This window comes from Thalassophryne amazonica, chromosome 6 (assembly GCF_902500255.1).
Source record: "Thalassophryne amazonica chromosome 6, fThaAma1.1, whole genome shotgun sequence".
Taxonomy (NCBI): domain Eukaryota; kingdom Metazoa; phylum Chordata; class Actinopteri; order Batrachoidiformes; family Batrachoididae; genus Thalassophryne; species Thalassophryne amazonica.
In genome coordinates, this window is record NC_047108.1 from 107,480,434 (window position 1) to 107,552,522 (window position 72,089).

General features: G+C 43.6%; 2 long non-coding RNA genes across 2 annotated transcripts; both read left to right on the forward strand.

The window, feature by feature from the left end:
- Positions 1–1,687: 1,687 nt before the first annotated feature.
- LOC117512875 lies at positions 1,688–26,135 on the forward strand. Its single transcript, XR_004561404.1, has 3 exons — positions 1,688–1,701; positions 11,368–11,376; positions 25,950–26,135. It is a non-coding gene; the product is annotated as an uncharacterized LOC117512875 (long non-coding RNA).
- Positions 26,136–26,264: 129 nt separating this feature from the next.
- Positions 26,265–49,471, forward strand: LOC117512876. Its single transcript, XR_004561405.1, has 3 exons — positions 26,265–26,388; positions 40,212–40,217; positions 49,461–49,471. It is a non-coding gene; the product is annotated as an uncharacterized LOC117512876 (long non-coding RNA).
- Positions 49,472–72,089: the final 22,618 nt, after the last annotated feature.

Consider the following 72,089-nt stretch of genomic DNA (forward strand, 5'->3'; position numbering starts at 1 on the left):
GTCCAAAACAGTTACCTTTCCAAGACTATTATCTCTTTTGTCAAAGGCTTTGCTTTCCCTCCTTTCGTTGGGCATGTGTGGAGGTGATCATTGTGACAGAAATAATTCAAGTTTTTATGTTTGTCTTTATAAATATTACCACCGATCATCTGGATATATTTACATGTTAGCTTCCCGTGCTAGCTCTGTCATGAAGTTTATTTGTCTGCAGAGATTGTGTTCATAACTTAACCTTACATCATTGTTATTTAAGACTAATCTATCAGCGTGATATGACGACAGAAAGACTGCGTTCACAACTGCATCGCTTCACATTAATCAGTGAAACACAGACATAAAAACTTCTCTGTCTTCATATCGCTATGACAGATTAAATGAATGAATGAAGTGAATTTATGTTGCATAAAAAACACACACATAAAGAAAAATTAAGCCACAAAAAATATAAATTGAGAAATAAATGCTTGAAAAGGAGTAGGAGGAAGTAAACACTTATAAAAGACAACCCCCATTTCAGGATTCATATATTAAAATAAATGTCAACAACAAAAATTATCTAATGTTCTGTTGTGAACGTAGTCTCTGCTGACAAACTTCATGATGGAGTTCACACGGGAATCTTAACGTGTAAATTAGTTAATCCAGGTGGTCAGCTGTAATGTTTTGAAAGAGAGATGTAAAATCTTGAGTTGTTTCTGGTGCAGTGATCACCTCCACACAACCCGAACGAAAGGAGGAGAAGCAAAGTCTTTGACAAAGGAGATAAACGTGCTGAAAAGGCAACTATGTTGGACTACTTTAAGAAACCTTTCAGGTATTCCACCATCAACATAGTAAAGTCAGGAGATGCAACTGTTGTTTGTCCCCTTGCTTTCCCAGAATGCAATGCTTCGCACACAGCAAAGATGGTGGTATCTTCAACGGAGTCCATGGGTGGACTGATTAGCTGAAAAGAAATTTAGTTCAGCTAACTTCAACTCAGCTGTCTTTTAGTAAAAATGTAATTTAACATTCAGAAAAGTTTGGAAACCCTAAAGTCACACTTGTGCCCCTGTTGGAGCTCAAAGTATCACCTGGATGAGATTGAAAAACAGGAAGACAATCAAATGCATTAATTACATTATTCTGTGTTTATAGTATTTTGTATATAGTGTTTTTTATTTCTTTCAATTTTCAATTTATTTTCAATTTATTTTCATTTATATAGCGCCAAATTACAACAGAGTTGCCTCAAAGCGCTTCACACAGGTAAGGTCTAACCTTACCAACCCCCTTACATTACCAATTCTTACTTGTTCTGTAGTGTGAATAAACAGTGTGATGAATGGAAATTAAAGTTTAATTTCATTTGTTTGTTTTATTATTTCTTGATCATAATATGATTTCGGCATATGCTAACCCTTTTTGGAACCTCCATGTTTACACTTCATGATGTTAAAGTTTCAGCTCTTTAGATCTGGTTATAGGTGTTTTACATAATAATAATAATAATAATAATAATAATAAACTGAAACTAAAGATATACAGCAGACCTTTCGATGAACTGTGCACCACTGAATGAATTGAATAGAAAGAAAAAAAATGACCAGTTACTTACAGAATTTCTGACATAATTTCCTTTGTGGTGTAGCACTACTTCGTTTGCCCAGTAGGAGGAGCCTAACTCCCATCATTCAGCTGTTAACTGCATTTCCTTTGGCTGTTCCATTAAAGAGCACACAGTCTGAGTGTATGCATTGTTTCTGAGCCTATTTTTTTAATCATTCTTTGTATTTTTCTGAGACCACACACACACCTGAGTGAAAATGCTGCTGTGTGTATAACCAGATAACGTATCCTTGTGGGTGTGGTGGGGTTTCAACACCAGATCAATCGCATTTGAGACAAAAGGGCAACCAGGTCAGCCAAAGGGGAGGTCACCAGAAGTCAAGGAACATTTTTGACCTCAGTTTTTGGTCTCTTTAATTCCATGTGAACCGTTTGTGTTTTTTGTCTATGACAAAGTGAGTGCAATGATTTAATTTCCTTTACAAGTACTCCTGTGTACTAAAAAAGTGAAACACAGTGTACTTCATTCAAAGTACTTATTTACATTGGCCTAATGGAAAATTGTGGTTTCCAATTTAAATCTGCTGGAATCACTTTACAAAATCATAAATATTCATTGTGAGAAACAAAAAATTGATGTAATTTGTTACAGCTATTTTTTTTGTTTTTTTTATATACGAGGTCTGTTAGAAAAGTATCGGACCTTTTTATTTTTTGCAAAAACCTGATGGATTTGAATCACATGTGCTTGCATGAGCCAACCTTGAACCTTCGTGCGCATGCGTGAACTTTTTCACGCCTGTCGATTCCATCATTTTCTGGTAAGCAGCCTTTGTGTGAGGACGTGTGTAGTGCGCTCGGCGGATTTTCATTCATTTCATTCAGTATTCCAGTTTCTGAATCATGAGGAATAACCCGTTTACATGCTTAAGCAGACAGAGTTACTCCTGTATACATGGTCATTGGTATCATTTGGAATATCCCCATCTAAACAGCCACGCACGTCTTCCAACGGTGCTTGATTTAGTCTGGTGGTCATGCAAATCCTGCTTCGCGTAACTTTTCGGTCACCTTCTTGTAAATGTCGCTATCTCGGTACTTTCTACCGTCAATAAAAGACATTTCCCTGGCACCTCCGCCAGATCTGGGGTTGGGCTGGGGGCCCGGTGGGGTCGGTGTAGGTGGCCTCTTCCCCTTGCTGTGCCTCTCCCTCCACCCGCTGCTTGGGGTTGGGCCTCACGTGTCACACCCTTTTAATGCACTACACCAGGTTAGCACCTCCACACACATCATATTGGGTTGTAAATAGCACATTGTAGGGTTCACATGATTTGTGGTAGGGTGTTGGGGATGGGTTTGCACGGCAGTCTGTGGCGCAGCTGTGCGCTGCAGCCTTCCACTGCAATCTCCATTCGCAACCCCTGCCTTGCAATTTTAATGCACACACATTCCTTCTACACGTTTAGTAAACACCTTCACCAATTTGGAGTCGGGGTCACTTGGCGATGGTGGGTTTGCAGAGCAGGCTATGGCACAGCAGTGTGCCGTGGCCACCCATGGCAGTCTGCCACCTGCCATCTCTTGCCCTGCTTTTAATGCAACACTTAATCTTTGCACACTTAGGGGGTTGTACACAGCAAGGGAGATTAATTGTAACAACTATGGTGGGGTTGGTAGGTAGGGTGAGTGTGGCACGTGGGGTTGGCCCCGGGTGGCTGTGGTTGTCTGGGGTAGGGGGTCTGTCTCGCCGGATCTGCCGTGGTCCCCTGGCCCTGCTCTGGGCCTGTGGGGCCCAGGGTCCCGCGGCACATTGTGGGGGTGGGTGGTAGCGGTGGGGCACAGGTGTTGCTACTGGGGGCAGGCGGCTGCTGGGGGGATGGGGAGTCGTGGTGTCCGCGGGATGGGTCTTGCTTGGGCGGTCTCCTGGTCATGGGCTTTGGTGGCTGGGGTGGGATCTGGGGTGAGGGGTAGGTTGGGGGGTGGGGGAGCTTGGGGGTCACTACTGGCTGTGCTGGGGGGCCTGACTGTCGGGAGGCCTTGTGCTCTTCCTGGCCCCGGGGTTGGGCCTCACCTCTTGTCTGGTGGTCTCTACCTTGTGCTTTGGATTCAGTTGCGGTGGCTCCTTTGCTCCCCTTCTTGGCAGCCGTGCCCTTCCGCTGCCCCTTTTCTCCTGGCTCCCCCAGGGCCCTGCGTCCTGGACCCACTTCCATTGTCGCTCGTGGCCGGCCGCGTGGCTTCTGACGTGCCGAAGTGGTCCACGTCATATGGTAAGGTTCTGTACTCTTGTCTTGGCCCAACACACCAGCCACAGTAGTGATCAGATATTTAGCTGTGATCTGGGTCTCTGTGTGTGGATGGTTGTGTGTTTGTGGCCGTCACCACAATTTGGTTTTTGGGTGCTCTTAAGGGGATTAACATTATGGTGTTCTAGATTAGTGTATTGATGCTCACTAATTAGACAACAGACTGTTGCTGTCACTGTTTGTTCATGTGTGGTTGTTTGTCATAGTATGTCATATGGTTGGGGCCCCGTCTCCTTGGTGTCTCATGTCACAGTTATTGTCTTCACCACTTGTCTCTCGTTCTTGTCTGTCTGTGTTATTTTGGTGGTCGGCCCTTCCTGATAGAAGCTGTCGGTTGGCTTTGAGTAGGATGTTGTTGTTGTGTGGGCCGCCAGAAGAGGAGGTACTGCTGGCCCACCACCAGAGGGCGCCCTGCCTGAAGTGCGGGCTTCAGGCACGAGAGGGCGCTGCCGCCACGGGGGTGACAGCTGTTACTCATTACTTCCTGACAGCTGTCACTCATTCTTCATCACCTCACTCCATAAAACCCAGACGTCATCTCCACCTCATCGCCGAGATATCGTACTTCATTGAAGGTAATATCCTCAGCCATTTGTGGTTATCTATAATCTGTACATTGTGAGTGTTTGCAGGCGTACCGGTCCCTTGTTTTGTGGAGGCTGAGTGAGTGCAGGATGGCACTCTTTTCCTCTGAGGGATCACTGCAAACTCATCAGCATATTGAGTGAGAGGTGGAGGTGGCATTCCCACCGTTGTTGTTACTAGGTGTACACACACCCACACTTGACTGTCTTTGTTCTCGCCAGCAGTACCAGATCCGACAGTCGGAGACGGTGATCACCTGGGAATTCGGGACTTGGCGGCTCCAGTATTCACCAGGTTCGGTGGTGGCAGAAATCGTGTGGTTCCGGCCCTTCTCAGGACAGACGTCTTCTATCCTCGAGCCTGCCCACACGTCACCTTTGTAATTTGACTGTAATCACATTCTGAGATTGTCTGTATATTCGTTGTGCACATTTCACAACATTAAATTGTTACCTTTTGGCTCATCTATTGACCGTTCATTTGCGCCCCCTGTTGTGGGTCCGTGTCACTACACTTTCACAACAGTTGTAGGCTGATCGGGAAGGGCGGATGGGGGTCACACACCCACCACATTCAATCATGCACTACATACCTTATGTTTTGCAAGAATAAATTGCATATATGTGTATTAATGTTCATAAATGGTTCTGCAAGTGTGGCATTTACCATTACTATATATGCAGACTGGGGAGAAAAAAAAAAAAAATACATAAAAGATACTAATGAAGGACTCGGTTTCCTCCTCGCTCCAAAAGTGTGGTGCTGTGCTGCCGCGTCTGGATTTCCCCATGCTTGTTTACCTCTGCTTCTATGGTGTCTGTTGGGTTGCACGCGCCGCATACAAGTAGTTGCCGTACTCAAAAGACCAAGATTCCTTGCAGATAGGACATGCGCAGAACACAAAATAATGTTCCTTGCTATGAGGATATTCCGATGTGTGTTTATATGACCTGATATTCGGGTTAGAAAAGGAGTAAACCAGGGGTCATATTCGGATTTTTAAAAACCGGAATATGAGCATATTCGGGTTTTTGCAGGTGTTTACATGGCCGTGCGCAACCAGGTTATTGCTAATATTCCGGTTATGAAAGGGTTATTGGCTACATGTAAACGTAGTCATTGAAAACCTGTAAAGCCTACTTTTAGTACACAAAAAAATTCACAAGAGGTATCGATAAGGGAATCGATAAGGAATCGGATCGATAAGCGGAATCAATATTGAGAAAATCTTATCGATACCATCCTTAATCAATCAATTCAATCAATCAATTTTTTTTATATAGCGCCAAATCACAACAAACAGTTGCCCCAAGGCGCTTTATATTGTAAGGCAAGGCCATACAATAATTATGTAAAACCCCAACGGTCAAAACGACCCCCTGTGAGCAAGCACTTGGCTACAGTGGGAAGGAAAAACTCCCTTTTAACAGGAAGAAACCTCCAGCAGAACCAGGCTCAGGGAGGGGCAGTCTTCTGCTGGGACTGGTTGGGGCTGAGGGAGAGAACCAGGAAAAAGACATGCTGTGGAGGGGAGCAGAGATCGATCACTAATGATTAAATGCAGAGTGGTGCATACAGAGCAAAAAGAGAAAGAAACAGTGCATCATGGGAACCCCCCAGCAGTCTACGTCTATAGCAGCATAACTAAGGGATGGTTCAGGGTCACCTGATCCAGCCCTAACTATAAGCTTTAGCAAAAAGGAAAGTTTTAAGCCTAATCTTAAAAGTAGAGAGGGTGTCTGTCTCCCTGATCTGAATTGGGAGCTGGTTCCACAGGAGAGGAGCCTGAAAGCTGAAGGCTCTGCCTCCCATTCTACTCTTACAAACCCTAGGAACTACAAGTAAGCCTGCAGTCTGAGAGCGAAGCGCTCTATTGGGGTGATATGGTACTACGAGGTCCCTAAGATAAGATGGGACCTGATTATTCAAACCTTATAAGTAAGAAGAAGAATTTTAAATTCTATTCTAGAATTAACAGGAAGCCAATGAAGAGAGGCCAATATAGGTGAGATATGCTCTCTCCTTCTAGTCCCCTTAATAAACACAGGGGCGAAGTCAAGGATCATCGACATGCCAGTCTGCAACATCGGCACTGGCGAGGCGATTTTCGATACACTTGATGAAGTTCTGAGGTATGTTTTATTTTGTTCATTATATTCAATTTATTTTTCATTTTATTAATGTATTTCCACTAGTGACACATAGTTCTTGTTTCTGTAAAAAATAACTAAATTTGACACATTCAGTTCTATAGAATTCAGCTTGACCCATGAATACTAGATCTTTATTGTTTGAAATTCAACTGTGGAGGAAATACTAATGATCCTGACTTTAATGTCATTGTGGCAATATGTGGACAAAAACCCAGTTATGTGATACTGCTTTGTGGTTGTGTGTACTGTAATAAAATGATTTTTGTGTGATTTGGAGGTTATAAGGATTTTGTGTTGATTTTATGGATTTTCTCACTTGGTTATACAGATGGACCCTCAAAGTGGTTTAGTTTCATATATTTGAAATGTTTGTGTAAAAGCGGCGCCACATTTGGATTCAAGAGCGCAGAGAGCGCTGCATTTGGTTGCTTTTCAGTGGTTGGTGGTGGTGAGGCTTTAGCTATAAATGAATGTTATGTTTCACAAGAGCCTGACTGTTGTGTTTAACAGAAAAATCTTTGTGGGTCTTCCTGGAAAAAAAACTGAACGACAACTTTCTTTACAGCTTTTTACATCCACCTGTCATCCCGTCACCAACACCAACTGCTCCACCAGAGGTGGATCCAACCATTTAAAGGTGCTGAGGCCCCCTCCTGGTTTATTCAGACACCCCACTGGCTTTCTTTTTTTGTTGCTGTTTCGCTCTTCACTTGTTTTGGATTTTACTTTTACTCAATACTTAGCAATTGTTATTTATATTAGTGATACACCAGAGGTACATAGTAGAGAAGCTTGAATCTTCGACTGGACTGGGTTGCTTGACGTGAGGACGTTTTGCTTCAAATCACAGAAGCTTCCTCAGGTAAAATTCTTGCTCTGGTAGTCTGACTTCTGTCTTGACTCTTGTGGAGAAGAATAAACCAGAAGCCAACAAAAGCTGGAGTTTTTAACCTAACCAGACCCCTCCTACCAAGAGGCAAACTGCTATAGGCTAGTGACTAAACAATAGCTCTAATTAGCACCTATTGTGCTCTAGTTAGCACTCTCCTAATGATGGGATGGAAGCCTCCCCTGATGGCTCCCTTGATGACTCTCCTGATGATGTGAATGACTCATTACCATGAACAAAAGACTGAAACTGCTTTGACCTGAGTACCCCATTGTAAACAGGGGATAAAGCGTGTCTGAGACCCGCTTCCCGGTTAAGGCTGGGTTTCAACTGTTTTACAAAGAATGCTTCCTTGATTCCTCTCTCAAACCATTTCTTCTCTCTGGCTAAGATTTTAACTTCCTTGTCCTCAAACGTTTGGTTAGTGTCTTTCAGGTGGAGATGAACTGCAGACTGAGGTCCACTGGTGACCTCTCTGCGGTGCTGGTATAGCCTCTTGTTTAAAGGTTGCTTAGTCTCACCTATGTAGTGTTCATTAGTTTTCCTGACATCTGATATAATACACTACATTGCTCTGTTTGTAACTAGGGATCCTGTCCTTAGGGTGAACTAATTTCTGTCTCAAGGTGTTAACCGGTTTAAAGTAAACTGGGATTCAAGCTTCAAGATTCAAGATTCAAGCTTCTCTACTATGGAAACCACCTGGACAACTGAGAGCCTACACAGAAACCAGAGGTACATATACACAATACCTACAACAACAGTTCAATCAATCAATCAATCAATTTTTTTATATAGCGCCAAATCACAACAAACAGTTGCCCCAAGGCGCTTTATATTGTAAGGCAAGGCCATACAATAATTATGTAAAACCCCAACGGTCAAAACGACCCCCTGTGAGCAAGCACTTGGCTACAGTGGGAAGGAAAAACTCCCTTTTAACAGGAAGAAACCTCCAGCAGAACCAGGCTCAGGGAGGGGCAGTCTTCTGCTGGGACTGGTTGGGGCTGAGGGAGAGAACCAGGAAAAAGACATGCTGTGGAGGGGAGCAGAGATCGATCATTAATGATTAAATGCAGAGTGGTGCATACAGAGCAAAAAGAGAAAGAAACAGTGCATCATGGGAACCCCCCAGCAGTCTACGTCTATAGCAGCATAACTAAGGGATGGTTCAGGGTCACCTGATCCAGCCCTAACTATAAGCTTTAGCAAAAAGGAAAGTTTTAAGCCTAATCTTAAAAGTAGAGAGGGTGTCTGTCTCCCTGATCTGAATTGGGAGCTGGTTCCACAGGAGAGGAGCCTGAAAGCTGAAGGCTCTGCCTCCCATTCTACTCTTACAAACCCTAGGAACTACAAGTAAGCCTGCAGTCTGAGAGCGAAGCGCTCTATTGGGGTGATATGGTACTACGAGGTCCCTAAGATAAGATGGGACCTGATTATTCAAAACCTTATAAGTAGGAAGAAGAATTTTAAATTCTATTCTAGAATTAACAGGAAGCCAATGAAGAGAGGCCAATATGGGTGAGATATGCTCTCTCCTTCTAGTCCCCGTCAGTACTCTAGCTGCAGCATTTTGAATTAACTGAAGGCTTTTTAGGGAACTTTTAGGACAACCTGATAATAATGAATTACAATAGTCCAGCCTAGAGGAAATAAATGCATGAATTAGTTTTTCAGCATCACTCTGAGACAAGACCTTTCTGATTTTAGAGATATTGCGTAAATGCAAAAAAGCAGTCCTACATATTTGTTTAATATGCGCTTTGAATGACATATCCTGATCAAAAATGACTCCAAGATTTCTCACAGTATTACTAGAGGTCAGGGTAATGCCATCCAGAGTAAGGATCTGTTTCTAAGATTTGTGGGGCCAAGTACAATAACTTCAGTTTTTATCTGAGTTTAAAAGCAGGAAATTAGAGGTCATCCATGTCTTTATGTCTGTAAGACAATCCTGCAGTTTAGCTAATTGGTGTGTGTCCTCTGGCTTCATGGATAGATAAAGCTGGGTATCATCTGCGTAACAATGAAAATTTAAGCAATACCGTCTAATAATACTGCCTAAGGGAAGCATGTATAAAGTGAATAAAATTGGTCCTAGCACAGAACCTTGTGGAACTCCATAATTAACTTTAGTCTGTGAAGAAGATTCCCCATTTACATGAACAAATTGTAATCTATTAGACAAATATGATTCAAACCACCGCAGCGCAGTGCCTTTAATACCTATGGCATGCTCTAATCTCTGTAATAAAATTTTATGGTCAACAGTATCAAAAGCAGCACTGAGGTCTAACAGAACAAGCACAGAGATGAGTCCACTGTCCGAGGCCATAAGAAGATCATTTGTAACCTTCACTAATGCTGTTTCTGTACTATGATGAATTCTAAAACCTGACTGAAACTCTTCAAATAGACCATTCCTCTGCAGATGATCAGTTAGCTGTTTTACAACTACCCTTTCAAGAATTTTTGAATTTTTTTTGTTAACACCCATTCTTTTCCATATACTAATATGGCTACAGAGCAGAGCATGCCACAATTGCTACAGAGAGAGAGAGGGAAGAAGATGATGTCCCCAACTAACTACTCTGTTTTGTTTTAGAGGCGCACACAGTAAATGTGACTTTAATTTTGTTTCATATTTATATATGTGAGTGTTTGTGTTGTGTATAGACGATATTATTTTTGTTGTGGCAAGCTAGTGTTTTTGGGGTCCGTCTATTGACTGAATCTAGCGTCAGCAACTTATTTGAATCTGTGTAATTAGCAGTGCTTGTGTAACTTGAACTGTTTGCATGTTTTATTTTTAGTTTTCACGGTGTCTGGTGGTGTCTGGAAGTGTCTGAAGGTGTCTGGAGGTGTCAGACAGTGTATGTGTGTGAAGAATAAACGCTAAAAAGACATCTGTATGATGCGTGGCCTTCATCAACTACAACCTGAGTAGTTATAGTGAAAACGTGTCGTCGGTGCGGCTGAGCCCGTGAGTCCCGAAGAGAGGAGGGCCGTGTACGCGCTGGAGAGAGAGTGATGCCATTCGCGGGAGAAGCAGTTGATCGGGAAGGGCCAAAACAGAGAGAGACTGCCAGTAACGGTTTCGCAGTAGCGTGGACTGTGCAGTGCAGCAATTATTCACTACGGGCGGCGGAGTGCAGTGACTGTGTGATCCAGGTGCTGCTGTCAGAGGAGGCACAGATCTGCAAGCGGCAGCAGGTTTGACTGTCACAGAAAGATGATTTTGTAAAGAAAATAATTTTCAAACGGGTTTAAGTGAGAGAACAACTCAGCCACATGGGGTGTGCAGCCAGTACATTCTGAAATGAGAGTGGGGACTTTGAATGTTGGTAGTATGACTGGTAAAGGGAGAGAGCTGGCTGATATGATGGACAGGAGAAAGGTAGACATATTGTGTGTGCAAGAGACCAAGTGGAAGGGAAGTAAGAGCAGGAGCATCGGCGGTGGGTACAAGTTGTTGTACCATGGTGAGGACAGGAAGAGAAATGGTGTTGGGGTCATTTTAAAGGAAGAGTATGTTAAAAGTGTGTTGGAGGTTAAGCGAGTGTCTGACAGCGTGATGAGTGTGAAGTTGGAAATTGAAGGGGTGATGATGAATATCATCAGTGCATATGCCCCACAGGTAGGTTGTGAGATGAAGGAGAAATAAGATTTCTGGAGTGTGTTAGATGAGGTGGTGGAGAGTGTGCCCAAGCATGAAAGAGTGGTGATAGGAGCAGACTTCAATGGGCATGTTGGTGAAGGGAACAGAGGTGATGAGGAAGTAATGGGTAGATATGGTATCAAGGATAGGAATGGGGAAGGACAGATGGTAGTTGATTTTGCAAAAAGGATGGAAATGGCTGTGGTGAATACCTACTTTAAGAAAAGGGAGGAGCACAGGGTAACATATAAGAGTGGAGGAAGGTGCACACAGGTGTACTACATTCTTTATAGGAGATGCAAGCTAAAAGAAATCACAGACTGTAAGGTGGTAGCATGAGAGAGTGTCACTAGACAGCATAGGATGGTTGTTTGTAGGATGACTTTAGAGGTAAACAAGAAGAAGAGAGTGAGAGCTCAACAAAGGATCAGATGGTGGAAGCTGAAGGAGGAAGACTGTTGTGTGAAATTTAGCGAGCAGGTGAGAGAAGCACTAGTTGGAGGGGAAGCAATTTTGGACAACTGAAAAAGTACTGCAGATGTGGTGAGGGAGACAGCTAGGGCAGTACTGGGTATGACATCTGGACAGTGGAGAGAAGACAAGGAGACTTGGTGGTGGAATGAAGAGGTCCAGGAAAGCATAAGGAGAAAGAGGTTGGCGAAAACATTTTGGGATAGTCGGAGAGATGAAGAAAGTAGACAGGAGTACAAGGAGATGCGGCGTAAGGCGAGAAGAGAAGTGGCAAAAGCAAAGGAAAAGGCATATTGCGAGCTGTACAAGAAGTTGAATAGTAAAGAAGGAGAAAAGGACTTGTACCGATTGGCCAGACAAAGGGACAGAGCTGGAAAGGATGTGCAGCAGGTTAGGGTGGTAAAAGATGCACATGGTAATGTGCTGACAAGTGAGGAGTGTGTGCTGAGAAGGTGAAGGGAATATTTCAAAGAGTTGATGAATAAAGAAAATGAGCGAGAGAAAAGGCTGGATGATGTGGTGAGAGTAAATCAGGAAGTAAAAGAGATTAGCAAGGAAGAAGTGAGGGCTGCTATGAAGAGGATGAAGAGTGGAAAGGCAGTTGGTCCAGATGACATTCCAATGGAGGCATGGAAATGTCTAGGAGAGATGGCAGTAGTTTCTAACCAGATTGTTTAATAAAATCTTGGAAAGTGAGAGGATGCCTGAGGAGTGGAGACGAAGTGTGCTGGTTCCTATTTTCAAGAACAAGGGTGATGTGCAGAGCTGCAGTAACTACATAGCCATAAAGCTGATCAGCCACAGCATGAAGTTATGGGAAAGAGTAGTAGAAGCTAGGCTTAGAAAACAGGTGAAGATCTGTGAGCAGCAATATGGTTTCATGTCGAGAAAGAGCACTACAGATGCAATGTTTGCTCTGAGAATACTGTTGGAAAAGTACAGAGTTTGGGGTCAACTGTTCAAAGTAATGGAGAGTGTGGTAGAGAGGTGAAGAAGAGAGTGCAGGCAGGGTGGAGTGGGTGGAGAAAGGTGGCAGGAGTGATTTGTGACCGAAGAATATCAGCAAGAGTGAAGGGGAAAGTTTACAAAACAGTAGTGAGACCAGCTATGTTGTATGGTTTAGAGACAGTGGCACTAACAAAAAGACAGGAGGCAGAGCTGGAGATGGCAGAGCTGAAGATGTTGAGATTCTCTTTGGGAGTGACAAGAATGAACAAGATTAGGAATGAACATATCAGAGGGACAGCGCAAGTGGGACGGTTTGGAGACAAAGTCAGAGAGGCGAGATTGAGATGGTTTGGACATGTGCAGAGGAGGGACCCAGGGTATATAGGGAGAAGGATGCTGAGGATGGAGCCACCAGGCAGGAGGAGAAGAGGGAGACCAAAGAGGAGGTTCATGGATGTGCTGAGAGAGGACATGCAGGTGGTTGGTGTGACAGAGGAAGATACAGAGGACAGGGTGAGATGGAAACGATTGATCTGCTGTGGCGACCCCTAACGGGAACAGCCGAAAGACAAAGAAGAAGAAGAAGAAGTTTAAGTGAGAGAACATTATATTCCTCTTCATAACTTTTCAGTTTGTGATTTATTAACATTTGAAGGACCTTTTTTATCTGAGGTTTAAGTTTCATGCAGAAGAGTTGATCAGAAAAGTATAAGTTGTATTTGCATTTCATTGTTGCAGTAAGTCACAGTATATGTTTTGAGTGTTTTGCACAAATTTATGACACATAGTGTACTTTTGTAAAACTGTAAAATGTCAGTTCAAAAGGAAGCATTACAAAGTAATGAGGTACAGATTGAGCATCTTCAAGACAAATTCAGCAGATTAAGTGAACTACTAAAATCACAAAGTGATGCTGCTGCTGAACAGAAGTTAGAGTCACACATGGGTGACATTCATGCTCAAATTGAGATACTGAAAGTAACAATGACTGAACCTAATACTGTCACAACCCACACAGCCGAAATCGGGAAACCTATTCGAGAAAGAAGGTTAACCCCAAAAATGCTAGAACTAAAGCAACAAGAGGCTCTTCAGAAGGAGGGTAAATTCTCAAAACTATATGAAAAATGGAAAGTGCAGGTTAAAGGTGTACTTGGCAAACTTAAGGAAGAGTGCTCTGATGAGGACTTAAGTGAATTGATGGATGCTGTTGAGGAGCTGGAAAAACAAGTGAAAGATGCGTATGATAATATACGATCTCAATCAGCACCTTCTACAGAGGCTAGAAGAAAAATGGATTCCTGCTCAGCAGTAACGAAAGATTTGGTGAATCTAATGAACGTTCGCATGAGTGAAGTGGGTCAAGATGTATTCGATGCTGAAGCAGAAAATGTAAGGCTTCATTCAGTACTTCACAAACAGTATGCCCAGTCAGTTTTTGGATCTTCAATGTCCAAATCCACTGTTCAGTCAGAGAGAAGCATCACATCTAAAAGAGCAGAGTATGCATTGGCCGCAAAAGAGGCTGAAATTAACATGGAGGACGCAATAGCTTCACAAAGGCTAGAACTTAAAAGACTAGAAAATAAGAGAGATCTAGATGTTCTCGCAGCTAAACTTAAGGTGTACTCTGAAGCTGAATCAGTTGAGATCTTTGATAAAAGCAAAGTAACACACAGTAAGAGTCCCAGTTATCCTTTAGCACCTGTCAGAGTAACGCAAATGAGCAAATAGGCAACAATACGGGGGAAGTCTCGTTAGTTCAAGCTCTCCATGACACAATGGTTCTTACAAGACTACCTGCACCTGAGCCTCGAATCTTCTCAGGTGATCATCTTGAGTTTTTAAAGTGGAGCACAAACTTCAAAACACTGATAGAGTGCCGTTGTACCAATCCAGGCGAAAGGTTGTTCTATCTTAAAAGATACATTAGTGGAGAAGCACAATCAGTAGTTGAAGGAAGCTTCTTCAGAAAAGATGATGAAGCCTATAGTCAAGCATGGCAGGCACTGAATGCTCGGTATGGTCATCCCTTCGTCATCCAGTGGGCCTTTAGGGAAAAACTGAATAACTGGCCAAAAGTGGGTTCTAGAGAGTCATTTAAGCTAAGGCAGTTCAGTTCAGTGACTTCAGTGATGTCAGGATGTAATTCATAAAGTTAATTATGGAGTTCCTCAAGGTTCTGTGCTAGGACCAATTTTATTCACTTTATACATGCTTCCCTTAGGCAGTATTATTAGACGGTATTGCTTAAATTTTCATTGTTACGCAGATGATACCCAGCTTTATCTATCCATGAATCCAGAGGACACACACCAATTAGCTAAACTGCAGGATTGTCTTACAGACATAAAGACATGGATGACCTCTAATTTCCTGCTTTTAAACTCAGATAAAACTGAAGTTATTGTACTTGGCCCCACAAATCTTAGAAACATGGTGTCTAACCAGATCCTTACTCTGGATGGCATTACCCTGACCTCTAGTAATACTGTGAGAAATCTTGGAGTCATTTTTGATCAGGATATGTCATTCAAAGCGCATATTAAACAAATATGTAGGACTGCTTTTTTGCATTTACGCAATATCTCTAAAATCAGAAAGGTCTTGTCTCAGAGTGATGCTGAAAAACTAATTCATGCATTTATTTCCTCTAGGCTGGACTATTGTAATTCATTATTATCAGGTTGTCCTAAAAGTTCCCTAAAAAGCCTTCAGTTAATTCAAAATGCTGCAGCTAGAGTACTGACGGGGACTAGAAGGAGAGAGCATATCTCACCCATATTGGCCTCTCTTCATTGGCTTCCTGTTAATTCTAGAATAGAATTTAAAATTCTTCTTCTTACTTATAAGGTTTTGAATAATCAGGTCCCATCTTATCTTAGGGACCTCGTAGTACCATATCACCCCAATAGAGCGCTTCGCTCTCAGACTGCAGGCTTACTTGTAGTTCCTAGGGTTTGTAAGAGTAGAATGGGAGGCAGAGCCTTCAGCTTTCAGGCTCCTCTCCTGTGGAACCAGCTCCCAATTCAGATCAGGGAGACAGACACCCTCTCTACTTTTAAGATTAGGCTTAAAACTTTCCTTTTTGCTAAAGCTTATAGTTAGGGCTGGATCAGGTGACCCTGAACCATCTCTTAGTTTTGCTGCTATAGACGTAGACTGCTGGGGGGTTCCCATGATGCACTGTTTCTTTCTCTTTTTGCTCTGTGTGCACCACTCTGCATTTAATCATTAGTGATCGATCTCTGCTCCCCTCCACAGCATGTCTTTTTCCTGGTTCTCTCCCTCAGCCCCAACCAGTCCCAGCAGAAGACTGCTCCTCCCTGAGCCTGGTTCTGCTGGAGGTTTCTTCCTGTTAAAAGGGAGTTTTTCCTTCCCACTGTAGCCAAGTGCTTGCTCACAGGGGGTCGTTTTGACCGTTGGGGTTTTACATAATTATTGTATGGCCTTGCCTTACAATATAAAGCGCCTTGGGGCAACTGTTTGTTGTGATTTGGCGCTATATAAAAAAAAATTGATTGATTGATTGATAAAGAATGCAGGACAACTCATTTTGGGAGGAAAAAACGTTTTAGTCGATTGTAGTTTATTGTCTGTATTACAGAGTTTGTAAAGAGGTATTATTTTAATTTAAAGCAGCAATTCGTTTTGAAGTGATTAATTCTGACCGGACTCTGTCTCAGCAGAGAGCAGCCAAAGGAACAGAGGACGAGTCTCGTTTTATGACTGCAGCAAGACAAGAGTCCCAGTTAGTGACTTTAATCCACACAAAAGTGACTCAAGATTAACATATTTTAATGGCTTTGAGAGGGGTTAAGAAGCGGACTTGCCGCTTCTGAAGAACGGCGAATCAAAGAACCAACGAGCCAGCGGATCAAAGCATTGCTTCATTGGTTCACACTTCAAAGTGGAGTCGCACTGCAGAAGTGGTTGATTACAGAGCCACTGCAGGGTCTGAAATCAACATAGAGATATGATCATTTTCCTGACAAACACCTTCAAAAACAATGGCTGCACTGAAGGATTGATAAGGGAATTTAGCAAAAAGACTATTGGTATCAGTGGATCAAATCATTTCTTAATGATACCCGAAAAGAACCGGTTATTGATACCCAACACTAGCCTTGACAGATTAAATGAATGAATGAATTGAATTTATAATGCACAAAAAGCACACACCCACAAAGAAAAATTAAGCCACAAGAAAGATGCGTCGAGAATTAAACAATGCTTGAAAAGGAGTAGGAGGAAGTACACACTTATAACAGACTACCCCCATTTAACTATTTATATAATAAAATAAATGTCAACAATAAAAGTGATCTAACATTCTGTTGTGAACATAGTCTCTGCTGCCAAACGTACACTACACTTCATGATGGAGTTTGCACAGGAATCTTAACGTGTGAATTAGTTAATCCAGGTGGTCAACAATAATGTTTTTAAAGACAACGTAAAATCTCATTTTTGGCGCAGTGATCACCTCCACACAACTCAAACGAAAAGAGGAGGAACAAAGCCTTTGACAAAGGAGATAAACGTCTTGAGAAGGCAACTATGTTGGACTACTTTAAGAAACAGAATGGAATGAGGGACCATAGGGGAAGGAGGGACCATAGCAACGTGGAGTGACCTTTTAACCAGAGTGAGCAGCAGAGAGCCCAGAGCAAGCAGCAGAGCAGACGGTTGGTGTTTGTGCAGATGGCCATACCCTTCGCTACAGACCGCAGCTGTATTTGGAGTCTGCCGGCCAGGTCCATGGCCGCGTTGGTGTTTCCATCCAGGCTCACCGCTCATCAGAGATCGTCAACAGCACACGACTCATCGGGGGCCACAAGCCGAGACCGTGACCCGCTGAAGGCTGCAAGCCAAGACTGCGACTCAACGGAGGCTGCAAGCCGAGACCGTGAGTCACCGGAGGCTGTAAGCTGGACCTGCTGCAGCATCGGAGCCCACCACTAGCATCGGCAGTCAGCTTGTCGTTCCTGCGGGGAAGCTGGGATGACACAAGCTAAGCTAAGCCAGCTTAGCCTCCCACCGCAGCTCATGGGAGGCCCCAGCCAGGACCGCAGCTCGTCGGTGGACGCCAATGGCCCCACGGCCCACCGGAGGCTCCACCCAGACCCGCAGCTCAATGGAGGCCGCTACTATCATCAGCACTCGGCCTGTCGTCCTCACAGGGAAGCTGGGACGTCGCAGGCTAAGCTAAGCTAGGCTAGCCTGGTTTCGGTAAGCGAGCTTTCGGTGTTTGGGAACTGTAGTCGTTTGATTCGTTTTTAATCAAGACTTACTACTTCCTAAAAACAGCATGGCCTATAAAACTCTTAAAAAACACATTAAGGAGTTAAGGTCTTTTTTCTATTAAGGAATTAAAAGAGTCTCTGAACATGTTATCCATGGAAAAGACTTCCCTGATAAAACAAAACCACATCATTACAGAACATCTGGGAGAAATTAAACTGTTAAAACATCAGAATTCTGAACAGGAACAGAAAATTTTATATCTGGAAAAGCGGGTGTCTGATTTGGAACAGTACTCTCAAATGAACGACATCATCATCTCCGGACTAAAAATCAGACCAAGGAACTTTTCATAAGTTGTTACGGGAGTTAGTTTTGATGATGGTGGACATGTGGAAACAACAGAGGAACAGGTGACTGCATTCCTTCATAGCAAGCATCTTGTCATTAATAAAGAAAATATTGAAGCATGTCACACTCTGCCGACTCGGGATAAGACTTCCACTCCAGTCATCATCATTCGATTGTAAACAGAAGGCACAAAATTGAATTGCTCAAACAGGGAAATAAGCTGAAAGGCACAAATGTTTATGTACATGAGCACCTTACTAAGACAAATGCAGATATTGCTAGGAAAGCCAGGCTCCTTAGAAAACCAGCCCAGTCTCACGTTTTGTTTTGTTTTTTTTCTTTTCGTGCTCCCGTCATGAAATGAGTCAAATTTTCGTGACGGTTTTTTTTTTTTTACTCACTATTCCTAACTCTACTCCTACCCCTGACCCTAACTTTAACCATAACCTAATCTTACGCTTCCCCCCCCAACCATAACCACCCGACCCCCCCCCCCCCCACTTCACTTTTAATTTCATGCAGCCATCATGGAATGAATTACAATGAGTTTGTGTAGCCGTGATGAAAATGACGTGCTTTTCGTCACAATATCATGAACCAATAGATTCACGTATATTTCGTGTTGCTGAATCATGACTTGCCATGAGACTGGGTTGTAGAAAACAGGGTAAAATTCATTTGGGCTGGGTCACAAATTGCAACTGCTGAATGCATGTAAAAATATATATATATATTTTTTTTTGTATAAGCAATTTTTAAAGCATAGAAAAATTGAGACTGAGAGTAAATACAAAACATATAAAAACAAGTTAACCAACATCATGTAATCGTGTAAAATCCAGTATTATAGTAATTTACTGGAAAAAATAAATAAAAACAAACATTAGGGGCACTTTAAAGCTTTTAAATGAAATCATGAATAAGAAAAGAGGCATTAAAGAATATCCTGCCCTTTTCTACACAAGGACTGGTATGGTTGTTAAGGAAAATAAAGCTATAGCAGATTACTTCAATGGTTATTTTGTAAATGTGTGTAAAATTTAGCTGATTCACTTGTATCTTTCTCCCCCTCTAGCTGCTACCTTATCGTGGTGGGGGAGTTTGCATACCCGGATGATCCTAGGAGCTATGTTGTCGGGGGCTTTGTGCCCCTTGTAGGGTCTCCCAAGGCAAACAGGTCCTAGGTGACAGGTCAGACTAAGGGCAGTTCAGAAGCTCCCATGACCAGCAAAAAAATCAAGGACTTAGACGTCGCCCGGTATGGCAGAGTCGGGGCACCACCCTGGAGCCAGGCCTGGGGTTGGGGCTCGCGCACGAGCGCCTGGTGCTCGGGCCTTAGCCCATGGGGCCCAGCCTGGCTCAGCCCGAAAGAGCGATGTGGGCCTGCCCTCCTGTGGGTTCACCGCCTGCAGAGGGGGCTATGGAGGTCGGGTGCAGAGAGGATTGGGTGGCGGTCAAGGGCGGGTGGCCCGGCAGCCCGGTCTGCCCTCACAGCCCCTGGCTGTTGGGATGTGGAATGTCACCTCGCTGGGGGGAAGGCACCTGAGCTTGTGCAGGAGGTTGAGAGATACCAACTAGAGATAGTCGGGCTCACCTCCACCCACAGCTTGGGCTGTGGTACCCAACTCCTGGAAAGGAGCTGGATGCTCCACTTTTCTGGCATTGCCCACGGGGAGAGGCAGAGAGCTGGGGTCGCATTGCTTATTGCTCCCCAGCTCAGGCACCATGTGTTGGAGTTCACGCCGGTGAACGAGAGGGTCGCGTCCCTATGCCTTCGGGTCGGGGACAGGTCTCTCACTGTTGTCTCAGCCTACGGGCCGAGCAGCAGTGCAGAGTACCAGACCTTCTTGGAGTCCCTGGTAGGGGTACTAGATAGCACTCCGACTGGGGACTCCATTGTTCTCCTGGAGGATTTCAACGCCCACATGGATGGCGACAGTGAGACCTGGAGGGGGGTGATCGGAAGCACGGCCTCCCCGATCTGAACCCATGTGGTGTTCAGTTGTTGGACTTCTGTGCTAGTCACAGTTTGTCCATCATGAACACCATGTTCGAGGACAAGGGTGCCCATAAGTGCACGTGGCACCAGGACACCCTGAGCCGGAGGTCGATGATCGACTTTGTAGTCGTATCATCTGACCTTCGGCCACGTGTCTCAAACACTCGAGTGAAGAGAGGGGCTGAGCTGTCGACCGATCACCACCTGGTGGTGAGTTGGATCCACTGGGAGGGGAGGAAGCTGGTCAGACCTGGCAGGCCCAAACGTATCGTGAGGGTCTGCTGGGAACGACTGCCGCAACCCTCTGTCAGTGAGGTCTTCAAATCCCACCTCCGGTAGAGCTTCTCCCAGATCCCGGGGGAGGTTGAAGACATGGAGTCAGAGTGGACCATGTTCTCCACCTCCACTGTCGATGCGGCCGCTCATAGCTGTGGTCACAAGGTCTCTGGTGCCTGTCGCTGCGGCAATCCCCGAACCTGGTGGTGGACGCCGGAGGAAAGGGATGCCGTCAAGCTGAAGAAGGAGTCCTACTTGTCTTTGTTGGTAGGTGGGACCCCGGAGGCAGCTGACAGGTACTGGCAGGCCAACTGTGTCGCAGCCCGTGCGGTCGCAGAGGCAAAAACTGGGGTCTGGGAGGAGTTCGGGGAGGCCATGGAGGAAGACTATCAGTCAGCCTCGAAGAAATTCTGGCAAACCCTCCGACACCTCAGGAGGCGGAAGCAGCTCTCCACCAGCACTGTCTACGGTGTGGGTAGGGAGCTGTGACTGGGGATGTTGTCGAGCGGTGGAAGGAATACTTCGAGGATCTCCTCAATCCCACCGTCATGTCTTCCGAAGAGGAAGCAGAGACTGGGGACTCAGAGGCAGACTCATCCATTACCCAGGCCGAAGTCACCGAGGTGGTTAGAAAGCTCCTCAGTGGCAAGGCTCCTGGGGTGGATGAAATCTGTCCTGAGTACCTTAAGTCTCTGGATTTGTGGGACTGTCTTGGCTGACACGCCTCTGCAACATTGCGTGGCGGTCCGGGACAGTGCCTCTGGATTGGCAGACCAGGGTGGTGGTCCCTCTGTTTAAGAAAGGGGACCGGAGGGTGTGTTCCACCTACAGTGGGATCATACTCCTCAGCCTTCCCGGTAAGGTCTATTCCAGAGTACTGGAGAGGAGAATTCGACCGATAGTCGAACCTCGGATTCAGGAGGAGCAGTGTGGTTTTCGTCCTGGTCGCGGCACACTGGACCAGCTCTACGCGCTCCATCGGGTGCTTGAGGATTCATGGGAGTTCGCCCAACCAGTCCACATGTGCTTTGTGGATCTGGAGAAGGCGTTCGACCATGTCCCTCGGAGCACCCTGTGGGGCGTGCTGTGGGAGTACGGGGTCCGGGGTCCTTTGCTAAGGGCTATCCGGTCCCTGTATGACCACAGCAGGAGCTTGGTTTGCAATGCCGGTAGTAAGTCAAACCTGTTTCCAGTGCACGTTGGCCTCTGCCAGGGCTGCCCATTGTCACCGGTTCTGTTCATTATCTTTATGGACAGAATTTCTAGGCGCAGCCAGGGTGTAGAGGGGGTCTGGTTTGGGAACCACAGAATCTCGTCTCTGCTGTCTGCGGACGATGTGGTTCTGTTGGCTTCGTCAAATCGGGACCTTCAGCGTGCACTGGGGCGGTTTGCAGCCAAGTGTGAAGCGTCCGGGATGAAAATAGGCACCTCCAAATCCGAGGCCATGGTTCTCGACCGGAAAAAGGTGCTTTGCCCTCTTCAGGTTGGTGGAGTGTCCGTGCCTCAAGTGGAGGAGTTTAAGTATCTCGGGGTCTTGTTCAGGAGTGAGGGACAGATGGAGCGTGAGATCAATAGACGGATTGGTGCAGCATCTGCAGTGATGCGGTCGCTGTATCGGACCATCGTGGTGAAGAGAGAGCTGAGTAGGAGGGCAAAGCTCTCAATTTACCGATCGATCTATGTTCCGATCCTCACCTATGGTCATGAGATTTGGCTCATGACCAAAAGAACGAGATAGCGAGTACAAGCGGCCGAGATGTGTTTCCTCCGCAGGGTGGCTGGGCGCTCCCTTAGAGATAGGGTGAGGAGCTCGGTCATTCGGGAGGAGCTCGGAGTTGGCGGGGCGCCCTCAGCCGCTGTGGGCCGTCTTTAATCCGGTTGTAATGCTCCTTAATCTGTGTGATGCCCATTGAATCTTCACCGAAAGCCAACTGAATTTTCCGAATGGTTTCCACCTGGCTGTCTCACACAGTTTCTGAAAAAATTTTCATGCAGCAAAGCGGCAGTCGCTCGGCCATTTTCCTGACAATGAAAATCCGACGAGGAGGCTGGACCACTCCTCCCACAAGGCGTGCTCACAGGCAAATGACGTTACCGACAGGCATGAAAAACTCACACATGCGCACAAAGGTTCAAGCTTGGCTGATGCAAGTGCACATGATTCAAATCCATATAGTTTTTGCAAAAAATAAAAAGGTCGGATACTTTTCTAACAGACCTCGTATATATATATATATATATATATATATATATATATATATATATATATATATATATATAAATAAAAAACGGCTGAGTGGATCGCAGGGTGTTCAAATACTTATGTTCCTCACTGTATATATATATATATATACACACACACACTATATATTCTATTTCTACCTCATTTTCCTGTCTTGTACTGTTACAAGTATTATTATTGCTTATCCTTGCACACGCTGTTTGATGAACATTTTCCTCAACTTGCACCCATCTTGTGTGTTTTTTTTTAAGAGCTGATGTAAACATGTTAATTTCTCCTCTGTGAGATCAATAAAGTTTATCTTATCTTCAATGAGCAAGCAGTGAGTGGGCAAACACGGAGGACTTAAGTAGAACAGATGTAGTAATTAGCGGAACAAGACACAGGTGTAGTGTTGCCACCTGTCCTGGTTTTTCCTGATTGTCCCGGATTTTCATGATCTGTCCCAGAAAAAAAAAAAAAAATTCAGGACACTGAATGTCACGGATTTTTGGCAGCGGTCGGCATCACTGCGATTGCTCTCACTGCCTCTGATGTGCTTTTTGCGAGCTCGGTAAATGCAGCAGCGGGCCACTCAAACCAAATCCTCTGCTGTGCGGAACTGTGCCAAATCTGGCAACAGGTCCAGAGAGTACGCTCGCTGTTTTGATGCGGATGTTGACGGCAGCGGCAGCCACAGAGCTCCGTGGCCACCGAGAGAGGACTCAGATTCTTTGCGGGTCCCGCATCCGTACCCCCGGAGGCAGTAAGCGAAGGGAGAGCACGCGCATTGTGTACTGCGTGTGTCTTTTTATAATCTTCTCGCACAGAAGAAAAAAGTGAGTGTTTAAAAAGGAGAGAAAAGTGAGAAAATGTTAATGCTTGTTCGAGAAAAGTGTAAAGTGTGTAGTGAGGGGTTTTACAGCCTTAAAACATCTATAATAATTGTAAAAAATAGCGCTGATTTCGCTTATCGCGGGGTATTTAGAACGTAACTCGCGCGATAAACGAGGGACCACCGTACATCAGTTTAATTGTAGCATGCCTACGTCCATAAACTTGTGCACAGCCTTATTGGCTGTAGAAAAATGACGTAGCATACTATGTGGTGCGGCTGGCGGCTCATTCGGAATGGTGAGGTGGAGACGGAGAGTGCGTGCGACAAGGAGAGACAACGAAAGGAAAGGATCTGGTGACTAAAATCAGTGAAGTTTTAACGTGAAAATGGGTGGAGAGACCGATGACGAGGGTGGTACAGGAGGCGATGGCAGTGACAGGCCAGTAAAGAAAAAATGTAAAAAGTCGACATGCTTTAACAATGAGTGGTTAAAACAGGAGAAGTATGCAATGTGGCTAAAACCATGTGCAGGCGATCCATTTTATGCTAGCTGCTCCCTGTGCCCAGCGAAAATTGTCCTGAAACATGAAGGTAAAACCACATTAGATGACCACGCCAAGTCTAAAAAACATCTAAATCGAATCCAGAGCTCACATCAAACCAAGGCAATTTCATCCTTTATTGTCACAAAATCCTCACAGGACAAAGTTACGGTGGCTGAACTAACAAGCACTTATCACAGTGTACGTCATGGTCACAGTTATCTCTCCACTGACTGTGGAAACAAGTTGAATGCAAAAATATTCAGTGAAAGCAAGATTGCAACAAAGATGTCCTGTGGTCGAACAAAAACCGAGGCTTTAGTTGAAAACATGTTGGCACCATTTAGTCAACAACGTTTGTCAGCAGAGCTTGACAAAGCCCAGTATTTCAGCGTCTGTTCTGATGCATCAAATTCTGGTCACACGAAGGTGTTTCCTTACACCGTTCAGTATTTTAGTCCATCGGAGGGAGTGAAATACGGATTGCTGGATTTCTACGAGGATTCTGATGAGTCTAGTGACGCAATATTCAAGCAAATTGCGTCCATTACCGAGAATAACGGGCTGTCATTAAACCAAATCAGTGCCTAATGGTGTGGATAATGCATCTGTTAACTACGGCAGGCACAATTCAGTGTACCAAAAACTGAAAGGGGCAAACCCACGGATTATGAAGGGCAATTGCAAGTGCCACATGATACACAACACTGTGAAAACAGCAAATCGTGTCTTCAGTGCAGCTGGGTGTGACGTGGAGGCTTTTGTGCTGAAGGTCTACAGTGAATTCAGTTGCTCTGCTAAAAAAGTGGAAGTGCTCAAGGAGTTCTGTGAATTTACAAATACAGCATACAAGGAGAATCTCAGGCATGTTCCCACATGGTGGCTTTCTTTGTTACCAGCAATCCAGAGAATTCTTCATTGTTGGCCAGCTTTGAAGTCTTACTTTGTGTCACAAGGAAAGGAGGACTGCCCAAATATTATCTGGACATTTGTGTGTGGTGCAGCTGACACAGAAGATGTGGATTGTACTTTGGGTGAATGTGTACTGGCATTCATGCACAATGTGATGCAAGAGTTTGATGCCTCTGTTAGAGTGCTTGAGAGTGACAGTGCTACTCTTGTTGATGTTTACACAGTGATGAACTGCTTGCGGAGTCAGCTTATCTCTAGGCGCACAGACAAATTCTATGGGAGCAAAGCGAAGCAGTCACTGAGGAACCTTTTACCCAATCAGCAGGAACAATTCAGAAGCCTGGTAGACCGATTTTTTGAGAGAGCAGTGCTGTACCTTGAGGACAGATTTGACTTCACTGATGAGATGCTTGCAAACATTGGCCGTCTGAGCCTAAAAGAAGCACCCCAGTGGTCTGAATTTGAACTTTTGATGGAGAAGCTAGCCCTGGATCTGGACGAAGACCATCTGTAGAGTGATGTGAGCATCCTAAATGAAGTGTTTCACACCCTCCCAACAGACCTAACCCCAGACAGAAAACGGGCCCATTTTTTCACTAAAGCAAAAGACACCCCAGAGCTGTTAAAACTGATTGCTTTCATTTTTTCAATACCAGTGAGCAATGCCTATGCAGAACGTGTGTTCAGTCACATGGACGATGCTTGAACTGATAAAAGAAACAGACTCTCTGTTGCAATGGTGAAGGCTGAGCTTCAAGTCAGGCTAAACTTTCAGTTGTCCTGTATTGAGTTCAAGACATTCATTGAAAATCAGCCAGGACTCATAACAGCAGCAAAGAAAAATACCAAATACAAATGGAAGATTAGGTAAGGTTTTGGTGAATTAAATGAAATCCAAATCGTCTTATCTGCCTACCAATGTATGTACTGTATGTGCCCAGTTATATCAGTTACATGTCCTCCTATGTGTTTGTTTAGCCAAAAGCAGCAAGCAGCAGAGGCACAGGCAAGCACAAGCAAAGCACACACCACACACTAAGCAGTCAGGTAAGCTGTTTGACACTACACCTTACATTGCTACATTCAGGTATTCTTACAGACGGTGAAAAATTACATTATTTGTTTTTATTCCACATAAGCAAACAAACAAAACTTAATTATTTATTCTCCTTTTACCTGTGCCCACTACTGCCCCCAGGTATCCGCAACTAAAAACTGTTGGAAATAAACCAAAATAATAAAGACCTGCTATTATGTAAAGCAATTAACTAAACAAATAACTAGCAAAAGTGTCATTTTTACAATTAGAGCTATACAATTTCAGCGTAGAAGGGCGATTTTTGTCTTGAGATAGATGTGCGAAGGGTGCCGTTGCTTACAAACAAAAAGGTCGATCCGATGGTCAAAATGTCCAGGATTTTTGTCACACACAGGTGGCAACCCTACACAGGTGTGAGGGATCAGCTTGAACAGGGGAGTGGCAAACAGAAGGGACAGGACACACCCACACCAAATCCTAAACATCAGACAAGAGAGTGCATTAAGACAAAAGCAAAGTGAACAGGACCTAGCTTAACAAAGAACCTAACACCACAGTCATCTTAACAAAAAGCCAAAACCACAGATGAACAAAACCTGAGCTCTAATTGATGAGAAATAAAATAAAGAAGGTTGAACCTAAAAGAACAAAGAAATAAATGTAAGTACTGAAAAGAGTTCAACAAAATAAAAGGTTCACACTAAACTAAAATTGGACTCACAAATGGTGACAGTAAAATGAACAGATAATTCAAGACATGACAAAAGAAAAACAAACAGGTGACACAACTACAAATAATACAATGGCGGAAAACAAAGGCTGGGCAGAAACTAAGACGGAACTAGATACCTGGCTAAAGTATAATACACTGAAGACATGTTAAATAAAAACAGAGACAACCAAATCATGAACAGAAAATCAAAGATCAAAGAGGGCAGGCGTGGATACCGACAAGAAACAAAACTATAACAGGAGCCCCAGATGGGCTGGACCATGACAAATACAGAATAATTTGTCAGCATTAAACAACAGCAAAAAAAAAAAATACTAAGGTGATCGTCGGCCACTAGCCCTAAGCTACACTAAAAGACCCAGAATTTAGATAAAATTGAGACCGTGGCCCATTCCGTTTCCTAATAAAATTAAAATTTTAAATGGTAAAAAGCATAGTAACATAATATGCCAGTATGCTAGCCAGAAGGGAAAATAAGTGTGTCTTAAGTCTGGACTTGAAGTCTCTACAGAATCTCACTGTTTTTTTGTTTTGTTTTTTTGACACAGGAAGATCATTCCAACAAACAGGGGCACGATAACAGAAAGCTCTGTGACCTGCAGACTTTTTATTCACCCAAGGGACACAAAGTAATCCTGCACCCTGAGAACGCAAAGCCCGGGCCGGTACGTAGGGGTTCATTGGGTCAGCTAAGTAGGGAGGTGCCAGTCCGTGAACAATAATATAGGCTAGTAGCAGAACCTTAAAATCTGATCTCACAGGGACAGGAAGCCAGTGAAGAGATGCCAAAATGGGTGTAATGTGGTCAAACTTTCTGCTTTGTGTCAAATGTCTGGCAGCAGCATTTTGAACCAATTGGATAGCCCTAATGCTGGACTGCAGTGTCAGCCATAGACAGGATGGATCGAATCTTCACTATACTTCACAGGTGGAAGAAAGCAGTCCTTGTAATAGCTTTAGTGTGGAGGCCAAAAGACAACATAGGATCAAAATTTACTCCAAGGTTCCTCACTTTGTCAGTGTGATGTATGACACATGAGCCAAGACAAAGCGTGAGATGGTCAAATTGATGCTGATGTCTCACTGGACCAACAACCATCATTTCAGTCTTATCAGAGTTTAAAAGTAGGATGTTGCTTGACATTCAGCTTCTCACTGATGCAAGGCAAGGATTTTATGTGGTGGAAACCCAAGCAGACAGCGGGAGAACATGCAAACTCCACACAGAAAAGCCGGGAATCGATCCCACGACCTTCTTGCTGTGAGGCACCAGTCTTCTTCTTCTTCTTCTTTGTCTTTCAGCTGTTCCCGTTAGGGGTCGCCACAGCAGATCAATTGTTTCCATCTCACCCTGTCCTCTGTATCTTCCTCTGTCACACCAACCACCTGCATGTCCTCTCTCAGCACATCCATGAACCTCCTCTTTGGTCTCCCTCTTCTCCTCCTGCCTGGTGGCTCCATCCTCAGCATCCTTCTCCCTATATACCCTGGGTCCCTCCTCTGCACATGTCCAAACCATCTCAATCTCGCCTCTCTGACTTTGTCTCCAAACCTTCCCACCTGAGCTGTCCCTCTGATATGTTCATTCCTAATCCTGTCCATTCTTGTCACTCCCAAAGAGAATCTCAACATCTTCAGCTCTGCCTCCTGTCTTTTTGTTAGTGCCACTGTCTCTAAACCATACAACATAGCTGGTCTCACTACTGTTTTGTAAACTTTCCCCTTCACTCTTGCTGATATTCTTCGGTCACAAATCACTCCTGCCACCTTTCTCCACCCACTCCACCCTGCCTGCACTCTCTTCTTCACCTCTCTACCACACTCTCCATTACTTTGAACAGTTGACCCCAAATATTTAAACTCATCTACTTTCACCACTTCTACTCCTTGTAACTTCACTATTCCACTGGGCTCCCTCTCATTCACACACATGTACTCAGTCTTGCTTCTACTGACTTTCATTCCCCTTCTCTCCAAAGCATATCTCCACTTCTCCAGACTAGACTCAACTTGCTCTCTACTCTCATTACAGATCACAATGTCATCTGCAAACATCATAGTCCATGGGGACTCCTGTCTGATCTCATCTGTCAACCTGTCCATCACCACTGCAAACAAGAAAGGACTCAGAGCTGATCCTTGGTGTAATCCCACCTCCACCTTGAATGAGTCTGTCATTCTGACTGCACATCTCACCGCTGTCACACTATTCTTCTACATGTCCTGTACTACCCTAACATACTTCTCTGCCACTCCAGACTTCCTCATACAATGCCCCTCTCTTCTCTCGGCACCCTATCATAAGCTTTTTCTAAGTCCACAAACACACAATGTAACTCTTTCTGTCCTTCTCTGTACTTTTCCAACAGTATTCTCAGAGCAAACATTGCATCTGTAGTGCTCTTTCTCGGCATGAAACCATATTGCTGCTCACAGATCTTCACCTGTTTTCTAAGCCTAATACTATGTTTAATCCATGTTGGTGACAAACTGCTTGACTTTGTCATCACTTTGAGTTTGAACTTTCAAACTCACTAAAGGTCAAAGGGCATGTTAACCAGTCATCGTGGCTATCCATCAGTTGCAAGGAAGATGGTGTCTCAGTTGATTCCTTGAAGGGATATGGACTTGGAGATGACTGAAAGGCCTTGTCTTGACACACACTGCTTCTGACAGATTCTGCACATGATTACTGCAGGCAGCGTCTGCTCAACAGGATATTGGTCTCTCTCGCTCCTTCCTCGTTCTGCTCTGTGTTTCCTGTCTGCATTTTTTGGAAGACTTCCACTCCCATGTGGATCACTGCTCTTCAGCTGGCTTGGTCCTTCGATGTCAGTTAATGCTGGCACCTTTGATCAGATGTAGGATTGTATCCACAAAGATGATGAAGAGCATAGGTGCAATGACACAGCCCTGTTTGATTCTTAACTGAAAATTGAAGGCTTCAGTTTTTGTGCCATTCACCAGAACTGTGGTGGACATAACATTGTGGAGAAGCCTCAGGATCTTGAGGAACTTCTCCAGACAGCCCGTTTTGTTCAGGATCTTCCATAGAAGTGGACATGACACTGTTGAATGCCTTTGTCTGCTTAATAAAGGTGAGGTACAGTGGTTGGTGTTGCTCTCAACACTTTTGTTGCAATTGGTGGACAGTGAAGATCGTGTCTGTTGTTCTTGTTGGTTGGAAGCCACTCTAGGTTTCAGGAAGGATGTTTGTCTCCTTTCCATGTGTCAATGATGATAATCAATGACTCTTCTTGAGACCAGATTTTATTGATGAGTTGGTGCAGGTGGTTTTGAAGAAATAGGCCTCCAACTTTAAAGAACTCAAAGGGAATGTTGTCTTCCCCAACAGCCTCTGAGGAGAGTTTCTTGAGTAGTTAAGCCTCGGCTGAGTTCTTTAACTATGTCTTGTCTCATTGGATGGCTGAATACTTCCTCCACCTCCATGATTGGGTTGGTGTTAAGAGATCTTCAAAGTGTTCTTCTCAGTGACCACTGCTTTGGTTTTCAGCAGGGTCAGGACATCCTTGCTTCAAAGAGGTCCTTGTTCTTGCCTTTGATGTCATTTCTGTTGGTGAGAGCCTGATATTTCAGCATCCTTTTTGATTAATCACTGATCGCTTTTTTTTTTTTTCGCTTTTCTGGAATCAAGACTTTTTCTCCCATGAGGTTGGATCTTTCTGAAGGTCAAGGAAAGTGTTTCACTTTTGCTTGATGAGTTATTGCTTGATGAGTTACATTCCAACAAGAAGGCACCATTTGTAGTGATCGAAAGCTGGTTTCAATCATCTAATAAGCGCAATTGACTGCACACATATTGCCATAACAGCGCCATCACATGATGAATTTGTTTTTGTTAATAGGAAACAATTTCATTCCACCAATGTACAAATCATATGTGATGCGCAAATTGGTGTGACAGAGGAAGATACAGAGGACAGGGTGAGATGGAAACGATTGATCTGCTGTGGTGACCCCTAACGGGAACAGCCGAAAGACAAAGAAGAATGTACAAATCATATGTGATGCGCAAATGCATTGGGTTGGGTTGGGAACAGGCTAGAGGCTCGCACAGTGCACGATGGATGGCTGCGTGGGTAAATAGTTTATTTGTGTAACTGTTCTGAACGAAAACCAGTGTGGGCACATGTGCGCATTCAAATATCACTTATCACTCATTTTCAACCACTTATCCAGGATCGGGTCGCGGGGGCAACAGCTCCATCAGGGTACCCCAGACTTCCCTTTTCCAGGCCACATTGACCACCTCTGACTGGGAGATCCCGAGGCATTCCCAGACCAGTGTGGAGATATAATTTCTCTTCCTCAGGGTCTCCTCCCAGATGGACATGCCTGGAACACCTCCCTAGGGAGGCACCCAGGGGGCATCCTCACCAGATGCCCGGATCAACTCAGCTGGCTCCTTTCAATTGGAAGGAGCAGCAGCTCTACTCTGAGCTCCCCACGGATGACCGGACTTCTCACCCTATCTCTAAGGGATAAAGATAGGGTGAGAAGTTTCAAATATGTTGTTTGTTATTATTATTAATTAATTTTGTTTCTTGATGGTGAAATGACAGCTTCCTAACAAGCCCCTGATTGTCTGTCTGTGTTCAGTATTTGTCAATAAATGCATGTGAGGGGCACTACACACATGCATTTATGTAGCGCCCCTCACTGTTTTAAAGTCAGTGTGTGTGCACTGCCCTGATCCCAAAGCATGTCAGCGTCACACAATGCTCCCACAAAGTCTTTTATCATTTCATGGGTATTCTGTATGACAGGGTCCCAAATAAACAGGGTTAATTTCTTTTCTGTGTTGATGTTGACTGATGTGATGGCGTGGGGAAACCCAGCTCCAGGGCCTATTAACATGGATTTGTATATCGAAATTGGGGGTTGGAAAGGGAGGAGTTTGGTGCGTGTGCATGTGCGCACAATTCCACATTGATTGGGATGTACAAAAGGAATGTGCGTGGATCGATGCCTAAGCAAATTGTGATACATCTGAATATTTTTATGTTTACGCCATTTTCTGGGTTTTAGCATACACCATGTTTCAGTAGGAAATCCATGCAAGTCAGGCCCCTGGTCATTCTCATCAAACCAGTCGTGGTACTTCCTCTTCTGGTGTCAGAGTGTTTCTTGGCAGGCTGTTATGTGGCTGTCTTGACCTCCTCCCAAGGTTAAGGAGTCGGGACAGAATACATCATTGAGAGGTCTTTTATCAGGCACTGTTGAAAGTCTGCTTTTGTTTCTGGGTCTTCAAGCTTGGTGATGTTGAACCATTGGAGAGTTTTGCAGTGTCCAGCCTTATCTTGTGCCAGATGTTTCGCCAGAACCTGGAGCAGATCAGACGATGATGCACACAACAGTCATCTGCACTAGTCATTGCCTTGGTGGACAGGACATCGCTCTGGTTGTGCTTTTGGAGGATGATATTGTCAAGCAGGTGCCAATACTTCGAGCTATGGTGCAGCAACTTTTGCTTTTGCCTGATGATGGCATGGATGATGACTAGATCATGTTTTCTCACTTCATAGAAAGTGGGGGTGCAGTTGACATTGCACTTGCCCAATTCATTTCACCCAATGGTTCTGTTCCAGAGCTGGTGGCCCTTTTCGATGCAGGTATTGAAGTTGTCGAGGAGGATGATCTTGTGAGATGCTGGGATCACAGATCAAATGGTGTCCAAATGGCCGAATTGAATTCTGATCTATTCAATGAGACACCAGGGACTCCCAAACACTGTGATGTGTCTGCTCTCTTTTGCCATGAAGCCCTGTTGACATGCCTTGCCTTGATCTTGAAGTGAGAACCAGAAGTTTCTACCATTGCCATCCATGGTGTGGTGAACTCTGGGGATTGGCTGGTGGTTAGGGACAGTTTTTCATTCACCTCACAAAAATCAATGCAGTCGTAGACTACCATCTTTTTTTGTAACACAGATGACTGGTGATGTGTACAATGAAGTGAACCTTTGCACCCAGCCCTGTACAATCAGAACATGCAATATTTTTTGACAGTCTCTCTCTCTCTCTCTCTGACTTGCTGAGATGGCTTAGATTGACAGGTGGGTCCCAAAAATCATCAATTCTTTGATTTGTGTTGATTCTGATGTGACTGGTTGGGTTGATCATGCAATGTATTCTGACACAATATTCTGGACACATGCACAGGGCCGGCTGGACACATCGGACCCACAGATATTAACATGATAAGAGCATACTGCTTCATTCATGTCATTTCATGTCTTGACGTTGACCATGGGTCTTATACAGAAGAACAGAAGGATCAGTCTTGTATTGTCTGCTCAATAAGAGGGGTTCAATATTACAAATTGCAGTGTTTTTTATGGTGTGTGTGGTTTGTATTTTTTTCCACCTCAGCAGCGGCATGATGTGATGCCACACATTCCAACTACCAGCACTGTGTTCGTGCACTTGCACGAGCGTGCACAAAACTGTCGCCACGGTATTGTGTGCACCTGTCCGACCGTATGTCCCTCCCAACTGCAGTTTTGTGGTTCCCCATTTGTTTTGTTTTGTTTTTTCCCGGATTTTTGGCCGGTTTCTGCTTCTGTCACCCAACTTCATTTTATGTGTGAAGGGGCCCTAAGTCTCAAGTCTTTGAGGTCTTTTCGCAAGTCAAGTCTTAAGTCACTGTTTTTTGGACTTCAGTGTGACTTGATTCCAAGTCTCAAACGTGCGTCCTTGTGTCTGGATCATATACACACAGTCTGTCCTCTTAGTGATGCAGTAATCTTATTTTAAGGCATTTTTTTATTTAATTTTTTTTTTTTTCTCACTCTTGGTAACACTGAAAAATGAATAAAACTGAATAAAAATCCAAGAGCATTTATTTTCTTCATACTTTAGTTCGTCTGTGACAGGAAAGACTCAGATCTTTGCAGTCACTTGAAATATGTTCTTCAGTCATGTTTGCCACATAACGAGGTCATGAAGAACGTTCACATGCAAGGCAGCACTGGATGAGGACAGAGATAAAAAAAAGGACTGTAAATAAAGTGTGAAAAGATTGTATCTGTATCACAAGATTTCAGTATGATGTTGTGTGTTGGGGGGTGTGGCTGGATATTTTGGTGTTCTTTTCTTTTCTTTGCTCTCCAGGTGGCATGAGAGCTGATTTGTCTGTGGAGAAGGTGCTGGCTGAAGAATCCTTCACCCTCATCAACATCATGTGCAGCACCTGTGAATGGTGCTCACATGCAACCTTAAAGACTTTCAGCTGAAGCAGATAATTGGATGGCGTTCTGCATTTAAGTCATGTGTGATTCAAGCAGAACTGCCGGGAACTCGACCTTGTGATGTTCGTTTGTGAGACGCTGAGGACCGCGCCTGGGTTTGACACATCGAGCCCGTGAAGCAAGGAAGGGTGAGGGACACATGCTGTCAGCACACATCAAAGGTGATTAAGTGTTTGACTAATTGTTGATAGTAACTTGGTATTTTGTTACGCAGTATACTTGAATTGTGATGAGGATTGTGCAGCTCGCTTCTCACTGCTATGGCATGCGGACAAGTGGTCCTCCACCTGTTGTGAGAAGCTGCTCATTTGCATAAGGCTTAAAATACAGACCTGCATGTGTTGCTGATAGTGTGTGTCTTTTGAAGGGTATTAGTTGTAACTGCTAACTTACCTCACCTCTTCTATGCTTCGCAGAGAGTCGGTTTGTCGTGTCCACCTGGGGGGTGTTTGGCGGTGGTAGTGGGTCCAGGAGCGCCGGGCTTCGATCCTTTTGGGCGCTGGAGAGTGTGCCAGCCTTCACTCCACCAGAAGGACGCTATTTCTGTTTTTACACTTTTTATGCACCAGCGGGTGAATTAAATATATTGTTTTTGGAACCGCTTTTCTGGTTATTTGTAGCGCTGGGTTCCGTCTGACGCAGGTCCGCTCCTCAACCCGCGTCGACACATAACAGTAGTTCCCGGCCATTCCATAATGGACCCAGCGGCAGAGGCGGTTCCTTTTGCCGAAAAAGTTCAAGAACACTTGGAGAAAATATGGGAGCAATTACAGCATCTCGCAAACCAAATTAAACAAACTGACGCCCGTGTTACGGAGCTTGCAGCGCAAGCCGTTCTGCTTCCTGCTGTTCCAGCTGCGGCACCATCGATACTAGTGCAGATAACTCCGTCACCCAGAGATTCGGCGTCCGAACTGATTGTTTGTCGTCCGGAGCCTTGTGCGGTGATGCAATGTTCTCTGGTTTCTGCTCAGTCAGGTTGGAGCGCCGCAGCTTTACGAGGAATGTTTGTAGATGGGTTAAATGAGTCATTAAAAGACAAGCCGGCAGTCCGTGACGAGCCAAACGATTTAGATGAGCTAATATCGTTGGTGATTCGTCTAGATGATCGGATGAAGGAGCGTGGACGCGAGAGAGGGCGGCCTTCAGAGTGGGTTTTTTCGTCTCAGGGCTTTCCCCGACACAGATCTGGGCCGCCTCTTCTTCGCCCCACTGAGGCTCCTCCGACGGGACCTCTGGCTGCTCCTGTTGACGAGCCCATGCAGCTCGGACGAGCAGAGATTACTGTATTGCCCCGACATATAAGCGTCAAGAAAAATAATGGTGACGTATCTCCAGGTGTTCTGGGACAGGCAAAATAACACACATAAAAAAAAAATAAAAAAAAATCTAGTATGGGTTAATGTTTTGTTTTCTTTAAATTAGGGGTTATAATTTGTTTGGGGAGTCAGAGGCGTGTCTGGTGGAGTGAATGTTAGGCGGTTAGAAGCCCGTCTGGGCTCACTTAATTGTTAGTTTTGATGTGTTTTTAGGTATTTTCTGTTTGGGGTGTTTGGGTCGTTTATTTTGTTGTTTTTTATTTCCCTACATCCCTAACCCCAACCTCACTTGCCCCAAGACCGTTTGTCTTGTGGGTTGTGGGGTGGTGCAGGTTGGTCACGCTGAGCATTCTCAGAAGACCTCTGCACCTGGGGGGGGGGGGTGTTAGGGGCGTTTTTCTTGGTTTGGTTAGGGCCCGGTTCCACTCCAGCCTCGGTGAGCCTTTGTACCGTTCGTCATTGGTGTTGCCGGGGTGTGGTGCAGCGGAGACATACCTCAGTCGGAGGGGTGGGCCGATCTGTTGCCGTTCGCCATTTCGGTAGTTCCACCCCTCCCGAGAGGCTGGGGTATGGTCAAGTTGGGACACCGGACGTATTTCCGGTTCTCCGCTGCGCTTTGGGGTTGGGGCTGGGTTAGTTTTTCCTGTTCCCTTCCCCGGCTTACTGTTTTGAGCCGTTCGCCAAAATTGAGCCGCCGAGGGGCTCTGGGAGGGACCTGGGGTCTTTTGGGGTGCCGGGGAAGGTAACAGGGTTTGCGGCCGTTTTATATCCCCCAGGGGTTGTTTTTGGTAGTCCTCCGGGGGTTGAATTTGATTTTGTTCTGTTTCCTTCCGGGTTCCACCTCCAGGGTTGATGGGACGGTCCTCTGGGGGGGAATTGGCTTGGGGCCAACTAGCCAAGTGTGGCCGGGCCTGGGGTTCCGGGGTTGTGGGGAGGGTACCTCCTGGGGTTGATGGTACGGTCCTCTGGGGGGCGCCGTTTGCTCCATGTATACCTGGGGACCTTTGTGGGATTCTGGTTCTGGCTGTTCCTCCTGGAACTGGTGATAAAGGCCTTCTGGGGGGGGGGTTGGGCTCTGCAAGTCATTCTGGGGGGGTTGTTTGTTATTTTTCTTTTATGCATTTATGTTTGTATTGTGTTTGTGGGGTTGTGTTGGGTTTTTGCGTTTGGGAGTTTTTCTTTCTTCCTGGGGTTGATGGGAACGGTCCCCTGGGGGGTTTTGGGTGGGTTTTGTGTTTTTTTTCTGTGTGTTGATTGTACTGGGGAATGTTTTGGGGGCTTTTGTTGATGCCAGCCGGCCTTCCAGCTGCGGTGCCCTGTCCTGCTGTCTTTGGTGGACCTTAGGAGTGTGGTGCTGTCTGCTTCCTGACGAGGACCCCGGAGGGAGGTGCTGTTCTCGGTCCTGGTCTGCTCGGTCGCCGGGAGGCTTCCCGTTAAAGGGGGGGGTACTGTTTGTGTGTTGGGGGTGTGGCTGGATATTTGGTGTTCTGTTCTTTTCTTTGCTCTCCAGGTGGCATGAGAGCTGATTTGTCTGTGGAGAAGGTGCTGGGCTGAAGAATCCTTCACCCTCATCAACATCATGTGCAGCACCTGTGAATGGTGCTCACATGCAACCTTAAAGACTTTCAGCTGAAGCAGATAATTGGATGGCGTTCTGCATTTAAGTCATGTGTGATTCAAGCTCCTCAACCCGCGTCGACACATAACATATGAGGCAAAAAGTACATTTCTTCATCCAACTCAAAGGACACCCCTATAAACAAAACATATTTTACAAGACCTGTCTCCCCATCTTGATCACTGTCTTTCTCTCTGTCACACATGTACATCAAAATGTCCACGTTCAGATCAAATCTGTGATAAACAAAGGTGGACTGGCACTGTGACAAAGCCCTGGCATTTGGCCAAGACCAGCCCACAACAAACAAAAAAAGTGAAAAAGGAAAAGGTTGTGAAAAAGGTTGTGAACCCTTGACATTTAACATGTTTGGATTTTTTATGATATCACAAAAACTACAAATAAACAAAACAAATAAAATTTCAAAATCTGGCTTTTTGAAATTAAAAATTTCAAAATTATGCCCTTTAAACTCACAATCAAAAGTAATCAATACATCAACATAAAAACATTATATATATATATACGAGGTCTATTAGAAAAGTATCCGACCTTATTATTTTTTCAAAAACCATATGGATTTGAATCACGTGTGATTACATCAGACATGCTTGACGTTCGGGGGCATGCGAGAGTTTTTTCACGCCTGTCGGTTACGTCATTCGCACTGTGGGCAGTCTTTGAGTGAGGAGTGGCCCACCCCCCTCGTCGTTTTTTCATTGTTTAGGAATGGCTCAGAGACTGCTGCTTTGTTTGATCAAACTTTTTTAAAACTGTTAGGCACAACTGAGTGGACACCATTCGATAAATTCAGCTGGTTTTCGGTAAAAAATTTTAACGGCTGATGAGAGATTTTGGTCTGTAACTGTCGCTTTAAGGACGGCCCACGGTGCCTGATGGCGATCTGCGCTTCGAGGCGGCAGCGTCTCGCCGTTTCAAGTTGAAAACTTCCACATTTCAGGCTCTGTTAACCCAGGAAGTCGTCAGAGAACAGAGAACTTTCAGAAGAAGTCGGCATGAGGAGTTTATTCGGACATTCCATTGTTAACGGACATTTTGTAATGAAAGAACGTGCGGGCAGAGTCGCGTGTTGGGCCGTACCTGACCGCGGGGGGTCGCGACAGGAAAAACACCTCCGTTGGAAACCTTAACGGGCAAGTTGGAACATGCCCAAGCTGTTAAACAATTTCTCAGTTACTCACTTGTTGAAAGCCATCAAAAGCCACCTGAATTTACAAATGGTTTTCAACACCGAGGTGTTTTTCCTGTTCGCGGCGCACACAGATTTGCCGAGTCATCACGGAAAGACTCGGCGAATTTGGTGCGCACGTCTTTCATTACAAAATGTCCTTAAACAGTGGAATGTCCATATAAAGTCCTCATGCCAAGCCTTCGTCTGAATCTTCTCTGTTCTCTCTCACGACGTCCTGGGTGAATTAAGCCTTAAATTAGGATGTTTTCAGGTCGAAACAGGCCGACGACGGTGCCTGGAAGCGCTGCACGACGTCCTGCTCTGTGGGAAGTCCTTACAGTGACAGAAACACCCCATAATCTCTCATCAGCCGTTAAACTTTTCACCGAAAACCAGCTTAATTTCTGCGAATACTGTCCCGCTCGGATATTCCTCACAGGTCCAGAAAAAATGTTGATAAAGCAACGCGCGCCGTCTCTCGAGCAGCGTGTGAAACAAAGGAATTCAGCCAAGAGGGCGGGACCCACATCTCACTCAAGGCCTGCCCACAGGGAAATGACGTCACCGACACGCGTGAAAAAACTCACTGCACTGCGCACAAGGGTTCAAGCATGATTGGTGTAATCGCACGTCATTCAAATCCATATAGTTAAAAAATAAATAAAAGGGTCGGTTTATTATCTAATAGACCACGTGTATATATATATTATATATATATTATATAGTATATATATTATATATATATATATATATATATATGTATATGAAAGCAAAAATGCTGGTGTGCATGAGTATCTGCACCCTTTAGTGTAACACATGTGAACATCACATCCAGTTTTCATGTACCATCATCATCATGTGTCCATCAAGGGGTGGATACATGAATATTTCCAAGACACTGATTATGTGTTGGACTTGGTTTATCTGTTATTAAAAAATACTTTTAAAAAAGCTTCTGTGTCTGCAACTGGATAAATTCTGCATCATGCAAGTTTTGCGTTTTATTTCACCACTCACAGCTTTATAGTGAAGTTGAGCAGAGAAACATTTCCATGCAACAAAACAGATCAAATCTAGGTTTGCATCTTTCATGGGCTTTCTGGCAAAATGTCGCTGAACTCTCAAGTATTCTTTTTTCAGAAAATCCTTCTCTATACATTTTCATGATTAAGATGTGTAACTGTATAACCAAAAAAGAACAACAGTGGCATGTGAAGTTGGGCTTATGCCTATCCTGTGGCTCTTCAGGTCAGGTCATTGCCAGCTGTCCAGTGAGATCAGGATCTTCCAGTGAGATCACAATGACTGGTGAATTGTACCTCCATTAGGGCCCCTTCACACAAAACATGATTGAAACCAACTAGCGCAAAGAGGAGGAATTGCATGGCATTCGTGAAAAATCATAGCTGCCTCCAATGCCTCACACACCTGTTGCTACTATTATACGCGCACACCAGCGGCTGAAAGACAGTGTGGCCTGTGAGAGCCCGTTCAATTCCTCTCGCGACAGATGTTGGCCAAATTCCAGGTGACATACTTGTACACGAACATCGAACACCACTCATTTGGCACTTACAAAATGTATGGCCATTCGTGCTGTCAGCACAAAAACAGTGAGCAAAAGATGACTTTTGAGCTGGTTGTGAAATTTGTGTAAGTGCCCCCCCATGAGTGTAGCGTTGCAAAAAACAACACACGTGACATGCATGTACAGGGTTCTAGCCACGTTGGGCAGCACTGGCACTGCACTGCCTAGCTCTCAGGGTCAAATTGGCTGTGCCGCCCAACACAGAATTTCTGAAAAACGAACTGAAATGTTGCTGAAAATGTACCAATTTGATCATATTTCAAGCTTATAGAGACATAGTTTTGCAATTTTAAACCAATAATTAAAGTAATAAGAAATATATTTGTCATTTTCTTCATATCAGATCGTAAACAGCAGAGATCAGAGAGTCAACGCGTTCTGTGGCCACAGAGCTGTGAATGAAAAAGCTGCCATGAAAAACAACATTAATCCAGGTCCTTTTATATCCGTATCTGAAGATACATTCAGAAATTTGATTTGAAAGAAATTTGAAAGGCTTCGTGTTTCCAAAAAGATCCGAGTTTGCAAAACAGCAGACGAGAGAGAGAGAGAGAAAGAGAGAGAGAGAGAGAGAGAGAGAGAGGAGGAGCCTAGGGGCTCAGTGCCAGTAAAGAAAAGTTAAAGGGTCCCTGCCACGTCATGACATTTTTACATATTCTTGAAGAATAAAAAGTTTTTTCCACATATTGTCTGTTTTTTTTTAACCATAAAATTACACTGAACAAGGATTTAGACGTTCCGTTACCCATCTGAGAATTTGAATTACCACCTCCGAGTTGACCTACTTTTTTGGTGTGATGGATGTGACATCATGCGAGTAAATGTGTTGCAGCATGGCTCTGTTTACCAACATGGCAGACATGGACATCGAAGGCATAGTGCGTGATTATAGCGAAGATTTAAGTGACATATCGATTGTTTTTGAAGAAGATGAGGAAGTTTCTGATGAAAGGTAGCCACAGTAAAAAATAATGAGCAGCTCCAAATCATGTATGTTCCAGCCGTACACGACAGAAAGAGGATGTGAAGCGCAGCTGTCAGGGAATGACAACAACAACGCTGTTGGATATAAGCTGCTTACAAACACAGAATGGTTTGTTTACTCACCACCTTTTCTTATAAATGATCATTTATTCCTGGCACGGTGTGTTTGTGTATGAAAAAATTATTTCAGCAGCACAGCGTGCTTAAATTGAGGAGTTTGTTCTAAAATCACTGAAAATAAAGTTTCTGTACATTCTGTATATATTTAATAATTTATAAGTCAGTTTCTTGTGATTGCTAATTCTTCACATTTTATTCAAAGCAAATGATTGCAAATCTTTATCTGAAAAGCTGTAGACCCACATGGGATGGAAAAAAGATTTCTAAATAAAAGAAAATTTTACTTCTATATCTGTTGTCAAATTTGATCAGGCATAATATTGTGGAAAAATGTTTATGCTAAATCGAGACTTTCCTGTCTAAAATACACATACAGAACATCTGTAATCATAAACTGTATCACATATAATCTACTTTGAATGGACAGAAGTCTGAAAAAAACAGGCAGTTCAGTTTACATGCATACGTATATTTGGAAAACACAAAAATGTGAATGTTCTGTTTTTTTTTTCAGGTGCTCATGTGAACACATCCATCCATCCATCCATCTCCCACCGCTTAGTCCAATTAAGGGTCGCGGGGGGCTGGAGCCTATCCCAGCAGCCATAGGGCGTGAGGCAGGACGCCAGTCTGTCGCAGGGCCACAAACAGACAAACAAACACAGACACACCCACACACACACCTAAGGACAATTTTAAAGATTCCAATCAATCAATCAATCAATTTTTTTATATAGCGCCAAATCACAACAAACAGTTGCCCCAAGGCGCTTTATATTATAAGGCAAGGCCATACAATAATTATGTAAAACCCCAACGGTCAAAACGACCCCCTGTGAGCAAGCACTTGGCTACAGTGGGAAGGAAAAACTCCCTTTTAACAGGAAGAAACCTCCAGCAGAACCAGGCTCAGGGAGGGGCAGTCTTCTGCTGGGACTGGTTGGGGCTGAGGGAGAGAACCAGGAAAAAGACATGCTGTGGAGGGGAGCAGAGATCGATCACTAATGATTAAATGAAGAGTGGTGCATACAGAGCAAAAAGAGAAAGAAACAGTGCATCATGGGAACCCCCCAGCAGTCTACGTCTATAGCAGCATAACTAAGGGATGGTTCAGGGTCACCTGATCCAGCCCTAACTATAAGCTTTAGCAAAAAGGAAAGTTTTAAGCCTAATCTTAAAAGTAGAGAGGGTGTCTGTCTCCCTGATCTGAATTGGGAGCTGGTTCCACAGGAGAGGAGCCTGAAAGCTGAAGGCTCTGCCTCCCATTCTACTCTTACAAACCCTAGGAACTACAAGTAAGCCTGCAGTCTGAGAGCGAAGCGCTCTATTGGGGTGATATGGTACTACGAGGTCCCTAAGATAAGATGGGACCTGATTATTCAAAACCTTATAAGTAAGAAGAAGAATTTTAAATTCTATTCTAGAATTAACAGGAAGCCAATGAAGAGAGGCCAATATGGGTGAGATATGCTCTCTCCTTCTAGTCCCCGTCAGTACTCTAGCTGCAGCATTTTGAATTAACTGAAGGCTTTTTAGGGAACTTTTAGGACAACCTGATAATAATGAATTACAATAGTCCAGCCTAGAGGAAATAAATGCATGAATTAGTTTTTCAGCATCACTCTGAGACAAGACCTTTCTGATTTTAGAGATATTGCGTAAATGCAAAAAAGCAGTCCTACATATTTGTTTAATATGCGCTTTGAATGACATATCCTGATCAAAAATGACTCCAAGATTTCTCACAGTATTACTAGAGGTCAGGGTAATGCCATCCAGAGTAAGGATCTGGTTAGACACCATGTTTCTAAGATTTGTGGGGCCAAGTACAATAACTTCAGTTTTATCTGAGTTTAAAAGCAGGAAATTAGAGGTCATCCATGTCTTTATGTCTGTAAGACAATCCTGCAGTTTAGCTAATTGGTGTGTGTCCTCTGGCTTCATGGATAGATAAAGCTGGGTATCATCTGCGTAACAATGAAAATTTAAGCAATACCATCTAATAATACTGCCTAAGGGAAGCATGTATAAAGTGAATAAAATTGGTCCTAGCACAGAACCTGTGGAACTCCATAATTACTTTAGTCTGTGAAGAAGATTCCCCATTTACATGAACAAAATTGTAATCTATTAGACAAATATGATTCAAACCACCGCAGCGCAGTGCCTTTAATACCTATGGCATGCTCTAATCTCTGTAATAAAATTTTATGGTCAACAGTATCAAAAGCAGCACTGAGGTCTAACAGAACAAGCACAGAGATGAGTCCACTGTCGAGGCCATAAGAAGATCATTTGTAACCTTCACTAATGCTGTTTCTGTACTATGATGAATTCTAAAACCTGACTGAAAACTCTTCAAATAGACCATTCCTCTGCAGATGATCAGTTAGCTGTTTTACAACTACCCTTTCAAGAATTTTTGAGGAGAAAAGGAAGGTTGGAGATTGGCCTATAATTAGCTAAGATAGCTGGGTCAAGTGATGGCTTTTTAAGTAATGGTTTAATTACTGCCACCTTAAAAGCCTGTGGTACATAGCCAACTAACAAAGATAGATTGATCATATTTAAGATCGAAGCATTAAATAATGGTAGGGCTTCCTTGAGCAGCCTGGTAGGAATGGGTCTAATAAACATGTGATGGTTTGGATGAAGTAACTAATGAGAATAACTCAGACAGAACAATCGGAGAGAAAGAGTCTAACCAAATACCGGCATCACTGAAAGCAGCCAAAGATACGATACGTCTTTGGGATGGTTATGAGTAATTTTTTCTCTAATAGTTAAAATTTTGGTTAGCAAAGAAAGTCATGAAGTCATTACTAGTTAAAGTTAATGGAATACTCAGCTCAATAGAGCTCTGACTCTTTGTCAGCCTGGCTACAGTGCTGAAAAGAAACCTGGGGTTGTTCTTATTTTCTTCAATTAGTGATGAGTAGGAAAGATGTCCTAGGCTTTACGGAGGGCTTTTTATAGAGCAACAGACTCTTTTTCCAGGCTAAGTGAAGATCTTCTAAATTAGTGAGACGCCATTCCTCTCCAACCTTACGGGTTATCTGCTTTAAGCTACGAGTTTGTGAGTTATACCACGGAGTCAGACACTTCTGATTTAAAGCTCTCTTTTTCAGAGGAGCTACAGCATCCAAAGTGTCTTCAATGAGGATGTAAAACTATTGACGAGATACTCTATCTCCCTTACAGAGTTTAGGTAGCTACTCTGCACTGTGTTGGTATATGGCATTAGAGAACATAAAGAAGGAATCATATCCTTAAACCTAGTTACAGCGCTTTCTGAAAGACTTCTAGTGTAATGAAACTTATTCCCCACTGTCGGGTAGTCCATCAGAGTAAATGTAAATGTTATTAAGAAATGATCAGACAGAAGGGAGTTTTCAGGGAATACTGTTAAGTCTTCTATTTCCATACCATAAGTCAGAACAAGATCTAAGATATGATTAAAGTGGTGGGTGGACTCATTTACTTTTTGAGCAAAGCCAATAGAGTCTAATAATAGATTAAATGCAGTGTTGAGGCTGTCATCCACCTAACCTGCATGTTTTTGGATGTGGGAGGAAACCGGAGCACCCGGAGGAAACCCACGCAAGCATGGGGAGAACATGCAAACTCCACACAGAAAGGCCACGGGAATTGAACCCATGACCTTCTCACTGTGAGGCAACAGTGCTAACCACTAAGCCACCGTGCTGCCCGTCATGTGAACAGTCAATTCAAATTCTCAGATGGGTAACGAAACATCTAAATCCTTGTTCAGTGTAATTTTATGGTAAAAAAACCAAAAAAAAAAAAAACAAAAACAAAGACAACATGTGGAAAAAGCTTTTTTTATTCTTCAAGAATATGTAAAAATGTCATGGTGTGGCAGGGACACTTTAACCTTATTCACAAAGTTTTTCATTTAAAACAGCAGGTTTGGCAAATCAGTCCAGGTTTAGATCATGACCAAACAAGGCAATTGGGTGCTGTATTGTTTGAAAAGATGCAATCCAACACAAATTGTTGATAAATTAAACTGTCAAGATGACAGAAAAACTACCTGCTTCACTGGATTAAAAACTACTGTGTGTCATTTTTGAAGAGAGTACATGCTATGTCCATTAAATATTAATGTTTTTTTTTTTACATTTTCAATGTTATTTAATTTATTAACTTAGACTTTGATAGAAACATGCAAAAAATAACTTTGATTTTACAAATATTCCAGCATAAATCAAATTTTTTGTTTATTATTCTTGCATTCAATGCATCTAAAATCACTGAAAATTAGTTAAAATATGGCTTCCCAAGAATGTTTTCATGGTATAAAAACATATAGCTTTGGGGCGCCGCAGATCCAGGGGCCTGTGGCTCGCCAAACCTATGATGCGCGATCACATAATTTACCCGGCACTAAAATGGTCCTAGCTAGAACCCTGTGCATGTGTATGGCATGTGTGTCGCACTCCCTGCTCCCTCCCCGCTCCCACCAACACATGTGGTGTGCTGGGGGGGCACACTTGCATAAAATGCTGATATGGATGTACAGACATGATCACATTGGGGACTGGACAGGCGCATCTGAGTGCACAGAGCAGAGCGAGCCGCCTCCCAGCTGCTGACCAGAGACTCACTGACAGCTGGATGATGGCTCAGTGCACATGACGTGTCACATTAAAAACACGGAGAACAGCCAGGACAGGTATATTAATAAGTATGTAGGAAGGAAAGCCACAGGATGAATATAATAATGTGTTTGGAATATTGAAAATTATCACTTGTGGATCATTTTACCTCGAAAAGGGGCACCACCTATCGCTACCTTAATGTTATTACAACCAGGTTATAATATCATTGATTTTAGGGTCAGTCGATAGGAAATATTAAAATCAGTCTCAATTTCTAAGGGGTAAGCTCCGCAGGTCAGATCCGACACCCTCTGTAAAACCATACAAAAAATCACAGACAACTTCACACATTTAAGATATTTATTTAATAATATTAATATTTAATATTTAATGATGACGTTCAGATAATTTGGTTTCATAGCGGGAGTTTTAAGAGTAAGATTCGTCCTAATTTAACAGGTAATTTACTTTGGTATTTATTAACTTGTGAGAAGATTAATGATTTTGAATAGAGTTAAATAAAGTGTCGTGGTCCTTCTTTTGGTCGTCTCAGGATGTCCTCTTTTAGATAACACAAACTAATTGCAAGTGATTTGCTAGAAAAGGACACAACACTTTGGAATAATTCAGCCTTAAGCAAGATAAAATGCACAGAGTTTTTAAGTTTATTTAAGCCTTTGAGCTTATACAAACTGAGTCCTCTAGAGAGACTGAATATGTGACGACCGCGCTCATCTATTTATTGGAGACCCGCGGGCATCGCTCCTCCTTCGACTTTTTTATTTATTTCATTCCCAAGACATGGTTTTCTATTGGAAGCGTCCTCTAGTGAACCCTAAGCAGGTGTTAGGCCATTATTTCAATGTGACAAACGCTCCCATTAAAACGTGAAGGATTTACAACTGATTTTTTTAAAAGACCTTCGGCCACAGGTGCAGCTGGCCTGAGGCCCCCTGCACGTGGCCTGCGGGCTCATTACTGCTGGGATATCAGCCAACTTGGAAAGTACCTGACAGATCAAATGACTGATAGAGCCCTTTTTTTTGGGTTGAACACCTGCTAGTTCAGCCAGAGGACATACAGTTCAGATCAGGACACTTGATAGTTCATCACAGTTCAAATAAGGACCTAAAAAGTCTTCTACAAAAGCCACTCCGTTTATCTGACAACATACCCCGGTCTTACTTTGCGCAGTGCAGCGGATCTCCGTGAGGTTCGATGCTGGACGCCGTCTGGTTCAGTCGACACTCCATCTGCCACACAGCTACTTCAGGGACCTTGACAAAGAGGCTGTCATTCTCAGCATCTGTGTGGATGTTAAAATCGCCCACTATAATTATCTTATCTGAGCTAAGCACTAAGTCAGACAAAAGGTCTGAAAATTCACAGAGAAACTCACAGTAACGACCAGGTGGACGATAGATAATAACAAATAAAACTGGTTTTTGGGACTTCCAATTTGGATGGACAAGACTAAGAGACAAGCTTTCAAATGAATTAAAGCTCTGTCTGGGTTTTGGATTAATTAATAAGCTGGAATGGAAGATTGCTGCTAATCCTCCACCCCGGCCCGTGCTACGAGCATTCTGACAGTTAGTGTGACTCGGGGGTGTTGACTCATTTAAACTAACATATTCATCCTGCTGTAACCAGGTTTCTGTTAGGCAGAATAAATCAATATGTTGATCAATTATTATATCATTTACCAACAGGGACTTAGAAGAGAGAGACTTAATGTTTAATAGACCACATTTAACTGTTTTAGTCTGTGGTGCAGTTGAAGGTGCTATATTATTTTTTCTTTTTGAATTTTTATGCTTAAATAGATTTTTGCTGGTTATTGGTAGTCTGGGAGCAGGCACCGTCTCTACGGGGATGGGGTAATGAGGGGATGGCAGGGGGAGAGAAGCTGCAGAGAGGTGTGTAAGACTACAACTCTGCTTCCTGGTCCCAACCCTGGATAGTCACGGTTTGGAGGATTTAAGAAAATTGGCCAGATTTCTAGAAATGAGAGCTGCTCCATCCAAAGTGGGATGGATGCCGTCTCTCCTAACAACACCAGGTTTTCCCCAGAAGCTTTGCCAATTATCTATGAAGCCCACCTCATTTTTTGGACACCACTCAGACCAATCTAGTTACTTCCTTCACTTTTGGTGAAGGAAGTGTCTTTCTGTGGAGGTTTTTTTTATGTGAGAGGGGAGTTGAGTTGCATCTGGTTTGGGGTACTGATAAGGATTCACAGCTCCGTGAGGAAGGCACTTTGGGGAGTCTTAAATCCTGATTAGTGGTGGTCCAAGCTGTGCCTGGCTTGGAGTGTCTCCTCTTTGACACCTGGAGATATACCAGGCCTTGCTGTATGGAGTTTATCTTTGTTTGAAGAAAGTCCATGGCCTCTGCTTAATGCAAGCTTAAGATGTTGGTTGTTTGTATTATTAGACAGCATTGCTTAAATTTTCATTGTTACGCAGATGATACCCAGCTTTATCTATCCATGTAGCCAGAGGACACACACCAATTAGCTAAACTGCAGGATGGTCTTACAGACATAAAGACATGGATGACCTCTAATTTCCTGCTTTTAAACTCAGATAAAACTGAAGTTATTGTACTTGGCCCCACAAATCTTAGAAACATGGTGTCTAACCAGATCCCTACTCTGGATGGCATTACCCTGACCTCTAGTAATACTGTGAGAAATCTTGGAGTCATTTTTGATCAGGATATGTCATTCAGTGCGCATATTAAACAAATATGTAGGACTGCTTTTTTGCATTTGCGCAATATCTCTAAAATTAGAAAGGTCTTGTCTCAGAGTGATGCTGAAAAACTAATTCATGCATTTATTTCCTCTAGGCTGGACTACTGTAATTCATTATTATCAGGTTGTCCTAAAAGTTCCCTGAAAAGCCTTCAGTTAATTCAAAATGGTGCAGCTAGAGTACTGACAGGGACTAGAAGGAGAGAGCATATTTCACCCATATTGGCTTCTCTTCATTGGCTTCCTGTTAATTCTAGAATAGAATTTAAAATTCTTCTTCTTACTTATAAGGTTTTGAATAATCAGGTCCCATCTTATCTTAGGGACCTCATAGTACCATATCACCCCAATAGAGCGCTTCGCTCTCAGACTGCAGGCTTACTTGTAGTTCCTAGGATTTTTAAGAGTAGAATGGGAGGCAGAGCCTTCAGCTTTCAGGCTCCTCTCCTCTGGAACCAGCTCCCAATTCGGATCAGGGAGACAGACACCCTCTCTACTTTTAAGATTAGGCTTAAAACTTTCCTTTTTGCTAAAACTTATAGTTAGGGATGGATCAGGTGACCCTGAACCATCCCTTAGTTATGCTGCTATAGCCTTAGACTGCTGGGGGGTTCCCATGATGCACTGAGTGTTTCTTTCTCTTTTTGCTCTGTATGCACCACTCTGCATTTAATCATTAGTGATTGATCTCTGCTCCCCTCCACAGCATGTCTTTTTCCTGATTCTCTCCCTCAGCCCCAACCAGTCCCAGCAGAAGACTGCCCCTCCCTGAGCCTGGTTCTGCTGGAGGTTTCTTCCTGTTAAAAGGGAGTTTTTCCTTCCCACTGTCGCCAAGTGCTTGCTCACAGGGGGTCATTTTGACCGTTGGGGTTTTTCCGTAATTATTGTATGGCTTTGCCTTGCAATATAAAGCGCCTTGGGGCAATTGTTTGTTGTGATTTGGTGCTATATAAATAAAATTGATTTGATTTTATTTGATTTGATCACAGCTTTCCGCTACAAGTACTACACTACCTACATACACAATTACATAACAACTAAAAACAAAATGATCACATAACACAGAAGAGAGTGACATATTGTGTGCGCTGAACTGACAGGGGGTGTGGCCACCGACAGCCGCAGCTATTGAGAGCGCTGGTTCTGGAGTCACAGCTGGGGAACACGTACTGTGTTTGGATGGACATGACCTTACAACTGTCCACTAAGATGCACATGTGTCTGCTTTCTGTCCTCACGTGGACATACATATTTTGCTGTTGCGACTGGCTGCAGTGAGTGAGCACACGTAATGCACATTGACAGACTGCCCAAGGTGAAATGGGCCGTCAGATCATAACACTCAGTGGGTGATCTGAATGTCACGTCACCCACAGGAGCTCTGTTCCACATGATGCAGTGTCTGTCCTGCGGCGCACCGTCCACAGGACATGCATGTCGGGCAGGACACGCATGTCGGGCAGGACACGTGCGCAGGGACGGCTGGACACACCGGGCCAGCACATGTGGACATGATAAGAGCACACTGCTTCATTTATGTCATTTCATGACTGTTCGTCTATGACCACGGGTCATCAACAGAGGAACAGACAGTTCATACTTGTATTGTCTGCTCGATAAGAGGGATTCAATAAAATGCAGTGTTTTTATGGTGTGTGTGTGTTTTTTTTTTTTCCCCACAGCAGAGGCGCAGTGTGCTGCAACATGTTCCAGGTTTTTTTTTCCTCCACAACAGGGGCAGTTACAGTGCTTTTTTCACAGTCTACATTGTCTCTTTATTTAAATACGTTTATCTCCTTGTTGATTTAAGGCATTTTATGCTTCTGTTATAGGACAGCGATGGTAGCACAGTGGTAAAATTTCTGTCTGTTAATCAGAACTTTTGTAAATTGCAGGTTTGAATCCTGCGGGTGGCATGTATTTTTAATTTTTATTTTTTTTCCACATCAGCTGCGCGATGTGGTTCCGCATGCTGCAGCTGTGCGCACTGTGTTCCCACTGCAGCATGATCATTCACGCCTGCCCGACTGTGTGTCCCTCCCGACTTCAGCTCGATGTTTACGTGGTTCGCTCATTCGGGCTGTTTTGCCATGATTCGCCCTGATTCCTACTTATTTGTGTGAAGGGGCCCTTAAGTTTGCCACCATCCAGCCGATCATCCCTCCAATCCTGCACATCTTCTCTGGGACCCTGGACTTAAGTGTCCAAATTAGCAAAAGAGCAAATTAATGTTTCACTGAACAACATCTCAGTCTGCAGTTCGTGCTCTGCCTGGAACCCCTGGGAAAACTCATCCAGGCAAACTCCTTGGACAGCCGGCTGCTGGCTGTTGAAACACAGGACTGCTCCTGTCCACGTCTGTCTCCCAGGGAATCACATTGGACACATTCAGTAACACATAGCTGACTCCATTTAACCATTTAGTTCCAGGCTACCCCGAGGTAAAAGCCCATCACCCTCAAATCATAATTTGGTCTACCTGCTGCAACCTGCATAATAAACTCTCCCTGCTGTGGTTCCCAGCAGCCAGAAATCTCCATACTTGCCCTTACTGGAGTACCTCCCAAAAATATAGATTTGAAGGTGTTCAGTAAGAGCTGGGCTACTGCTCTGACACAACACAAGACATAAACCATCACCCAGGGCCAGTTTCACCCTAGGAACTTTAGTAGCCTCTCTTCAAAAATGAGCTCCAGGCTACGAGAAAGTACATCAAGGAGATGCTTATTGCAGGGATTATATCCCCCTCCTCATCACTAGCCAGAGCCAGGTTTTAATTTGTGGAAATAATGAGTGGCTTCCTCACTGTCTTGATTACAGAAAAATAAATGTCTTCAGCATTTGAAGTTTTGCTGGAAGCTCATGTTTTCACAAAACGAAGGAGACAGATGGAACATGGTTTTAACACCCGTGATGTCCAATATTCATAATGGACATCACGGTCATGTTGTTTAGGCTCGACCTGGTTGCACAAACTGATGGATATGGATTCTACCTGTGGGCAGGCAGTTGCTCTTTACTTAAGTTCTGTACATTTTACACTTTCAGTTAAATAAAAGTGAAATACAACCCCAATTCCAATAAAGTTGGAACATTGTGTAAAATGTAAATAAAAAGACAGTACAATGATTTGCAAATCCTCTTCAACCTATATTCAAATGAATACACCACAAAGACAACATATTTAATGTTCAAACTGATAAACTATTGTTTTTGTGTAAATATTTGCTCATTTTGAAATGGATGCCTGCAACATGTTTCAAAAAAGCTGGGACAGTGGTATGTTTACCACTGTGTTACATCACCTTTCCTTCTAACACTCAATAAGTGTTTGGGAACTGAGGACACTAATTGTTGAAGCTTTGTAGGTGGAATTCTTTCCCATTCTTGCTTGATGTATGACTTCAGTTGTTCAACAGTCCGGGGTCTCCATTGTCATATTTTGCACTTCATAATCTGCCACACATTTTCAATGGGTGAAAGGTCTGGACTGGAGACAGGCCAGTCTAGTACCCGCACTCTTTTACTACGAAGCCACACTGTTGTAACACGTGCAGAATGTGGCATATTGTCTTGCTGAAATAAGCAGGGACATCCCTGAAAAAGACGCTGCATGGATGGCAGCATGTGTTGCTGCAAAACCTGTATGTACCCTTCAGCATTGATGGTGCCATCACAGATTTGTAAGTTGTCCATGCCATGGGCACTAACACACCCCCATATCGTCACAGATGCTGGCTTTTGAAATTTGCACTGGTAACAATCTGGATGGTCTTTTTTCTCTTTTGTCCAGAGGACACAACGTCCATGATTTCCAAAAACAATTTGAAATGTGGACTCATCAGATCACAGCACACTTTTCCACTTTGCGTCTATCCATTTCCAATGAGCTCAGGCCCAGAGAAGATGGCAGCATTTCTGGATGTTGTTCATGTATGGCTTTCACTTTGCATGGTAGAGTTTTAACTTGCACTTGTAGATGTAGTGACAAACTGTGTTAACTGACGATGGTTTTGTGAAGTGTTCCTGAGCCCACACAGTAAGATCCTTTACACAATGATGTTGGTTTTTAATGCAGTGCCGCCTGAGGGATCGAAAATCACGGGCATTCAATGTTGGTTTTTGGCCTTGCCGCTTACGTGTAGAAAGTTCTCCAGATTCTCTGAATCTTCTGATTATATTATGGACTGTAAATGATGGAATCCATAAATTCCTTGCAATTGAACATTGAGAAACATTGTTCTTAAACTGTTGGAAGATTTTTTTTTTCATGCATTTGTTCACAAAGTGGTGAACCCCGCCCCATCTTTGCTTGTGAACGGCTGAGCCTTTTGGGGATGCTCCTTTTATACCCAATCATGTATATCACCTGTTTCCAAGTTGGTGTTCTTTGTGCATTCATCAACTTTCTCAGTCTTTTGTTGCCCTGTCCCAACTTTTTTGAAATGTGTTGCAGGCATCCATTTCAAAATCAGCAAATATTTGCACAAAACAACACAGTCTATCAGTTTGAACATTAAATATCTTGTCTTTGTGGTGTATTCAATTAAATATAGGTTGAAAAGGATTTTCAAATCATTGTATTCTGTTTTTATTTACATTTTACACAACGTCCCAACTTCATTGGAATTGGGGTTGTATCAGTCAGTAATAATGAGTGTTTCCCTGAGATTTTTTTCACATACAGTAGCACTGAAAAAAAAGTATAACCTTAAATTGTTGGGTACATTTTGTGTAAAAATGTGAGATGGTTAAAAAAATGCAAAAGCCAAAGGTAAGTGATATGGTTCATGTAATCCTACCGCAATCCTGCATCCCTTGCTCACTGGTTTAAAAAAAAAAAAAAAAATTCACAGAAAAATGCTGAAGTATTTTTCATGCCAAAGAATACCTAAAGACTAGAATCATCATTTTCAGCCTCACTAACCTTCACTTCACCAACTGCATGGGTGCAAACATTATATTTGTGAATCAGTGAAATTTACATGTATACTGTCACCATTGATTAAGCTCAGGGTGCATGTGCACCCATCCCACGTTGTTCTTCAAAGTGTAAGTCCATGCACCATGATCATCCATGTCTGCTGAAAAGGAGTCTGGACCAAATGTAGCCGTGGGGCAGAAATGAACAGCTCATATTGGTAAGGTTAGACATTACTTGTGTGAAGCACCTTGCGGCAACTTTGTGATTTGGCGCTATATCAATGAAAATAAAACAGAAATATTCAGGCGCAGCACAGCAGCTGTCTGAAAAACCCATCACATAGATCACATAAAGAATCACAAAGTTGCATTTGTTTATTTAATGACACTTTGGCTTCAACAACACAATTGGTCTGGTGTGAAACAGGAGTGATTGAAAAAGAGGTTGAACAACACCAAAGGTCAAAATCACTGGGTGCAGTGGGTTAGTTCAGATTATGCTCTTGTTTAAATATACAGATATTTGTCACAGAACAAAAGACCAAGTTTAAAGGTAGAAAAAACACAAAAGAAAAGCCAAACGACATAAGACTAAAAATAAGAGGACCCCCCCTCCCCTTTCCTCCCAGCACCTTGGACAGGATATTGGACAAAACAGACTTCAAATCTGTGGCAGGGAAGACTCACATCAATGCATACACGTGAATTTTCTTCAGTCACGTGTGCCACATCACAAGGAAATGTGAGAGATATGTGCAGGGACACGTGAACTTCAGCAGTAAGTTGCAAGAAAAAAAAAACTGCCTCGGAAGGATGGTATCTTTATCATTGTTCTTTGTGACAGAAACAAGTTAAACAGGAATGAACAGAGAGTAAAACATGAGACAAACACATTTGACACCAGGTCATGCAAATTCTATGAAATTCAGTTCATTTATATAGTGCCCCACGCAGGTTCACAATGGTAAGGTCTAACCTTACCCACCCCACAGACTAAGCACATGCCATTTTTATTTATTTCATTTTTTATTTATCATTACCCTGTCTGCATATATAGTGATGGTAAACGTCAAACTGGCAGAACCCTTTATATACATACATGCAATTTGTTCTTGCAAGACAGTATGTAGTGCATGAGTGAACGTGGTGTGCGTGTGTGACCCTCTCCTGTCCTTCCTGATCAACCTATAACATTTTATTTAAAGCTAACATAACTTTCATCAGGAAGGGCTGATCACCAAAACTAGAGATGTTAAGCTCGAGTCAGGCTGCTCGACACAGCATCGAGCTTTGTGAACCAGAAGTGTCGGTGAGCAGCGTTTCGAGCACGCCCCCATCACGTGACCACTGCGAGCGAGGCCTCGTTACGTCACACCACGTGTCGAGCTTCGCGGGAAAGTCGAATATTCTGGGCGTGTCAATACGACCTGCCAAGTATTTAAATGAGATCTGAATCGCGGCACAAACTGTGGGTTTGTGAGAGGAGGAGACTGCTAGCGACAGTGTTATTGCCAATTACTACGTGACAGGGACAGCATTAGTTTATATTTAGGTCTAGTTTAGAGTTCATTTAGTATAATTAGCTACATACACATAGGACCTAACAGACAGACACACCACAGGCATCTATTCATATAGAACATTTATCCACACAGTACATGAACACAGGTTATAGGTTAGACTATATATTCATAGGTAGATCAGAGACTGAGCTGAGTGACTGAAGAGCTGTGATTTTGGCGAGCGGGTCTTCTCCAAAGCTGGAGAGGTGGTGAGGCAGAAGAGGAGTCGATTAAAGCCCAGCACTGTTGAAATGATTCTTTTGAATAAAAATTGTTGATAGTTGCACAATCACCGTCTCCTATCCCCTCTATTCTAATTTACAAATTAGAGTATCATAAGCACAAGTTGCAGAAGCACATGCCTTTATCACTTTTCCCGTCACATTCCATCCAAATATTGTTTTAGGACTGATGAATCTACATATAGTCTACAATAAAGGCTTTCATAACCAGTATGTGTGCATCTGTAAGGACTATTTATTACATTAAGAAAGACACAATAATGAAGATGACATTTTTTATTAGTATTTTTCAAGGACAAACCACATCAGTCATGAATTACTGCAAACATTTGTCACAGCACTTGCTCAGGGTAATTCTCAAAACAATCCAGCAGATGTCACCCTTCAAACTGTATCAAACACCTCGAAGCAGTGTGTCGATTTTCAGCCAGTTTTGTTGAAGTGACTCATTGGTTCATGAGGCCTCGAAATTGCCATCACTAACCAAAACAGCATGAAGACAGACAAGAATGAAAGACAAGTGATGCCAGTAATACCTGTGAAGTGATGAAAAATGTTTAACACCAAGGAGACAGAACCTCAGCAATACAACATACCAGGACAAACAACCACACATGAACAAGCTGTGACACCCCCCACCCAGACAAGTGGTGGGACCAAAACCCCCCAGCTGGGAAACACACCCCAGCCCCTTATCCACCCCGCCGGACCCCACCCCAAACACCAAAGTCCAAGATCAGGAGACAACCCAAATGAGAGCGGGACAACACCCCCCCCCCCCCCGTAGAGACCACGACCCCATCCCTCCAGCAGCCGTCAACCCCCATTGACATCACATGTGCTCCACTGCAATACTCAACCCCCCAACGGGCCATGGCACAACATGAAAGACGGCTGACCCCCCACACCAATGCCCCAGACATTCGGGTCTGACCCGACTTGCCACACTGACCCTACCTAACTAGAGTTCCTTGATTACAGAGAGTGGCGTCAAACTCAGAACATGGCACCATTTTGGTTCCAACTGCGCTGAACTACTGAATGAACCTTTAATGTTTTCAACATTTTTAAAAAATCATTTAACCACATACAGCAATGCATCCAGGTACAGGTGCTATCAAAATAAATATAAAAATAGTTAAGCTATTAAATTTACAATTTATGATTTATTTAATTAATTTAAAGCCTGATTTATTCAGCTGCAGCTCTATAGCTCCGAGTCGTTTGTATCTGATTTAAAGACAGGTCCACACCAGGTTGTCTTTGCTAAAACCAAATTCCTCTCAGACTATCAAGGATCACCATGAACAGAAACAGTCCAGTGCAAAGGGTAGACTCAGGAGTTTTTCTGTGGGACAAGCAGTCCTGGTTCAAAACTGCAGGGGAGGGGAGAAATGGATGAATGGTGAAATTACTCTCACGTTTTAGGTCTGGTTACGTACCTGGTGTCAGTAAATGGAAATTGCATGAAATGACATGTGAATCACTTATTGGAAGAAAAGAGAAAGAATGTGAATCCTGATGTTGTAAATGTTGATGATCATTTTGTTTTTGACACAATGGAATAATGCAGGAAAGGACAGTGCAAATACAAACCCAATTCCAATGAAGTTGGGACCTTGTGAGAAATGCCCGTGACCTTCGATCCCTCAGGCAGCACTGCATTAAAAACCGACATCATTGTGTGAAGGATCTTACAGCATGAGCTCTAGAACACTTAAAAAACAAACAAACTGTCAGTTAGCACAGTTCGTCACTACATCTACAAGTGCAAGTTAAAACTCTACCATGCAAAGCAAAAGCCATACATCAACATCCAGAAATGCCGCCACCTTCTATGGCCCGAGCTCATTTGAAATGGACAGACGCAAAGTGGAAAAGTGTGCTGTGGTCTGATGAGTCCTCATTTCAAATTGTTTTTGGAAGTCATGGACATCATGTCCTCCATATACTATCACCTTTAATTGAATACACCACAAAAACTGTTATTTGTGGCCAGGATCTGAACAGAGTCTGAGATTTCCTAAATGCACGGCAAACACGACAAGAGGTTGAATTTTCAAAGAAGACCAGGTTTAATGCAGGAGTGGTGGCAAGATACAAAAACAGTGGAGGAGCAGGAACAACCAAAATACAAAGTTCACCCACACAAGGTGTGGGGAGGTCCAGGGTGTGAGGAAACTAGGCAAAAATTAGGTAGACAATCTTCCAGAGAGTGCAAAAACCAGAACTGAGTACTTACAAAAAGGAAGCAATGGAGAACACAGGACATCAGACAAGGTGAACAGTCACTTTAACAACAGAATGATAAGTTGAGTGCTGTATGGACAAAGACAGACAGCAACACAGGAATCAGCTACAATGGGAAAACAGCAACAACGGACCAGCAAGGGACATGAACACAGGTGAGGTTAAATACAGTCTGATGAGTGAATTATCCAGCTGGAAACTCAGAGAAGGGGTGTGATGACTAAATTAAGACACTAGATGGCGGCAGAGAACAACATACATGAATCAAGAGTGCAGACATGAAGTGACCCAACGTATTAATAAGCCTAATGACATAGAAAAGAACAATAACAAACACACAGTGGAAAGACCAAGACACAAGCAACCACAGGAGTGTAGGACATAAACTTGGTTGGAAAGAAAGGTGAGAGAACAGACAAAACATAATGTGAACAAAGGGTGGGGTTTAACCAGGTCTGACAGCACTGCGCACTCAGTGACAAATACCCAGACACAGAGTGTGCATGTGCACCAGGAACAACAGACAAACTGAGACTAAGGGGAGAAAACAGGAGCTGACAATCTCACATGCACACAGAACATGACGGGTGGACGTGGAAGACTGCCCGGAGCTGCGCGCACACACACACATACCGACACAGAGGAAGGAGGGATAATACGCACACATACACAGCATGACAGAAGAGGAGACTAAGACAAGAAGTGAGGACTGAGCGCCTGAGGAAATCATGTATAACTGTATTCACACACACGGATGAGGGCCAGCAGGCACGTCAACGTAGACTAGGAGGGGGGCATGCCGGAACACATGCGCATGCAGCTGAGCACACTAACAACCAGACGTGCACATGTACCTACACACATAAACACACGACTCCACTCCTTCATCCAAATGACACACCCACAGACCGGAAACATGAACAGACAGAGCAAATACCACAGAACCTTGGACACTGACCATTCAGAAGACAGGACAGATGGACAAGGAAGGAGACAAAATACAAGACCCCAAAAACAACCCGATGGGACTCCAACAAAGACAAGATATTTAATGTTCAAACTGATAAACTTTATTTTTTTTGTGCAAATATTTGCTCATTTTGAAATGGATGCCTGCAACACCTTTAAAAAAAAACTGGGACAGTGGTATGTTTACGACTGTGTTACATCACCTTTCCTTCTAACAACACTCAATAAGTGTTTGGGAACTGAGAACACTAATTGTTGAAGCTTTGTAGGTGGAATTCTTTCCCATTTTTGCTTGATGTATAACATCAGTTGTTCAACAGTCCGGGGTCTCCGTTGTCATAATGCGCCACACATTTTCAATGGGCAACAGGTCTGGACTGCAGGCAGGCCAGTCTAGTACCCGCACTCTTTTACTACAAAGCCACGCTGTTGTAACACGTGCAGAATGTGGCTTGGCATTGTCTTGCTGAAATAAGCAGGGACGTCCCTGAAAAAGACGTTGCTTGGATGGCAGCATGTGTTGCTCCAAAACCTGGATGTACCTTTCAGCATTGATGGTGCCATCACAGATGTGTAAGTTGCCCATGCCATGGGGACTAACACACCCCCATACCATCACAGATGCTGGCTTTTGAACTTTGCGCTGGTAACAATCTGGATGGTCTTTTTCCTCTTTTGTCCAGTGGACAAAGTGTTTCTGAAGTGTTTCTGAGCCCACGTGGTAAGATCCTTTACACAATGATGTCGTTTTTTAATGCAGTGGCGCAGGTCGAAGGTCACGAACATTCAGTGTTGGTTTTCGGCCTTGCCGCTTATGTGTAGAAAGTTCCCCAGATTCTCTGAATCTTCTGATTATATTATGGACTATAGATGATGGAATCCCTAAATTTGTTGCAAATTAATGTTGAGAAACATTGTTCTTAAACTGTTGACTATTTTTTCACGCAGTTCACAAAGTGGTGATCCTCGCCCCATCTTTGTTTGTGAACAGCTGAGCCTTTTGGGGATGCTCCTTTTATACCCAATCATGACACTCACAATTGGTGTCCTCAGTTCCCAAATGCTTATTGACTGTTGTTAGAAGGAAAAGTGATGTAACACAGTGATAAACATACCACTGTCCCAGCTTTTTTGAAATGTGTTGCAGGCATCTATTTCAAAAGAAACAAATATCTGCACAAAAACAATAAATTTTATCAGTTTGAACATTATCTTGTCTATGAGGTGTATTCAATTGAATATAGGTTTAAGAGGATTTGCAAATCATTGTATTCTCTTTGGGCAGCACTGTGGATTAGTGGTTAGCACTGTTGCCTCACAGCGAGAAGGTCATGGGTTCAATTCCCACCTGTGGCCTTTCTGTGTGGCGTTTGTGTGTTCTCTCCATGTTTGCGTGGGTTTCCTCCGGGTACTCTGGTTTCCTCCCACTTCCAAAGACATGTGGGTTAGGTGGATTGGAATCTTTACATTGTCCATAGGCGTGCGAGTGGGTGTGATTGTGTTTGTTTGTGGCCCTGCGACAGACTGGCGTCCTGTCCTGGGTGTACGCCACCTCACAGTCTGTGACTACGGAGATAGGCTCCAGCTCCCCCGCGACCCTTGATTGGACTAAGAGGTTGAAGATGAGTGAGTGAGTGAGTGTATTTGGTTTTTATTTACATTTCACACAACGTCCCAACTTCATTGTAATTGGGGTTGTACATACATAACAGTACCTGACTGTTCCATGCAAGTGCTATGTTAAAGATTGGCCAGCAGATGTCGCCATACTTAATTGGATCAAGTGCTTCACAACACTGAACCATTTCAACACAATTGCTTCATATTGATTCAGTGGTTCAAAAAGGCTTCAGTTTCTCCATCACAAATATACTCAACAAAAATATAAATGCAACACTTTTGGTTTTGCTCCCATTTTGTATGAGATGAACTCAAAGATCTAAAACTTTTTCCACATACACAATATCACCATTTCCCTCAAATATTGTTCACAAACCAGTCTAAATCTGTGATAGTGAGCACTTCTCCTTTGCTGAGATAATCCATCCCACCTCACAAGTGTGCCATATCAAGATGCTGATTAGACACCATGATTAGTGCACAGGTGTGCCTTAGACTGCCCACAATAAAAGGCCACTCTGAAAGGTGCAGTTTTATCACACAGCACAATGCCACAGATGTCGCAAGATTTGAGGGAGCGTGCAATTGGCATGCTGACAGCAGGAATGTCAACCAGAGCTGTTGCTCGTGTATTGAATGTTCATTTCTCTACCATAAGCCGTCTCCAAAGGCGTTTCAGAGAATTTGGCAGTACATCCAACCAGCCTCACAACCGCAGACCACGTGTAACCACACCAGCCCAGGACCTCGACATCCAGCATGTTCACCTCCAAGATCGTCTGAGACCAGCCACTCGGACAGCTGCTGAAACAATCGCTTTGCATAACCAAAGAATTTCTGCACAAACTGTCAGAAACCATCTCAGGGAAGCTCATCTCCATGCTCGTCATCCTCATCGGGGTCTCGACCTGACTCCAGTTCGTCGTCGTAACCAACTTGAGTGGGCAAATGCTCACATTCGCTGGTGTTTGGCACGTTGGAGAGGTGTTCTCTTCTCGGATGATGCGAAGGAGATGTGTTGCACTGCATGAGGCATATGGTGGTCACACCAGATACTGACTGGTATCCCCCCACCAATAAAACAAAACTGCACCTTTCAGAGTGGCCTTTTATTGTGGGCAGTCTAAGGCACACCTGTGCACTAATCATGGTGTCTAATCAGCATCTTGATATGGCACACCTGTGAGGTGGGATGGATTATCTCAGCAAAGGAGAAGTGCTCACTATCACAGATTTCGATGGGTTTGTGAACAATATTTGAGGGAACTGGTGATATTGTGTATGTGGAAAAAGTTTTAGATCTTTGAGTTCATCTCATACAAAATGGGAGCAAAACCGAAAGTGTTGCGTTTATATTTTTGTTGAGTGTAATTAGCAAATGCATCAGCGACCAGTAATTATTATCTCATGTATGCAAATACCGTGCGACATGTCCTTTAAATTACTGAGCCAGCACCTACATATATGGCATGTCAGACGTTTGCAACAAAGTCACAGAGACACAGACTTCAAGCTGAAGTCTGTGTCTCTGTGACTTTGTCTCAGACTGTCTGTAGTGACAAGGGCCCAATTTTATTAGCCAATAGATTATTCGATTTGTTAGACTATATTGGCTTACTTTGCCGTGCATCACTGGCTGACTCAGACAGAACCAAGCTCTGAACCACTTGCTCGAACTCTCCTGAACGCTTCACTCGCTGCTGACATATCAGGTGTAAGGTTTTCAGCGAATCATCGATCAGAGAACACTGCAGTCAGAAGATTGTCAGCAGATGTTAACAGCTGTTTCAGGTGTGGGCTTTACACTCCTCTTCTTTCATTAAGAAGCAATGCGCCGTTGTCCAGTCTACTTTAATCTAGTCATCAACAGAAAATTAATGGGAGAATTTTTCATTTTGGCGTGACATTTCTTGCTTGTGCGTGAGGGCATGAGATTGATGCTGAAAGCATGAGTCTCACACCAGATGTGTGAGAGTTGGCAACCCTGTACAAATAACATATTACAAATTACACGTACGTTACAAGTTGAAAAGTTGGTTATATGAACAATAAATGGATGTTTTATGAGTTCAGTTTCTATACAGAACCTTCACACTCATACATAACACTATGTAACAAATTTTTATTTTTGTTTTGTTCCTGGGTACACAGTGTGTTTTCCTAACCTGTTATGCCTTAAATAAATAGAAAATAGCTGTTATTCCACAGAAATTTTGTTTCTGTGATCAGGACAATGATATTTTGAAATTTGTCTGTTTTCAAGAATATTCTCGATTCGCCTTCATTACTACTGAGTAGTCTTCTAGAATATTCTTTAACTGCTAGAACTGTCCAGAATTTTTTAGAAGTTTCCAGAATTATCTAGAAATTTCAAGAAACTTTTAGAACTTTCTAGAACGTAAAAAAAAAAAAAAAAATCAAAGTTTGTGTTGTGGCTGGCGTGCCTGGCTGGCTTTTGTGTGTCTTCTGTTTCTGTCTTTTGGTTTTCCTCCCAGGTGGTGCGCATTTGGGACTGAGTGGCTGTGTAGCTGAGTTTATCAGGACCTCACCCTGATCACCTGAGGCTGATCACGTGCAGCTCGTCAGGACTCACAGGTGTGGTGCATCTACACGGATTGGAACATGGTGGCATTTAAGTCTGGAGTGCACAGTGTGTGTTTGCCAGAGACTCGACCTTGTGACCAGACGGGTGAGATCGTCGTCTCTAGAGCCATCTCCCATCAGTGGATGCAGAGAACGTCCAGGTTTGATGCATGGTCTGTGAAAGAGGAGGGGGTGAGGTCTCACGCTCGTCAGCACACTTCCTGAGGTACGTTTGGTTTTGTGACTAACAATTATACAGTCAGTAAATGTGGTGTCCCTCACACCTTATTATATTGAGCTGTATGTTAGTCGTTTAAATCAGCTTCCACTGCAGTGGAGATTTGTGAACGGGGTGTTCTATGCCTGCAGGGTGGGAAGCTGATTTGCAATTAAGCCAGGAAGTGTTTGCTGTTTGTACACCTTTGAGCGGTCTCTCTGTGTGTTGAGTGTGGACTCACATAATGATTTCTTCTTTCACAGACTCGGTTTGTCGCGGCCACCTGGGGGGGTGTCGGCGGGGTCCTTGGGTCCGAACAGTTTTCTGGCTCCGGACCGTTAGCGCTGCTGGGAGCGCACCGCAATCCACCACGCCAGACTGCGCACTCTTTTGTTGTTTTCGTTTCACTTCACTGTTATGTTTATTAAACTCTGTTATCCTTTGTACCGTGCTCTGCTTATTTCATACTGGGTCCTTCAAACGCTGGTCGGTTCTCCGGGCTGCGTCCGACACATAACAGTTTGTGCTGAATGTAGTCATTTTTCCATAGACTTTACACATAAGCAGTTGAAATATAACCCTTAGAAGCCAGGAACAAAAATTGTGTTACATAGTGTAATTAATGCTAAAGAGACATAATGCTACAGCTGGAGTTAAACCACTTCCAATGTGAAGACAAAAGTGACTTACACAAACTATTTATCTATAAAATATGGCTTGACATTTAAACAGTGTAAAATAGGTGGTGGTGGGCACAGTTCAGCTAACAGCTAATTAGCGAAGCTCCCTCATTTTGTTCATGGTTTACCTTTTCAGTTAAATTTGAAAACTATAGACTCTATCACAAATACCGCCATCTTTGCTTTACGCAATGCATTCTGGGAAGGGAAGGGGCAAGTCATTTTGATTTAAAAAGAGGAAACACAGTTGTTTGACAATAAATGGCTTCACCCAACCACTAACCATGAGTAAAAAAAAAAAAAAACAATTTTGTGTTATTCATATTCTCTTAAAATGGCCAAAAAAGCAAAAATTCTGCCAGGGTATGTAAACCTTTGAGCACAACTGTACATGTTAGCTTCCCTTGCTAGCTCTGTCATGAAGTTTATTTATCTGCAGGGACTGTGTTCATAACTCAACCTTACATCATTGACTAATCTATCACCGTGATATAACAACAGAAAGACTGCGTTCACAACTGCATCGCTTCAGCGTAATCAGTGAAACACAGACATAAAAACTTCAGTTAATTCTGTCTTCATATGGCCTTGACTGATTAAATTAATGAATGAACTGAATTTATGTTGCACAAAAAGCACACACACACACAAAGAAAAATTAAGTCACGGGAAATATACGTTGAGAAATAAACAACGTTTGAAAAGGAGTAGGACGAAGTACACACTTATAAAAGGTTACCCCCATTTCGCTATTCATGTATTAAAATAAATGTCAACAATAAATTGATCTAACGTTCTGTTCTGAACGTAGTCTGTTGCCAAACGTAAACTTCATGACGGAGTTCAAATGGGAATCTTAACGTGTAAATTAGTTAATCCAGGTTGTCAGCAGTAATGTTTTTAAAGACAGATGTAAAATCTTACCCTGCGCAGAGTCCCGCTCTCATTGGACCGACATCTCTGCTATTATGGAACTGTGGGATAGCTTGCGCCCACAGATTGAGCTCACCGGACTACTTTTTCCACCCTGCTCAGCGTGCCACTCTCGCTGGACTGACAAAACACAGAATGTCTCTCTTCCCAGATAGATCTCTTTCAGTGCAGCTTCTTGTTCTAACTTTAACAATAAGCTAACAACCAAGTCTTTCATCGCCAACTGTAAATGGTCATCAGAACATTCCAATCTTATGTTTCTGAACTCTTCCGCAACAAACTGCATCGTGTCAATGTTTACAATGTGCTTGAGCGATAGCAGGTGAAGTTGCTCATAAACTTTAAGTTTCTTAAATATTTATTACGGCCACTTAGAATTAATTTAGATGAGATATACTCATGATCTCACAGGAACTACTTTTTGTGCAGGAATTCATCAAGCACATCTGCCGCAGGTGCGTACTAACACAGAATACCCAAAAACTGGCTAGAAGTCTGGCCAAAACGAGAGCGTCCACTTTTAGCTTGTCATATGCTAAGCTAGTGGCGCTCGTGAGAGTGTGGTAAAATTTTTAGTTGTTTCCGGCACAGTGATCATCACAACATGTACTAAAGGAGGAGAAGCAAAGCCTTTAACAAAGGAAATGAATGTCTTGAAAAGGCAACTATGTTGGACTACTTTAAGAAACCTTTCAGTTAGTCCACTGTCAACATAGTGAAGTCAGCCTGAAGATGCTGCTGTTGTTTGTCCCCTTGATTTCCCAGAATGCATTGCATTACGCACACAAAGATGGCAGTATCTCCAAAGGAGTCCATGGGTGGAGCGATGAGCTTCAAAGGAATTTAGTTCAGCTAACATCAACTCAGCTGTCTTTTAGCAAAAATGTAATTGAACATTCAAAAATGTTTGGAAAGCCTAAAATCATCCTTTTGTCCCTGTTGGAACGCAAACACTCGCGAAGGCAACCATTATCACCTGGAGGAGATGGAAGAACAGGAAGACAATCAAATGCATTGATTACATTATTTTTTATGTGTTTTTTATGTTAAATTCTTACTTGTTCTGTAGTGTGAATAAACAGTATGATGAATGAAAACTAATGTTTAATTTCATTTATTTGTTTTATTTCTTGATCATAATATGATTTTGGCATATGTTAATATGCTAATATGTTAATGCTTGTTGGAACCTCCATGTTTACATCCATCTATCCATCCATCTATTTTCTTACACTTTATCCAGAGTTGGGTCACAGGGGCAGCAGCTCAAGCAAAACCGCCCAGACCTCCCGATCCACACACACCTCCCCCAGCTCCTCCGGGGGAACCCCGAGGCGTTCCCAAGCCAGCCGAGAGACGTAGTCCCTCCAGCGTGTCCTGGGTCTTCCCCGGGGCCTCCTCCCAATGGGACGTGCCCGGAACACCTCTCCAGCGAGGTGTCCAGGGGGCATTCGGAAAAGATGCCTGAGCCACCTCAGCTGGCTCCTTTCGACGTGGAGGAGCAGCGGCTTGACTCCGAGCTCCTCCCGAGTGACAAGCTCCTCACTCTATCTCTAAGGGAGCGCCTGGCCACCCTGTGGAGCAAACTCATCTCGACCGCTTGTACTCACGATCTAGTTCTTTCGGTCATGAGCCAAATGTCATGACCATAGGTGAGGGTCGGAACGTAGATCGATCAGTAAATCAAGAGCTTTGCCCCCCTGCTCAGCTCTCTCTTCACCACGACGGTCCGATACAGCGACCGCATCACTGCAGATGCTGCACCGATCCGTCTGTCGATCTCACGCTCCAGCCGCCCCTCACTCGTGAACAAGACCCCGAGATACTTAAACTCCTCCACTTGAGGCAAGGACACTTCACCGAACTGAAGAGGGCAAAGCACCTTTTTCCGGTCGAGAACCATGGCCTCAGTTTTGGAGGTGCTGATTTTCATCCCTGACGCTTAACACTCGGCTGCAGACCACCCCAGTGCACTCTGAAGGTCCTGATTTGACGAAGCCAACAGAACCACATCATCCGCAAACAGCAGAGATGAGATTCTGTGGTTCCCAAACCGGACCCCCTCTACACCCTGTCTGTGCCTCGAACCAGGGTGTGTCTGGGAGCTTCTGACCAGGGGAGCTTCTGAACTGACCTCCATGTTTACACTTCATTATATTAAAATGTCAGCTCTTTAGATCTGGTTATAAGGGTTTTAAATAATAATAATAATAAGTTTTCGATTAACTGTGCACCACTGAATGTTTGTATGTATATATGTATGGAATGTATGGATGCATATTGAAAAGAAAGAAAGATAAAGTTTACAAGTTAGTCACAGAATTTCTAACATAATTTCCTTTGTGGTGTAGCACTACTTTGTTTGCCCAGTAGGTGGGGCCTAACTCCCATCATTCAGCTGTTAAGTGCATTTCCTTTGGCTTTTCCATTAAAGAGCACACAGTCTTGAGTGTATGCTTTGTTTCTGACCCTGTTTTTTAATCACTTTGTATTTTTTTTTTTCTGAGTCCACACACACACCTGAGTGAAAATGCTGCTGTGTGTGTAACCACATGACGTATCCTTGTGGGTGTGGTGGGGTTTCAACACCAGGTTTCAGCACTTGAGACCAAAGGGTAACCAGGTCAGCCAAAGGGGAAGTCCCCAGTAGTCAGGGAACATCTTTGACTTCAGTTTTTGGACTATTTAATTCCATGTAAACTGTTTGTGTTTATGTCCTTGACAAAGTGAGTGCAATGATTTAATTTCCTTTACAAGTACCCCTGTGTATGAACCTGTAAATTATCTAATGATTGCAACATCATCTAAAATCACCATGTATCTGAAATGATTGGAATTAATGACTGCAGGTGTTTAAATAATGACAGTGGGTCTAGTTGAATGTGGTAACAATGTGTAGTGGGGAAAGGAATAACCATTGGTTTGCGTTTGAGGTGACTGCTGACTGAGATAAGGGTTGAGGTTGTTGACCTCCAAAACATGAATCTGCTGCAAAATGTGAATTATCCACAAACCATGAATTAAAATTTACGCAAACCATGAATATCTGTGAAACGTTAATAATTTTGCTGCAATCCGTCAATAAAATATCCCACAAAATGTGGATACAGGCAGGGGCGGTCCTGGAGGCGGGCCGACCGGGCAGCCGCCGGGCGACCGTGCTTGGGAAAAAAAAAAAAAAAAAAGAAAAAGAAAAAAAAAATCGGCTGCTGCTGAGCTCCTCCACCGTCACAAAGCACTCAGGCGGACAAACTTCACACTAGCCTCGCGCCAGTCCCAGCTAGTGAGCTAGCTAGGGAGCAAGCTGCACATAATGGCAGACAATTTGAATGTTGTGGACCGGATTTTGGCGAAGCCATTTGATAGTCTTCCTTACGAAGAAGCCATGGCTGCTGTCATGGCTTCATCTCTCAGTGGTTTGCAGGCCAAAGTTAAAGCAATAGCCCCCAGTGCAATGTTTGTGCATTGCTATGCACACAGACTGAATCTGGTTCTGTCTCAGGGGGCTAAATGCTTATCTGAGTGCAGAATATTTTTTGCATCACTCTCTGGGTTTGCCACATTTTTCTCAAAATCCACAAAGAGGATGTCTTTTATTGAGTCTGCAGGCTGCTCAAGGTTGCCCAGAAATGCTCCTACTCGATGGAATTTCACATTACGGATAGTGAGCACTGTGGCAAACAATTATGATGCCCTCCTGCAAACTTTTGAGATGATCATTGCAGATAAGTCCATGGATGATGACACATTAGACTGTGCCAATTTCTTTGTGTCTGTTATTGCAGTAGTCATTAAAACCGTAAATTTGTTCTTGAAAATAGCTGTTGTGAGTTAATTTGTGGGATTGTGGGTGTTCTGGACGAAGTTAGTGTTTTCATGGGTGGTGGGGCAGAGGTGGTGGCCATGTTAGTGTGCGCGGGGGGGGGCATGCAAAAGTTTTCGCCCGGGGAGTAAATCACTCTAGGACCGCCACTGGACACAGGTCTTGCACAACGTGAACATCATTCATGATTTTTTCTTGCAGTTTAAGTAATTACGGATGTCAGTTTATGGATCAATTACTTCAGGAGGTCTTGGGGACTGTGACTGGGGCGGTACACCTGTCAAACGGTAACGCACCCGAGTTGAGGGGTGGCGCTAAACTCCGTGGTGCAATCAGTGTTGTAATGTAACAAAGTAGAAATACTTAAGTAGTATTTGTGCGTATCTGTACTTTACCTCATTATTTACATTTCTCGTGATTTTCACTTTTAGTCCACTCCATTTCCTCAATAAAATGTATACTTTTACTCCGATACATTTCCCTTAAACATCTTTGTTACTCATTACTACAATATAAAAGTATAAGAAATTTGACAGGGCAATGCCTGTTGTGGTGGAAGTAAACCAGAGCGCAGCTATACACCCGGAAGAGATACAGTCCTCTACAGCTGGAGTGCAACGCCTTCCACCCCTGCAGCATCAAGTGCCATGTCTGACATAAAAACAACAACATGTAAAAGATGACAGGTTGAATCTGTGCCCCTGCTGAGGAGGAAGACTGTGGAGGGTGATAACCATCTGCACACACGCTGACGCACACACACATACACTGGAGTGCAGCACACGATCTGAGTTAAGGGGAAAACTTCAGAACCGACAAAACTGGCCGTCATGTCTGTTTAGTTTCTGGGTCTGAATACCAACTTTCTTTACAGCCATTTTCATCCACCTGTCATCCCGTCACCAACACCAACTGCTCCGCCAGAGGCAGATCCAGCTGTTTATAGGGGCTTAGGCCCCCTCATGGTTTATTCAGACACCACACTGGCTTTCTTTTCTTGACGCTGTTGAGCTCTTCACTTGTTTTGGATTTAACTCAATACTTTTACTTAATACTTACAAATTGTTATTTATATTAGTGCTACACCAGCACCACATATACACAATACCGACCACGACACAGTTCACACCCAATCTCTTCCATATACCTCATTAGTAAAAAAAAAAAGTTCTTTTTAAACATATTAATATTTGTACTCTGTTTTAGCTCCAGCTCCAAATTGTTCCACAAATTCATCCCACAGACTGACTTCCCATGGTTGTGCCAACATTGAATTTTTTTATGTTGCTCTCCTCTTAAATTATAAATACTTTCTCTTTCTTTAAACATATCATGGATATTGTTTGGAAGTAGATAATTATTTCTGTGAAGACTCTCAGTTGTCCAGGTGGTTTCCATAGTAGAGAAGCTTGAATCTTCAACTGGACTGGGTTGATTGACGTGAGGACGTTTTGCTTCAAATCGCAGAAGCTTCCTCAGCTAAAATTCTTGCTCTGGTAATCTGTCTTCTGTCTTGACCCTTGTATAGAAGAACAAACAGAAGCCACAAAAGCTGGAGATTTAAACCTAACCAGACCCCTCCTACTGAGAGGCAGACTGCTATTGGCTAGTGACTAAACAGCTGCTTTAATTAGCACCTATTGTGCTCTAGTTAGCACCCTCCTAATGATGGAACTGACACCTCTCCTGACGGCTCTCCTAACGTGTCTCCTGATGATGTGAATGACTCATTACCATGAACAAAATTCTGAAACTGCTTTGACCTGAGTACCCCATTGTAAACAGGGGACAAAGCGTGTCTCAGACCCCCTCCCCGGTTCAGGCTGGATTTCATATGTTTCACATACAATGCCTCCTTCACCCCTTTCTCAAACCATTTCTTCTCTCTGGCTAAGATTTTGACTTCCTTGTCCTTAAACGTGTGGTTAGTGTCTTTAAGGTGGAGATGAACTGCAGACCGAGATCCACTGGTGCCTTCTCTGCGGTGCTGGTATAGCCTTTTCGTGTAACGGCTACTTAGTCTCACCTGAACATGATATTGGAGTCCACCGAGTTGATATGCTCTGTAAAAGCCTCCACTTCTTGTTGCTTGATTTTAACCCATGTGTCATCGACATATCTGAACCAGTGACTGGGAGAGATGCCCATGAAGGATGCCAAGGCTCTCTTCTCCACTAGCTCCATGTACAGATTGGCCACAATGGGGGATACCGGAGACCCCATTGCACAACTGGCCAATCTGTACATGGAGCTAGTGTAGAGGAGAGACTTGACGTCATGACGGCATGTCTCCCAGTCACTGGTTCAGATATGGCGATGAAATATGGGTTAAAATCAAGCAACAAGAAGTTGAGGACGTTAGAGAGCCCATCAACTCGGTGGACTCCAATATCAAGTTCACATGTGAGGATGCCAGAAACAACCATTTAGCCTTCTTGGACTGTGATGTTACGATTGGAGAGAACAGGCAGTTCCAGAAAGGGGTTTACAGAAAACCCAATCACACTGACCAATATCTGCCCTTTGGCTCAAACCACCCCCTTGAACACAAGCTCGGGGTGATCAGGACTTGGGGTGATCAGGACTCAGAGCCCTACAGGTGCCTACAACTACAGAGGGAAGGGCTAAAGAATAACAACTTGTCCAGAAAGCCCTCCCAATATGTGGGTACCCACGATGGTCCCTGGATAAAGTGCAGAAGTCCCAAAGAACAAAGAGACCAGACAGACAAAAGACAGAGACAAGAAGGAGTGTCTCTCCCTTATTTAGCAGGAATAGGGGAAAAACTTTCACCGTGCTCCAAATTAAACCTGGTGGACACAGAAAGCTTGTAATTTCTTATAAGTCCATAGTTGGCACATGTGAAAAACTACAGAGGATCTTCAGACAGCACAAAATCCCACTTTACTTTAAACCTGTTAACACCTTGAGACAGAAATGAGTTCACCGTAAGGACAGGATCCCTAGTTACAAACAAAGCAATGTAGTGTATTCTATCAGATGTCAGGGAAACTGTAACGAACACTACATAGGTGAGACTAAGCACCCGTTACACAAAAAGCTATACCAGCACCGCAGAGAGGGCACCAGTGGACCTCAGTCTGCAGTTCATCTCCACCTTAAAAACACTAGCCACACGTTTGAGGACAAGGAAGTTAAAATCTTAGCCAGAGAGAAGAAATGGTTTGAGAGGGGGGTGAAGAAGGCATTGTATGTGAAACAGTTGAAACCCAGCCTTAGGGGGGAGCCTTAGGAGGGGGTCTGAGACACGCTTTGTCCCCTGTTTACAATGGGGTACTCAGGTCAAAGCAGTTTCAGTCTTTTGTTCATGGCAATGAGTCATTCACATCATCAGGAGACACATTAGGAGAGCCGTCAGGAGAGGCATCTGTCCCGTCATTAGGAGGGTGCTAACTAGAGCACAATAGGTGCTAATTAAAGAAATTGTTTAGTCACTGGCCAGTAGCAGTCTGCCTGTCAGTAGGAGGGGTCTGGTTAGGTTTAAAACTCCAGCGTTTGTGACTTCTGTTTGTTCTTCTCTGCAAGGGTCAAGACAGAAGTCAGACTACCACAGCAAGAATTTTAGATGAGGAAGCTTCTGTGATTTGAAGCGAAACGTCCTCGCATCAAGCAATCCAGTCCAGTCGAAGATTCAAGCTTCTCTACTAAGGAGAATATTACTTGCATGCCACATATACTCAGCAAAAATATAAACGCAACACTTTTGGTTTTGCTCCCATTTTGTATGAGATGAACTCAAAGATCTAAAACTTTTTCCACATACACAGTATCACCATTTCCCTCAAATATTGTTCACAAACCAGTCTAAATCTGTGATAGTGAGCACTTCTCCTTTGCTGAGATAATCCATCCCACCTCACAGGTGTGCCATACCAAGATGCTGATTAGACACCATGATTAGTGCACAGGTGTGCCTTAGACTGTCCACAATAAAAGGCCACTCTGAAAGGTGCAGTTTTGTTTTATTGGGGGGGGATACCAGCAGTATCTGGTGTGACCACCATTTGCCTCATGCAGTGCAACACATCTCCTTCACATCATCCGTGAAGAGAACACCTCTCCAACGTGCCAAACGCCAGCGAATG